Source organism: Zingiber officinale, chromosome 9B (assembly GCF_018446385.1).
Source record: "Zingiber officinale cultivar Zhangliang chromosome 9B, Zo_v1.1, whole genome shotgun sequence".
NCBI classification, from domain to species: domain Eukaryota; kingdom Viridiplantae; phylum Streptophyta; class Magnoliopsida; order Zingiberales; family Zingiberaceae; genus Zingiber; species Zingiber officinale.
In genome coordinates, this window is record NC_056003.1 from 47,850,641 (window position 1) to 47,922,729 (window position 72,089).

The 72,089-nt window shown below is 37.5% G+C and overlaps 1 protein-coding gene across 2 annotated transcripts; it reads left to right on the forward strand.

The window, feature by feature from the left end:
• The first annotated feature begins 36,698 nt into the window (after nucleotides 1-36,698).
• LOC122022588 (DEAD-box ATP-dependent RNA helicase 29-like) lies at nucleotides 36,699-45,216 on the forward strand. 2 transcript variants are annotated; one of them, XM_042580622.1, is made up of 11 exons: nucleotides 36,699-37,176; nucleotides 37,945-39,106; nucleotides 39,234-39,291; nucleotides 39,610-39,711; nucleotides 40,933-40,978; nucleotides 41,651-41,727; nucleotides 41,822-41,874; nucleotides 42,853-42,934; nucleotides 43,028-43,084; nucleotides 44,362-44,488; nucleotides 44,700-45,216. In XM_042580622.1, the coding sequence occupies exons 1-11, from the start codon at nucleotides 36,729-36,731 to the stop codon at nucleotides 44,948-44,950; spliced, it is 2,463 nt and encodes an 820-aa protein (XP_042436556.1). In that variant the 5' UTR covers nucleotides 36,699-36,728; the 3' UTR covers nucleotides 44,951-45,216. The 2 variants fall into 2 exon arrangements, with proteins under 2 accessions (XP_042436556.1, XP_042436557.1); XM_042580623.1 differs by lacking the exons at nucleotides 42,853-42,934; nucleotides 43,028-43,084; nucleotides 44,362-44,488; nucleotides 44,700-45,216 and adding an exon at nucleotides 42,321-42,843.
• Nucleotides 45,217-72,089: the final 26,873 nt, after the last annotated feature.

A 72,089-nucleotide genomic window follows, 5' to 3' on the forward strand; every position in this document is an offset into this window, starting at 1 on the left:
CGGCCCGATCGGTCCACGGCCGATCAGATCCGTCTGGATCGATCGGGGTGGAGCTGATCGGTCCAGTCTAGCCGAGTCATAACGGCTAGATTTCTGTGTCTGTGTCTTCTTCTTCGCAGGTTCATATAAATCAAGAGGTGGAGGGCCTCTACAGTGCGGCGGACTTCTTCTTGTTCCTGCGATCTGAGCTTTGCTGAGCTCTCCACTGCTGAAGCCTCGTGTGAGCTTCCCTCGGTTGTTGGCATCCGTGAAGTGGTTGCTTCATCACCAGTCGACGAGAAGGCAAGCAAACTAGTGTTTTTACATTCATATTGTTCTTGGCTTCTTGCTTTATCTTTGTACTCCGATCTTGCTGTTGTAAGAGAGATTGTGGCGAGGTTTCTCCACCCAGAAGGAGTTTTTATTAGCCGGTTTTCCGGGGTCTCATCCACCGACGGATTGATAGGATTCGTCCACCTTACGGGCACGCCGAGGAGTAGGAGTATCATCTCCGAACCTCGTTATATCGTCGCGTTTGAGGTTTGATATTCTCCTGTTTCGTTTCTATCTTTTATTTCCGCTGCGCTAACTAAAATTATAGGAAGAAACGTGAATTTGGGGTCGGCTATTCACACCCCCCCTCTCTAGCCGCGTCCGAAGGTCCTAACAAGTGGTATCAAAGCGAGGTCGCTCTTCGTCGGATTAACACCCGGGGGAGCACGAGCTAGAGAATGGATCAACTTGGAGAAGACGTCACAATTCCACCCTTCTATGATCGCGATGACTTCGTGTATTGGAAGGTAAGAATGAAGTATTTTCTTATGACTAACCTAGTAAATTGGAATTGTGTACAAGTAGGTTTTATTCCTCCGGTGGATAAAGAAGGAGAACCTCTCGAGAAGAAGAAGTGGACGAAGGAACAAATCCACCAATCCATAATCAACGACGAGGTAACGAAAATCTTTGAATTTTCATTACCTAATGATATCTTGTGTAAGATAGGTGGATACAACAATGCCAAGGAGTTGTGGAACAACTTGGCTAAGTTCCATGAGGAGAGCTCCAATTCAAGTCATGAAGAGGAGTCAAGTGAGCCAAGTAGCTCACATCATGGAGGTATGGAATTAGAAGTTGAGGGCTACTCAACATCTAAGGAAGAAGAGGAGGAGAGTTCTTCTTCAAGACTGGAGCAAGAAGAAGAAGCCTCTACCTCCGGAAGGGATAAAGGAGAGAGCTTATATCCATCCTTAACCCTAGGTAACTCAAGCAACTTAATTTCAAGTAAATTACATATAATGTGCTTTGAGTGTAGGGAATATGGGCATTACAAAAGTAAATGTCCAAAGAGGATTAGGAAGACTCCACCGGCATCAAAAGTCAAGGAAGTCGGAGTCCCGATACGCAAGGGCAAGGAGAACGTGGTGTGCTTCCAATGCAAGCAAAGGGGACATTATAGGAGTCAATGTCCAAGGGGGAGGCAACCTCACAAGGACAAGAGACCAAGCACATCTATGGGGGGAGCTAAAGCAAACCCTAAGGTATCCTTTAAGGCACATTCTTGCAATTCTAATAAGACACATGCTAGCAGTTTATTGCAATTGTCAATAATGATAAGCATGATAACCATAGAAATCGATACATGTGCTTAGGTGCCAAATATGTTAGCCTAGATAAGGACAATGCTAGAAATGCCAACCCTAGAGTTAACTCATCTAAGGTTAAGGAAAACCTAGATAGGAATCCTAAAACAACTAGACATATGCCTAGGAATACCTCAAAAAAAAATGGAAAATTAAAGCTTGAGGTATTAAAGAAGGAAAATCAAGTCTTGAGGTCAAGACTTGACACTTTAGAAAATGCTCTTAAGAATTTGGAGAAGTCAACTCTAGGGTCTAAGGGTTAAAAATCAAAGCCCAAGGACATGAGAGGTTTGGGTCACAAACCTAAGTCTCAAGTGGTCAAGCCCGCTTATCATAATGTTCCATTCGATTATGGAACAAGACCTAGGGCTAGGAAGACCATCACCAAGGTCACAAGGGGAGTCACCCCTAGAGTTGATCTTGATGAGTCCCAAATGACCAAGGCTTTAAAGCCTAGGAGGGTCATTAGGAGGGTTGCTAGGGAAGTCATCCCTAGTGAATATTTAGTGAACCCAATGATCTCAAATAGGTATTGGGTTCCTAGGAGCGTGATTCCTTCACGCTAGATGATTTAGGGTGTGTCAACCTTAATTGGATAGGTAGTTAACATACTCATGACAAAAGGTGGCATTTTAGGAATTTTCAAGGTGTAATCAAGCCTTGAAAATGAAATTTAAAATTATTCCTAAGGTGATTAGGATGTGCCAACCACATTTGAGGAGTTTTCTAGGGTCAATCTAATTGGCACATAGTGATCTAAAAATCTTTAGTATATGATTTTAGGTCTATTACACTTAGGAATATAGAATTTATGGTAAAATGATCAAAATTATCAAAAATGACAACTAAGGCTAGAATTAGGTATTTTCTATACCTTTATATGTTATTTGCCATACATTGGTTGTCATATGTCATGTCATGACATCATATTTATCTAATTATCATTTGAAATGTCATGATAATGCTTAGGTTAGTTATATGTCATGCCTTATTTAAGTTTCATACTTGATGACATGACATCATGACATTGGCACATGTTTCCACTTATGATATTATTTTATGTCATGTCATCATCTCTTACATTTATGATCAATTAATTTGATTTAAGGATAGAAACACAATTTGATATGGAGATCAAATTGTTGTTTAGAAAATGTATGAGAACTTAGCTTAAGATGACCTAAACCCATATCTCACATCAAAATTGACTTGGATGTGTTTAATACACCTTAGATGTGTGTGAGATATTAGGATTATGAGTTAGGATCAAGGTGCATAGTTCTTGTACCTAGATGAGCCTAATTCGAATTTGAGGATCATAGGGAAAACTTATGTACAAGTCATGTACATTTAGCCCTACGATTGTGGTCCTAAATTGAATGGTTTAAGATAATTTCAAAATTGATTTGAAAAACCATGATAAAGCTTTTCTAGTGATAGCATTCATCATTGAGCAAGTTGATACAAAGATGGATTAACCTTGAGCTATTTCAAAGTCTTTCGAACTTTGTATCAAGATTAAAAAATGGGAGTTATTTTCATAGAAAACTATTTTTCCATGATAATATATGTTATGAGGAATGTATCCTCAAAATTTTACAATTTTTGGAATTTTCTGTAATTTTTTAGGGGTTTCTGAATTTCGGGAGAAAAATCAGAAATCCTTATCAGAGAGTTGTGGACCGATCGGTCCAGGGAAGTCTGGATCGGTCACTGGACCGATCCAGGGCAGTGTGGATCGGTCTGGTGACCGATCCAGTGGAGTCCTGATCGGTCTGGTGACCGATCAGAGCGTGCCAAAATGCTGATTTTCGACTGTTGTCTGAAATTTCAGCTATGGAAGTTGGTGCTTTAGATTTCTAAAGGGTTGAAACTCTCCAAGACATTGTTGGTGCAATGGTCAAGGAGGAGTTGACCTTTAGGGGGAGTTTTACCGAATGGTCAAGGGGGAGTTGACTTTTAGGGGGAATTTTTGCTCGTCAAGTTTTTTTTATATAAGTGATTATCACTAAGTTGATTGTTGATTTTAGTATCAAGGGGGAAATTAAGGGTTTCAATGAAAGGTATGAGACTTTCATTAGGAAGAAACTCTTGACCTTGATTCACTCTTTTTGATGTGTGTCAAAAAGGGGGAGAATGTCCAGAGAATGTTCAAGGAAGAACATTGGAGTTTGGGGAGAATGTTCAGAGAATGTTCAAGGAAGAACATTGGAGAACTATTGGAAAACCTAAGTTAGGTTATCGGGTTAACCTAACTTGATTATGGTTTTTGTCAAACATCAAAAAGGGGGAGATTGTTTGTAATATACCAAGAATATAAATAAAGATGCAAATGTTTGGAATTTGACAATATTGAATTATTATAAGGAAATAAATATATTAGTCAGATAATTTATCCGGAAATAAGTTTGTGTGAATTTTAGAAAATTTATAAAAATTTTGTAGATTTTAACTGAGACGTTTTAGATTTTATAGGGATCAACGGATGGGATTTAAAGCCTGTTTTAAAATACCCTATTTAAAAGAGGAGTTGATTGAGATAAAGTTAGGTTTTGATTATTAAAAACCTAAGTTCGTGAGGTGAAGCTTGCGTTTTCTTCCTCGTGATCGCCGCGATGCGACATCGCTGTGCTCCCAATCGGCGACGCCACTGCTCGCGGACGGCCGATGCCGCCCCTCCACCTCTTCCTCCTCCTCCTCCTCTACTTCCGGTAACCTCGAGCACGACGACAAAATTCGTCTGAGGAGCTTGTCGCGCTACTCGCGAGCTTCTGCCACCCGCCTCCGATGAGGAGCTTCGCCAGATGATGATCGAGGCCGACTCCGACGAGGGGACAGGTTCATCCTGGAGGAGTTCAACCGACAAGGACCTTCGCGTCTCTCCTTCACCAGGCGCATGACGGCACTATTCCGCAGCGGGGATGACCGACGCCGCCGCTGGCGATGCACTGCAGCCGTCATGCGCAAGCAGGCCGAAACCTCATCTTCGGCGCCTGGCGGCTGGCCGGCTCCCTCCTTCCCTCTTCGATGGGGCAGTTCACCGTGCGATATGAGCCGATGTCGTACCTCTTCCTTGTGCGGCAGTGCCGCGTTCCGAATGCAGCCGATCCAAGGCCGCCGCCGCAGAGCTTCACCTCCAGCGCCACCTTACCATCTCCAGTCGCCGTCGTCTTCTCGGCATGACCGGATCTGAATCCTAGCCGACTGCCAGCGGCTGCCACGCTGTTGAGGAAGAAGGAGAAGAAGCCAAGCGTGTTTTGGGTAACGGTTAATTAAACGAAATTTTTGGTTTTGACTAACCTAGATTATTCAATAATTGATGATTAATTATGTTAATTAGATTTGGATTAACTAATCACTAAATCGATTAATAATCTTGATTATAGATTTAAGTAAATTAAATCAATGGTTAAAGTTGATTAATTGAGATTAATAGATGCATGAGATGATTAATAAGTAATTAGATGAGTAACTGATGGGGGCACTTGATTAAGTTATAATTCAATTAACGGAGAGATTAATATATTAACAAGGGAATTAATTAATAAGTTGGATTAACTTGGAGGTTAATAATTTGATTAATTAATCAATAGGGTTTGATTATTGATTAATAAACTTTTAGGGTTTTTTTTTCGTATCCTTTAATTGTAGATGTCGGCTCGAGATAGACCTTTGACTGGAAGATTGACAGCATATTCTACATTTAAGGCGGGTACTTCTTACTTTATCTCTTTAGTTCTTTGAACTTGGTGCATGAGCTATTTTTGTATAATTAAGGCTGCTTTACCTTGACTCCACTCTTATTTTCTTGCGCTTGATACTTCCACGCAATCTTTGAGAAATTCGTTTCCATATCTATACAGTCTCTTTTGTTGTCCATGATCGGTAGCAGATACTAGATACCATGTTTGTATGCTTTGACTGTTGCTTATTTATGTACGATATTGAGCATGCTGGCTTCGTGTGGCATACCCGTTTCTGCTTATGTATATATGATGACCGTTGCATTGTTCGCATCATGTCATTACATGTATGCCGCATCCTCGGCCACTCGAGAGAGTGGTAGCTGGAGTTGATGCCGCTTGTCCTGTCGTGTCGCACTCGGCCACTCGTGTGAGTGGTAGCTGGAGTACGAGCAGCAGGGACCCCCTTCACTGTGTAGCTAGTTAGCTACTCAGCACCTGTCCATCCGGTCACTCGCGGGAGTGGCGGCCTTTGGGTGGTACAGTTGTCATTGATCCGGCCTCTCGACCATACAGGGGTCATGGTGCTGAGAGGTGGGCGGGGTGACCATCCGTGCATACGCTGTTATTATGCCTTCTTTGGCTGCTGCTGTTTACTTATGTTGTTATTGTTTACTTATGCTGCTGTGATATATTTATGTTGTCGTTGCTTCTTGCTGTTGTTCACTTATGCTGACATGCTGTCTTATGTTAAGATATGCTCACGTTGTAGGTGGTTAAACCTTGGTGTAGAAATTGGAAATGTTTATATACCTTACCCATTACCTCTGTAGTTATGAGCAGTACTGTAGCAGATTAGTACCATTTCTGACTGTCTATATCTAGCCTAGGATATCATTCCAGGTATGAACCGTTATCATGGTTTTATCTTTTCGTATCTGCTATTCTCTTATGAGACTGTATTCCTTTTGGGTATTCTTTATTGGTTGATTATGTTCATGCACTATCTCTTTCATTACCCGCTGAGTTCCAATACTCACCACCCCATAAAATGGTTTTCTTTCGCCAGGTAACAGATAGATGAGTCATGGATGCTTGGATAGATGCCGGCTACCAGTCCTGGGTCCCGCGTCATATTCAAAAATTGATTTTTGGTTCTGTTTCTCTTTACATGCATTTCGTATTCGTTGGATTGTGAGAACTATGTTTTGATACTTGTTGTGTGGACTTGGTATTAGTGATGTTTTGATAACTTTGCAATTTGTGGGTTTTCTCTTCGTTTTCTTTCCATTGTGCTTATTTTATCTTTTGTTCAGCCGAGTAGGCTGAGTATATTAAACTGCGTGGTTGTGTTGTTTCCATTTTCTATGGTATATATATTCCAGCCGAGTGTGGTTGATGTATATTTTGTATGTAGTAATGCTTCAGATTGTCACTCGTACAGGGGAGATGCTGCCGAAATTTCTTCTGGCAAGGACTCCTCTGGGGGCGTGACATTGTTGGTGCAACCTTAGGTCAAGGTTAACCTGGGTGACCCGACTCGAGTTGACCTGACTCGAGGTATATTTTGATGTTTGACAAGAATAGAGAATGTTCAAGGAAGAACATTGGAGAACTATTGGAAAACCTAAGTTAGGTTATCGGGTTAATCTAACTTGATTATGATTTTTGTCAAACATCAAAAAGGGGGAGATTGTTGGTGCAACCTTAGGTCAAGGTTGACCTGGGTGACCCGACTCGAGTTGACCTGACTCGAGCTATATTTTGATGTTTGACAAGAATAGAGAAGTTGTATTTTGATGTTTATGAGATTGTGGGTGCAACCTTTGGTCAAGGTTGACCTGGTTGACCCGACTTGAGTTGACCTGATTCGGGAAAAGTCCAAGTATGGAGACTTGGCACGAAAAAGTCCAAGCAGGGAGCTTGGCACGGGAAAAGTTCAAGCAGGGAGCTTGGCACGGGGAAAAGTCCAAGTATGGAAACTTGGCATGGGAGGTCGGAGAGGGCTCGGTAGCTCGTTCTCTGGACTGGATGGAGTCGGAGAGGGCTCAGTAGCTCGTTCTCCGGACTAGGTCAGAGAGGGCTCGGTAGCTCGTTCTCCGGACTAGGTCAAAGAGGGCTCGGTAGCTCGTTCTCTGGACTGGATGGAGTCAGAGAGGGCTCGGTAGCTCGTTCTCCGGACTAGGTCAGAGAGGGCTCGGTAGCTCGTTCTGCCGGGACCGAAGTCGGAGAGGATCGGTGGCTCGTTCTCGGGACTGGTCAGGAGGGCTCGTAGCTCGATCTGGACCGGACGTGGAAGTCGGAGAGGGCTCGGTGGCTCGTTCTCCGGACTAGATCGAGAGGGCTCGGTAGCTCGTTCTCTAGATCGGGAAGGCTTTAGGTTTAAGGTTGTGGATCGGTCTGTGGACCGATCCGGTGATCTATGGGTATCGGATCGGTTTCTTGGCCGATCGGTGATACATCGATTCTCCTGGGTCTTGATGCGTGGCGTCGAGAACCAAACAGTTGGGAGAAGGAATAGGAGGATGGATGCGTGGGACCGATCCACTGCTCTTTGATCGGTCCGCAGGCCGTCGAGGCTCTACTGATCGGTCCACAGCCGATCGAGCTCGCAACCAACTCTGAGAGTTGGGATCGTCTGAGGGACCGTCGGATCCGTCTGGATCGATCAGGGTGGAGCCTGATCGGTCCAGGTCTAGCCGTTGAGTCACAACGGCTAGATTTCTGTGTCTGTGTCTTCTTCTTCGCAGGTTCATATAAATCAAGAGGTGGAGGGCCTCTACAGTGCGGCGGACTTCTTCTTGTTCCTGCGATCTGAGCTTTGCTGAGCTCTCCATTGCTGAAGCCTCGTGTGAGCTTCCCTCGGCTGGACTCCAACTGATCAGTTGCTGCTGTTGTTGGCATCCGTGAAGTGGTTGCTTCATCACCAGTCGACGAGAAGGCAAGCAAACTAGTGTTTTTACATTCATATTGTTCTTGGCTTCTTGCTTTATCTTTGTACTCCGATCTTGCTGTTGCAAGAGAGATTGTGGCGAGGTTTCTCCACCCAGAAGAAGTTTTTATTAGCCGATTTTCCGGGGTCTCATTGTAACGACCCACCTTTCTACACTACTACTATTCTCTAAAGGTGGACGCTACTTGACTACTAACTCTACTTAACCGGTATGATAAAAAAAATCACATGGAAACCCTACCGAAAAATTTCGACAGAGTCTCCCCTGTACCGGTGACCATATCCGTAAGTACATACAGAGTATACTCAACCACAGGCGGCTGGAACATATATTTTCACAACCACGCAGTTTAATAAATCAAAACATGCAGGTAATGAAAAGCGGAAACATAACTTCTTACTACAAAATTTTCTTATCAACTTAATAAGAAATTAAACTAAACAAATTCTTAAACTAAGTGAGTTCTTTAGCTAAGTCCAAAGGATCTCCATAGTCCACACATCACACACCGTCACAGCATCTCCTTGTCGCCTTCTTCCTTATACTTTAGCTTTTCCTTTATCTGCAGTAGGAGGAAAATAGTATCTATAAGCTAAAAGCTTAGTGAGCGCTATCCTACTCACAAAAACTCGATATGCATGTATATAAATAAAAACATGCTAAAACTGAATGCTAACATGTAAAGCTACTCATGCTCATAAATAGCAAAGAAATCAACTAACTGAAAAGTTAACATGTATAGCTACTCATGCTCATAAATAGTAAAGGAATCATGCTAACTGAAATACTAAACATGTATAGCTAATCATGCTCATAAATAGGAAAGAAGCTAACTGAAAAGCTAACATGTAAAGCTAATCATAGAACTATCATGTGTATCGATAAGAAACCGAATTGATACATAAGCTGAACTAATTAATGCTAAACTGAGTCTAACTTGTATTCACATAACTAATTTGTGAAGTTTTGAAAACTATTTACATAATAGATTAAAATAATAATCATGCTGCTGATGGGCCCGGCAACTGTACTTGCTATGCGCGGATCCCTAACTAGACCCGGGGTTGCAAGACCCGAATTTAGTAGGGTTTACTAGGTTATCTAAACCTAGGGACGATTGTGGGAGCCCAACCCAATGGATATCTAATCCAGTACAGTGCCACTGCTAAAATAAAATACTGACATAGCTAATTTTCTTACCTTGCTTTAACTAGGTTATCTGAACCTAGAACTAGGTTATCTGAACCTAGAGGCGACTGTGGGAGCCCACCCATTGGACCGTAGTCCCATATAAGCTAGACTAACTGATTTACTAATTTTGATGCTTCTAGATTGCATTCAACTGTGCTAATAAAAATGCCTAAGTCGCATTTTTCTAAGCTAGTTATTTAATCGAACACCTAGTGTGCTTTAACTCCCCTCTCTATTAGGGAGATTACCTTTAGGCACCCGACAGCATCTAAACCTCCAACTGAAGGAGAAAAGACGTGTCCGGCCCATCCAAAGGTACTCACTAAATCCCTAAACCTGCGAGGAGGGTTAAATACACCCTACGTGTCGAAAAACTACGCATATAACTAAACTGATGCACAGAAAATCAAACGATAGCTATTATACTGCAGGTGAGGGGTTTCTTACTGCATTAACTGAGCTATTAAAATGTCTACTGTAGCATTATATTGAGCTAAGCATTTTATCAAGCACTTGGTGTGCACTAGAACACACCCTACGTACTGAAAATCTGTATACAAGCTTAACATAAATCCGCATGCAAAGCTTAACAAAATTCTGCATATTATGCTAATCAAAAATTCTGTACTATAAGCTTAATAAAAATCTATTCTAAAACTGAAATTCTGCATGCAATACTTAACAAAAATCTGCATATTAAGCCTATCAAAATCTGCATACTTTACTTATCTAAAATCTGCGTGCTATAAAAATAGGACTACTCATGTTATTCCAATAGCAAATAGGAAACTAGAACAACTTAAGCATGCTATGATAGTAAAACAAATTCAACTACTAGGCATGCAATAGAATCTAGAAAATAAAGGAATCGTTGCTGCATGGAATTAACAGAATATCATGCTTACTAACTCAACACAAAAAGAATCTAAACTGCTATGAATTGGTGGCTGTTCTTGCCCATGAATATGCACAACAGAACTTAACAGTAAGCTTCAAAAGGAATCATTCTCAGCCCCAGATGGCTGTTCATGCCTGCTGCAGATACCAAAGGGATACCAACGTACTGTTAATAGGATGAATTGCTATCAACTGATCAGCAAGAAGGCAAACAAAATTTCCTTAATGAAACTAAAACACATGTTAATCAAACATGCTACAGCGAAGAACTAAAATACCCAAGAACTAATACTCTAGAACAATAAAGAATGTGAAGTACAGTGCTTCTCGTTATAGAACAAAAATACCAGAACATATCCTCTGGAAGCATAGGCATGTATGCTTCTAACTACCAGATCTACACAACCCTTTTTAACCTCACGGCAGAACCCAAAAACAACAAGAGAAAACTCTAAACCAAATCCACAAGGAGGATTGTTCATGCTCGGCAAGGAAATGAAGAAGGCAAAATCACGGAACTACTCCTACTGCAGGTGAGAAGCAACTCACCGCGTGTTCTTGGATTCAAACCGAGGAAAAGGGGTTCTAGGGTTCGGAGACGGTGAAGATCTCGGCGGCTTCTTGGTGTTTCCGAGCTCCCCTCGTCGAGGTGGTCATGCACGGGTGGAGACCGGCCGGAAAAACCCTTCGCCGGCACCGGAGATCGAGCCCTACCGCATGTTTCTTCGTTTCCGCCGCGAGAGAAAAACGCCGTCGCGAGAGGAGGAGAGGAGAAGATTTTCTCACGGGGAAAACCTAAGTTCTCTTCTTATAACTTTAATATTCTGTTAACTAACTATTGCTTAAATACAACTTGATTCGGGTTTTATTAACAAACCCGCGGCTGGTCTGTTGGTGGGCTGCGTTCTGCTTAAAGCCCAACACGAGGGATCGAATCCCAGCTGCAACCATTTTATTTCCTATCATTTTACTGTTCCTAACTATTACTTAAATATATATCGCTCCATATATAATTAACAAAATGAGAGAGCTCAGCTGGTTGGGCCGGATTCTGCTTGGGCCGAGGAGCTGGGTTCGAACCCCAGCTTCTACAAACTTAATTTTTTTTTCTTTATTTTAGTTTATTTTTAAAACTTATTCTCCTTGGTAAAAATACCAAATGAACTCCAAAAATTGCATAAAAATACTCTAAAAATTTCTAAAAATCTCTAGAATATTTCTATGACATTTCTAAATATTTTTAAGGGCTTTTAGAACTTGAAATAGGGAAAATTGGGTTGTTACACTCATCCACCGACGGATTGATAGGATTCGTCCACCTTACGGGCACGCCGAGGAGTAGGAGTATCATCTCCGAACCTCATTATATCGTCGCGTTTGAGGTTTGATATTCTCCTGTTTCGTTTCTATCTTTTATTTCCGCTGCGCTAACTAAAATTGTAGGAAGAAACGTGAATTTGGGGTCGGCTATTCACACCCCCCCTCTCTAGCTGCGTCCGAAGGTCTTAACAGTTACAACCAAGGAGGTTGTTAATCTAGGGCGATGAAAAGCTCTACTAGCAGAATCTCCTTTACTGTAGGCGGAGAAGCCTTTTTACACTTAGAACGTCACTTAGTTGCTAGGAATTGATTACAAGTTGGATGCTTGAGTTGTTGTTTCATTCCTTGCTCCAGGGGCCTTTATATAGCTCCTGGAAAGTCTATCCCGAGGGTCCAAGGCGCCTCCAACAAGGTTCAAGGCGCCTCCAGCTCGGTCAGCGGATAAAACTTTATCCGCGGCATAAACGGTCAAATTTGACCAGTTGAAGGCGCCTTCATGATGGAGGCGCCTCCAAGCCTGCTGGAGGCGCCTCCAAGCTGGCAGCTCCATTTTTCAGCTTGATTTCTTCAGCTTCCGATGCTCCGTTCTTTTGGGTGATTGCGGCCAACCGGAATAGGGCTCATCCGCCCTTCCGCAGCTCTCTCGTCCTTCGGACGCACCGAGCCCGTCGGCTCCCTTCCCGTGCCGTCGTTCTCGCTAGCTGCGTCTTTTGCTCAACTTCCTGTGTTCCTAAGCTCCTGCACACTCAGACACAGGGATCAAACACAGCAGGACCTAACCAACTTGGTTGATCACATCAAAACTACCACGGGGTCCAACAACGATCTGCGACAAAAATAAAATTTTACATTTATCGATCCTATATTCCACAAGGGAATGTATATATAATCTAGATCGAACAGAATGTAAAATCCTAAAACTAATACAGCTCCTGCTTTATTTAATAACTACAATCATGCACACACATAAAATGCCCGAGGGTCCAATCACACACAAACATAATAGGGCTATAATAGTTGGAACTAGGATGCCTGCAACCACAGAGTTAATCTATTTGCACATCCTACTATTATCCTACCTAAATTTATGTATGAAAGAAGACAATAGAAGAAGATAGAAGAAGAGCCGGTCACACAAGAGAATAAAAGAGGAGCCTTAGGTTGTATTAGTTTTTGAGCACCTCCCTCCTCCTCTTTTATAATCTTTGCTAGCGGCTAATAAAGAAAGTTTTTAATAAAATTTCCTTTTATTTGCTATTGTAGATGGTTATAAAAATGGAAAGATTTTAACAAAATTAAAATCTCTCTTTTAAACCATTGTAAATAGCTATAAAAGAAAAGATTATAGCAACATTTTGTTTTAACCAAAATCTTCCTTTTATTCCTATAATAGTTGATTACAAAAAAGGAAAGATTTTAACAAAATTAAAATATTTCTTTTAACCATTGTAGATAACTACAAAAAAGGAAAGATTTTAACAAAATTAAAATCTCTCTTTTAATCCTTTGTAGAAAGCTATAAAAGGAAAGATTTTAACGAAATTTCGTTTCCAACAAAATTTCCTTTTCTCTTCTTGTATGGTCGGCCCATGCTTGGTCACCAAGCATGGCTTGGCCGACCCACATCTTGGGCACCAAGAGGGCTTGGCCGGCCCCTTGCTTGGACACCTAGCAAGGATGTGGCCGGCCCCTCATTTGGGTAAGAAGGAAAATCAAAACTGGTGAACGCGAGGCTTTATAGAGGCTACAGTAGGGACCGAGAGGAGTAATTGGTTTTGGCCTCCCGATGAGCTTAAGCTTCCTGTGTTTGGCCCGAACACCCAACTCAAGTTCATCAATAATAACTTATACCACTAAAGAGTTATTATTGAACTACCGCACCAATCCCATATTACATTATGGGTTCCTTCTTATCATGAGTGCATTAATCTCCCTATGTTTAAGATATCGAATGTCCATTAATTAAATAAGTTACTGACAACTCACTTAATTAATATATAGCTCCAAAAGTAGTACCACTCAACTTTATTGTCATGTCGGACTAAGTCCACCTGTAGGGTTTACATGACAATCCTTATGAGCTCCTCAAGGGGACATCATCAACCTAGATAACTAGGACACAGTTTCCTTCTATAATCAACAATACACCATATAAATAATATTATTTCTCAACTTATCGGGCTTATTGATTTAACGAATAAATCTCACCCATTGATAAATTAAAGAAATAAATACTATGTATATGTGTTTGTTATTATATCGGGATTACAAGTACGCACATCCATAATAACAGAGGTTATATTCTTTTATGCGGTCAGTATAAAAGGAACAACCTCAAATGGTCCTGCTCAATACACACATAGTATACTAATGTAATTTTATAGTTAAGATAAACTAGTATCAAATTACACAACAACCATTCTAATGGTTTCTCCCAATCCATCTTGGTTGTGAGCTACTATTTATAATTTATAAGGAACTGATAACATGATCTTCTGTGTGACACCTGTTTGGTTTTCGGGCCACGAAAACCGCTTTTTCGCGTCGCGGAAACCCTGAAAGCCCTGTCACCGGATCTGTGTGAAGTAAAAACAAAATAAAATTCGAGTACGAGTTTACTAAAGCCTAGATCTACATTAGGAGAAGATCTTTACCCTTGGTGCGAAGCCCTTCGCGTATCCCGCTCTTCCAAGTGATGTCGGATCTTGAGGTTGTCAAGTGTACAACCCTCTAGAAGTATCCACACGAACAAATAGGTGGAGAAACCTAACACAAAGGTGTGCTAGCACCTTGGTAAGGTTCGGCCAAGAGAGGAGAGGGAGAAAGGTTGAGAGCTTGAGGAAGAAGATGAGTTGAATGAGCCTTGAATGAAAAATGAATTCCATTCACTAACAAAAGCGGTCGGCCACTTGAATGGAATTGTAACCTCCATTCATATTTAATGTGGCCATTAAAGAGGGGATTTGTAACCTCCATTAGGTGGCACACACATGTGCTAACTATGATGATGTGGCACATCATCATTAGCCACTTAATGCCAACTCACAAATGATGTGGCATAAAGTCAAGTCAAACTTGACTTTTCCTCTTCCTCTCAAGTCAAGTCAAACTTGACATTATAACTCCCATAGTTGATCTAATCCAACCATTTGATTCAAGCCAATTTAATATAATAAATCTAATTCATTTAATTAAATTGATTCAATGAGTCATAATCTAAATTAGACTCATTAAACACATGAATCAACTTGAGTCCAACTCAATTAGCCCAATTAGGATTACTCTTAATCCAATTTGATTCATCACATGAATCTAATCCTCTTGGTTCATCATATGAACCTAATCTCCATCTAATTATCCTTAGTGTGTGACCCTATAGGTTCTTGTAACATTGGCAATGCCCCTAAACCCATTTAGGAGCACAAGTAATGAGCAGTATCTAGCAACACATCATTACTACCCAAGTTACAAGAATGTTGAGATCCAACATCACCTTGTGACTACTAATTGTGACTCCTCACAAGATATGACAAGTGTCCTTCTATCCTAGACATCTAGATTGATCAATATGAGGCATAGACCGTGTCATCCTCTGACCAATCTAAATCTTGAACTCCAAGTAGACTCACTAAATCAAATGAGCTCAGTATCTCATATTGACTCATTTGGGTATGGTCATGCACTTCGTGGTCTCACTCTATCAAGAATATCAATGTCACTCCTGTCATATAGGAGGGATAGATCTCATCTACATCACTCACATCCCTCCGCATAATTTGTTACATACCCAGTAATCGCCTTTATAGTCCACCCAGTTATGGGTGACGTTTGACGAAACCAAAGTACATAACTCCTTATGTAGGGATCCATGGTGACTTCAGGTCTAAGGACTAGTAGTCATACTAATAGCCACATGAGAAAGTATATGATACTCATATAACGATCTATGATACTTTCTCATGGCGGGTTATTCAGTATACATTCTCCAATGCATACCCATGTGTCAACTTGATATCTCTATATCCATGACTTGTGAGATCAAGTCATCGAGTTGACCTACATGCTAGTCTTATTGCATTAACATTGTCCCTGAATGTTAATACTCGACTAGGAATGATTAAGAGTAGTGTTCCCTATATCATCTCACTATCGATTCAACCAATCGATTGATATAGGTAAGAACCTTCTACTCAAGGACGCTATTATACTTAGTTTATTTGGCACCAATACAAGTAAGTATAATAACCAAAACAAATGTCTTTATTTATATAAGAATATGATACAACAAGTCCATAATGCAATCATCAAATGATTGGCTCTAGGGCTCTAACTAACAACACCACACACCATGTTATCTACAATATAAATTAAATGGGCAGCTGCATTTTACCAAATGCAGACATTTGACCAATATGATTCTCATTTCAAAATAAATGTTTATACAAAAAAACCAGGCTTTTAGTATACATCCTAACACTTAGGACTTAGCCTAAGATTTGAGTTGCTTATGTTAGTGTATCGCTATAAATCTGGGTTTTAAATATTATACATTGATCAATTTGAGTTTACTAGCTAGTAACAACCTAGTTAGTCCCAAATGCTCAAATTGACCAACCCGAGTCAATAGCTACTATCTTGTAGTAGTTAACTTTGTACAAAGGTTGGACATTTCATCATAAGGATATTTTTTTAGTTTTTAAATCATGTTTAGACTTTTAGGAAATTATTGATTTTAGGGGGAGCTTCGAACTAAACTTTCAAAACCCTTTCTTTTTCTTTCTTTTAACACAATATTTTGAAAATTAGTTACTTTTGAAATCTTTTAAAATTTTATCTATAGTTTTCAAATTATTTTCTTTACAGTTTTTCAAAATTGTTCCTTAGTAAATTTTCAATATAATTTTTCAAATTTTTACCTATATTATAATTTTTCAAAATTTATCCCTAATAACTTATCAATATTTTACCTTTCCTAACCTTTTCAATATTATTTACTTTACAATTTTGAAACTTTTTCGAAATTTTAACCTTGCTAAAATTTTACTTCAAATTTTAACTTTGCTAAATTTTTCAAAATTTACACTTTACTAAACCTTTCAAAATTTTTAAATATTTTTTTAGAATTTTCCTTTATGATTTTTTTTCAAGTTTTAAATTTACTAAATCTTTTCAAATACTCAACATTTTTTCTTCTTTTGAAAATTTTACTTTACATTTTTTTTAATTGTTTTATACTTCACTATATTTTTTAAAAAATTCTCTTATTTGAATATTTTATCTTTATAAATTTTCAAAATCAAAATTCACTTAATTGTGATTGTTTCCTCTATTTTTGATGTGTGTTAAAGGGGGAGAGATAGTGAATTCAGGGGAGATGTTTAACTCAGGGGGAGAGTTAAAATTAAAAATGCTTGTTTATTTATTTTTATATATTTTAACTTAACTTTGAACCTTAGTTGTCAAACATCAAAAAGGGGGAGATTGTTGGTGCAAGTTGCACTAGAATCAAACCTAAATTTTGATGTTGTCAAATGTTTAAGTTAAGTCTTGTTGTGATCTAACAAGTTAACTAAGTGTGCAGGCTATTTACTCAATCAGGAAAGACCTAGTAGGAGGCTAGGCAAGAGAAGTCTTAGCAGATCGTGGAACCCAGGTGGAAAAATCATGTGGGTCGAGAGGACCCGACACTTAGCAGTGAGATCGAGAGGTCTGGAGGACCGAAGATCGAGAGAAAGTCCTGATGAGCCGATCAAGGCTAAGTGAAAAGTCCAAACAGATCTGGAAGATCAAAGTTTAGCAGGTAGGTTGAGGTAAACAACTGGAGGAGAAATAGTGAGGTCGTGTTCTTGAAGGGAACAACCTAAGGTCGCTGATCCAACTGAAGAAACGGGGAAGGTTTCTAAGTTGAGATCAAGATAGTTGAACTGTCTATTATTATTATTCATGCATTTTATTTATTACTGTACTAATCTCTGTTTTTGTAGGAATATACTGTTTAACTTTATGTTGCAGGTTCGGCCTGATCAGTCAACCGAACGTAGGGATCAGTCGACTAAACCAGCTTGACTTAGATCAGAGATCAATTCAGACAAAAGCAGAGCACGTTCCGATCTAAACTTGATCGGTCGAATAAACCAGAAGATTGGTCAACCGAACCAGAGGATCGATCGACCGAACCCTGATGACTCAACACAGTTCAGATTGAGCAGAAGCAAAGAAAGAAGAGCGACTGATCGGTCGACCGAACCAGGGGATCGGTCGACCGAACCATCATCACTTAATGGCGCATTAATTCCAGATCTCGACGAACAGGGAAGGATCTCTGTTCGGTCGACCAAACAAGGGGATCGATCGACCAAACACTTTAATGTCATTAAATGTTGAAGATCGAATTAGCATCAAATCTCAGCGAAGATGGAAGGTAGCTGGTTCGGTCGACCGAACGTCGATGACTCTTATAAAAGTGAGCTCGAGATCCGAGATTGAAAAAAAGAAATCAGATATGTTCAAAGTTCATCTCTGTGCAAGCTGCTATTCGTGCTACTACTCTTCTACGCATCCATCAAGCAAGCTGTTGTACCATCCAAGAAGTATCGATCGAGCTACATCTTCTATCTAAATAATCAGTATATTTAATTAGCTTATTTTGTACTTAATCTAAAGTAAGATAGTAGGCTGTTACTATCTTATTCATTTCATTGTATGATCTAATTCTCTCCAAGGTTTTCAGAGAAAAGAGTTTTAGTGGATTGTCCAACGCTGCGATCAAGGATCAAGGGCCTTGGAGTAGGAGTCGACCTAGGCTCCGAAGCAAGTAACCAAACCTGTTCTTTATTTTCCGCTGTACGACTTTGATTTAAATGATTAAAATAAAAGTTTTTTAAAAGCATGATATTCAACTCCCCTCTATCGCACTCATTCGATCCTACACATAGTGTATATAAACTACTAATAGCATTGACATATGAATTTTTTTTCTTCATTTCAACTATTTCTTCAAGAGTCTTGGGATACAATGTTCTAATTTGACATATTAAAGTATTATAGCATCTTAGTGATATAAGCCTCTTGAGACAAACTCAAAAGTCTTTTTGATAAATCTTTCATGATCTTCACTTCTAAGATGTACTCAACTTCTCTTCAAAAATAATACCCTCTATTTGGGTATATCCTTTTGCAACTAGTTAAGCTTTGTATCGATTAATCGATCCATCCTCTTTCCTCTTAATTTTGAGAATCCACTTATCCTAATAGTCCTTCAACTCAGAGGAAGATTGACTAAATCTCAAACTTGATTCTTTCTCATTGACTTCATTTCCTCATCCATTGTAACTTTTCATTTTTTTCTCTAACTGAGCATCTTAATGCTTGCTCAACCATTCAAGGTTCATCGTCATCAACTGAGAGTGTTATCAATACCTCATTCTTAATATCAAACCATTTCTAAGGTTTAATCTTACAAACACTTTTGAGTAAGTTAGGTTGTTGAGAAGTCAACTTATGACTTGGCAAATTACTCCCAATAGATTGACTAGATTCAAACATCTCTTGTGATTCCTGATTTGTTGATAAAGGAATATTATTCTCTTCCTCTATTTCAAATAAAGAAATTGTCTTATCAACTCCACCACTTGTTGGGAACTCAGTTTCAAGAAAAGTAACATATCTTGACTCTATTTCAGAGATGGTTCCATCTTGTTGCTCACCAATGAAGACATTGTTTGTGCAATTTGTATTAACAGTCCAACTCAGGTTTTGATGAATGACAAGTGAGTTAAATTAGGTATTTATGTGATCTAATTGCTTTACCAAGTGTGTAGGAGTTGACGGATCTGAAAGATCTGACATCAAGCTAAAATCCAGCTAGGTCTAAGGACTTGATAGTTGGTACGAAACCCAGATAGATCAAAGGGCTGACTTGATATCTGGCAGAAAGTCCGATTGGGTCTACGGGACCTGACGACCGGTAAAAGTCTTGATGGGTTTGCGAACCTAACAACTGACATGAAGACTTGGTTGGTCAAGAGGCTAGCCGACAGATTAAAAGTTGGTAAGTTAGGTAAGTCACTAGAGGAGAGTGACTCGGTGAGGATGCATTCCGGTTGAGGGACAGTAGGTGTCGGTTCAGTTTAGGTCCATTTTGAAGCCCTAAACTGAGACCTTGACTAGTTCCTGGATCAGGGAGGATAAGACCTAATTATTATTACTTATTATTATTATGCTAACACTTATCTTGCGGGTTATTATTTGATTTATTTGACTAACACATTTTACAGGGTAAAAAGGGCACAAAAGCCTCAGGTGAACAGTACCCAAGGTGCCTTCAAGCATTGGAAGGCGCCTTGGCATTGTTCATGGAAGGTGTCTTCGGTGCATGGAAGGCGCCTTTCGCAGGATAAAATTCTGACCTCTTCAGTGATAAGGAACAACTTTTTTCGAGATCGAGTTTTACATGCTGGAGGCACCTTTAACCCTATGGAAGGCGCCTTCCATAATCTTTATAAGAGCATCTCGACCAAGCTTCAAATAACAACTCATACACAAGCTTCTACGCTTCCGATTGATGTTCTGACTACTCCAGCTTCTTGTTGTGACTCTGCTATGCCTGTCTACCGCTGAGAAGCCGACCAAACACCGAGCTCGAGCTGACCGACTCTGAAAAAAGTGTTTGGTAACTTTAAATTCTGTACTTAATTATTGCAAAAAGGACTAGTGTAGTGTGTTGCACTTGTTCTGACTTTCTCTTGTACTCAATTTCCTCTTCCGACGGTTCTGGAATAGGTATTTTAGTGGATTACTCATTGATAGGTCTGCAGGACCTAGGTCTTGGAGTAGGAGTCATCGAAGGGTCTGAACCAAGTAAAACTGACTGTGTCTATCTCTGTCTTCTTACTTCTTTCTTTTAACTTCTGTGTTATTCCGCTGCGTACTTTGTTTTCAAAATCGAAAAGAATAAGTTTTTCAAAATCACGTGATTCACCCCCCTTCTCACGTGCGACTCTATCCAGCAAGTGGTATCAAAGTCAAGTTCTACTCTGAATTGGTGCAATCACCAATCAAGCCAGGGGGAATTATTTTATTTTTTAGATTTCAGTTTTTCATATTCTATTTGAATTGGTAAAAGTTTACCTCTTCAAATAATTCTTTCTCGTTCTATTTTTACTCGAAGTTGGTGCAACACTACTTGAGTTCCTCGATATTCTTTTTATTTACTTAAACCCTGCTAATCCAAGACCAAGTCTTGGTACCTCCCTCTAGTTCTCTATTTTAGTGATAAATGACCCAAAATGAAAGATACAACTGTAGGACCGTGATCGTTCGATAGAGGGGGGGTGAATATCGATTCGAAAAATAACGAGTATAAGCGCAGCGGAAAAGTAAATGAACACAGTTGTTTTTACTTCGTTCGAGCCTGTGACGACTCCTACTCGAAGGCCCGTGGTCCTTGACCACTTTCGTTGGGCAATCACTAGCAATTCGAATATAGTTACAAGATGAATACAGGAAATGCTAATGAAACAAAGTAATACCGACAAAGAAATAAACTGAAAACCGAAGAGCACTTTGTCGGCGTCGCAGGAACGTAGAGCAGCAGGACCAGCAGTAGAAGAGTTCTCAGAATGATGATTGATACTGAAGCTCCTGCCTGAGGCTTCTTTTATATGTTGCTCCGGGCGCCTGGATTCCTTCCGGGCGCCTGGAATGTGACGTAGCTACTCAAACCGAGACCGGGCGCCCGGATCCCTTCCGGGCGCCCGGACCACCTTTTTCCAGAAAACTCCATTTTCCTGCAAAACAAAGTTAGTCCGAGGCAATATATATCCTGCAAAATAAATTGTTAGCACATTTTATAATAGTATGAATTAGCACAAATAGTATGACTTAGATTCCGTCTTTCCGAGACCGGAATCTAGTCACGATCTCGACTTAGATATCCAAAATGGATCTAAGCCGGATCGACGCCTAATGTTCCCTTCCCGGGAACGCGTCCTCGCAGTCACTCCCCTCCAGTGACTTACCTCACTTACCTGCCAGACGTCCGGTCAGCCCATCGACCCGTCTGGACTTCTCGCCAAGCATCCGGTCAGCCCGTCGACCCGCTTGGACTTCTCGACAGCTATCCGGTCAGCCCGTCGACCTAGCTGGACTTCTCGCCAAGCGTCCGGTTAGCCCGTCGACCCGCTTGGACTTCTCGCCAGCTATCCGGTCAGCCCGTCGACCTAGCTGGACTTCGTGCCAAACATCCGGTCAGCCCGTCGACCTGTCTGGACTTCTCCTGCACACTTGATCAAAGTGTCAGACAACAACAAAACTAACTTAACCTGATTTGTCATTCATCAAAACCTGGGTTAAATCGTTAGTGCTAACCGCACCAACAACAACAATGTTCGTCTGCCACTATTCAACGGGGATAATTTCCCATACTAGAAGAAGCAGATGGAAGTGTACCTGAAGACCGACTTCAGCCAGTAATTCAGCGTCACCAAAGGATACAAGGTGTCAATCGACCACAACACTAGAATTCTAATGGACCTGAAAAGTTAGAATCTGAAGATGAAAAAAAGGTCCAGATTGACTTCAAGACTCTCAACACAATCCAGTGCGGACTAACGAAGGAGGAACTAAACCACGTCGGCCCATATGAAAATACAAAGAAACTATGGGACAAGCTCATAGAACTACATGAGAGAACCAATAATGCAAAGGTAACAAAAAGGGACTTATTATTAAATAAATTATTTAACATCAAAATACAGGAAAGAGAATCCGCCAGTTAGTTGCACGCGAGGATAAAAGGCATCCTCAACAGGCTTTACACAATTGGTCATTAGATGGAGAACCGAGATCTGATAAGGTATACTCTAAACACATTCTCTCGAAATGTATTATGGGAATCCATCGCGGATACCTACAAGATCTTAAGGAATCTATCCAAATTAAAATTAGATGAACTTTTTTATGAATTAGAGCTGCACAAACAGACTAACGTCAAATTTGATAAAGGTATTGGTCTTGTTGCAGGAATGTCAGAAGAAAAATCTAGATCTAAACCAGAACCTGAAGATGGGTCTAACCCAGACTCGGACTATGAAGAATACCTAATGAACCTAGTAAAAAAGATGTTTACTAGGAGAAAGAAGAACTTCCCCAAAAAGGACCTGTAGAAGATCAAGTCAACTTCCAATTCCAACAACAACAAGACAAATGTCACGTGCTTTGGATGTAATAAGAAGGGACATTACAAGACCAGTTGCCCAAATCTCAAGAAGAAGAAAGCCCCCAAGGCAACTTGGGATAAATCATGCATAGAGAAATCAGACAACGACGAACCAAAGCACACCAATTATTTTGCGTTGATGGCATACAAACCAGAATTGGAAGATGAGTTCGAACCCGAATCGAGTCACAAGTCTGCACTCATTTTTGAAGGTTCTGATGAGGAACAATATATTTTTAGCAAAATGTTTTTTTAAAAATAATTGCATGTTTACATAGGAAATTAACTATATCTAAAAATCAAATAAACAAAGTAAAGAAAATAAAACACTTAATGAACAACTAAAATCAAATTCAACAACTGAGCCGATTCAAGCTGAAATCCCAACTCAAGTTGTAAAACTTGAAGAGGACAATTCCAGATTGAAAAGTGAAGTACTTGAACTAAATCAACTATTAGAAAAATTCACAACTAGATCTAAGTATCTCGATATAATACTTGGATCACAAAGATCTATGTATAATAAGTCCGGACTCGGATACAAGTCCAGCTCAACTAACAAAATATCTTTAGTCAATCAACATAAAAATCAAACCAAAGTCTGGGTTCCGAAAGCGTGCCTAACCCCACAGGTAGCAATCAATCAATACTACATACCTAAAAATAAAATACACTATCTAAAACCAAATAAATCAATCTTAATTTCAAAAATTAAACCCTCTAAGCTAAATTCAGTAAAGTCAACCAAAGCAATAACTAAACCTAAATTAAATAAAAAAAAACTAATCTAAACTCAAAATATAACCAAACCTATTATAACTATAAAATAAATCAACACAAACCCAAAACCTAAAACCCAAGTCCAATAATTCAGGAGGAGGCTCCAAACTAGTTGACACCTCCAAAATCAATAACTTACCCAGGTGGGTAATTAGGACTAGTTTAAAAAAGGACAAAAGTTTAACTTGATAAACTATATTGGTGAAATTTTGGATGCTAGTAAGTTAAGGAAACTCTGTCTCTGCATATATATAAAGATATGACTTCGACTTGGTGCATTTGGCTTAGTGGAACTAACTGAAACTATCTCTTACGAATCCTAACTGGTTATACCAAAGTTTATATTAAGTTCAGTGGATAGAACTATTTGAAAAATTTTAAAGACGCAGTTATTCTAATAATGTCCATGTGACTCACCACAACTTAGAAGTTTATCCAAAGAATGCATGTTTATTGAACCCAAAGCTAAATTTGAATCTAACATAAAGTTAAAGCAAATCCTGAAATCCAACTTAACTCATCTCACAAAAATTAGAGGATTCTCTGATTGAAAATGTAGATCAGGTGAGATGATTAAGCATCCAAAATTAAATTAAGAAACCAAAATTTAAATTTAAATTCAAAATTCAAATTCAAAATCAAAACGGAAATTCTAATTTAAAATTAAAAATTAACATTTTAAATTTAAAATTCAAACTCAAAATTTAAATTCAAATCAAAATTAAATTAACCTCCTAAATTATCTTCTAACTTAACTAATTATTAACTTAAATTAATTTGGAACTTAAACTTTATCTTAAATTAATTTCTTAACCTAATAAAACTTTAACTTAAATTAATTTTTAACTCAAATTAATTCTTAAATAACTCAATCAATTTTTTCAGTCTAGTTAATTTGTGTTGGAAATTAAGTGGATATTGGATGGTGGTTGCTCTAGACACATGACTAGGGATCACACTAAGTTCACTCAACTAACATACAAAAGCCTAGGAATGGTTATCTTTGGAAACAACGATAAACTTAAGATAATTGAGATAGGTGACATCGAACTCAAAATTGACTTTATTATTAAAAAAGATTACTTATTGATAATTTTAAATACAATCTACTTGGCATTAGTCAGTTATGTGATTCTGGATATAAGGTCAGATTTTTATCCTCTAAATGCTTAATCAAACACATAGATAACTCTAACATAAACTTAAAAGGTTTAGCAAGGACAATATCTATGCAATTAACCTAACAATCTCTTCACTTAAGTGTCACTTGACACAGAAAGAAGAAACTTGGTTATGACATAGAAGAATATCCCATACAAACTTTAGAAACCTAACAAAGTTAAATAGTTTAGTTAGAGGCTTACCAAAATTATCTAACTTAGATTCAACAATCTATAATACTCGTCAACAAGGAAAGCAAACCAAATCAATTCATAAATCAACAAATCAAACTCAAACAAATTCTATGCTAGAATTGTTGCACCTAGACCTATTTGATTCCCATGGAATAAAATCAATAAATCAAAGTCTTTATTGTCTAGTAATAATAAATGATTACTCAAAATTCACTTGGGTAAAATTTTTAAAAATAAAGATGAAATATTTGAAGTCTTCAGCAATTTCTACAAACAAAATGAAAATGAAAAAGAAAAAGATAAAAAAAATAAACGAATTAGAAGTGATAACGAAGGTGAATTTAGGAACCATAATTTCAATATATTTTACTTAAAAAATGGCTATCATCATGAATTTTAGTGCCTTAAAACACCCCAACAAAGTAGAATAGTTAAAAGAAAGAATAGAACCCTACTTGAAGCCTCCAGGATAATGTTAAATGAATATCAACTTCCTAAATACTTTTGGATAGAAGTTGTTAGTACAGCCTGCTATATACAAAACATAACTACAATAAATAAAAATTATAACAAGACTTCATTTGAACTCTATTATAATAAAACACCCAATATCAAATACTTTAAAGTGTTTAGGTGCCCAATTTACATACTAAATATAAGAGAATACTTAGAAAATTTTACCTCAAAAGTAGAAAAGGAAATTTTTGTAGGTTACTCATTAAATAGTAGAGGTTACAGAGTATATAATAAAAATACACTAAGGATCAAAGAAACCATAAATGTAAAATTTGAAGAATTTAACCATAACCTAGAACAAACTCAAATTCAACCAATTGATTTTATTAGAGGTAGCACCAGTCAAGGGGGAGCAAGTGTAAACTTAAGTCAAGAACATGAAGAAGAACATCAACTATAAGAAAACAAACAAACTAGAACCACAAGGGTTAAACCAAATCATCCACTTGAATAAATAATTGGTGACATAGACCTAAGAGTCCAAACTAGATCAGTTTTTAGAAATCTAAGCCAAATAGCATTAATCTCTAACATCGAATTCAAAATAATAGAAGAATCATTAAATGACCCAAATTGGATCTTAGTCATGCAAGAGGAACTGATCCAATTTGAAAGAAATGAAGTATGAGATCTAGCTCCATTACCAGAACATAAAAAATTAATAAAAATAAAATGGGTCTTTAGAAACAAACTAAATGAAAAAGGAAAAGTTGTTAGAAACAAAGTCAGATTAGTAATCAAAGGATTTAGTCAGGTCAAGGGACTCGACTATGATGAAACATATGCCCCTATCGCTAGACTCCAATCAATTAGAATGTTGTTGAGTTACGCAACCCATAAGGGTTTCAAATTATATCAAATGGATGTGAAATCGGTCTTTCTCAATGAATTAATTAAAGAAGTGGTATATGTAGATCAACCCCCAGGGTTTGAGAACTTAGAACACCCTAATCATGTAATTAAATCAAAGAAAGCCCTCTATGGTCTAAAACAGGTTTATGGAGCTTGGTATGATAGGCTGATCACATACTTAATCTCAAAAAGCTTCAAACAAGGTCAAATAGACCCAACTCTATTCATCAAAATAATTAATCAAGATTTCTTTATAGCCCAAATTTATGTAGATGATATAATATTTGGGTTAATTAATTCAAAACTCCTATAAAATTTTTTAACATTGATAGAACAAGAATTTGAAATGAGTCTAGTAGGATAACTAACATTCTTCCTAGGGCTTCAAATCAAAGAATCAAATGAAGGAACTTGCGTTTATCGACAAAAATATACACTTGAATTACTTAAGAAATTTGGTATGAAAAATTCCAAGAAAATTAAAACTCCAATGGCCATCAATGTGACCCTAGACAATGATCCAAGTGGAAAATCCATAGACCTTAAATATTACAAAAGCACCATAGAAAATCTACTATACCTGACTGTCAATCAACCTAGCATTTTATTTGCAGTCAGTATGTGTGCTAGGTACTAAACATGCGCCAAGGAGTCACACTTGGCTAATGTTAAAAGAATTTTTAAATACTTAAAAGGAACATCAAATGTAGGAATGTGGTACCCTAGAATACCCAATTTTGAACTTATAGGTTTCTCTAACTCAGATTATGCTGACTGTAAACTAGATAGAAAAAGTACAAGTGGTGGTTGTCAACTACTTGGATCATCACTTATTAGCTGGTTTAGTAGAAAGCAACACAGTGTTGTTTTATTTACTACTGAGGTAGAATATATAGTAATAGAAGAACGTGTTGCAGAACTATTACGAATGATGCATACCTTAAAAGACTTTAATCTAAACTTTAAAAATATAAAAGTACTAATTGATAATATTAGCTCAATCAACTTAACAAAAAAACCAGTGCATCATTCAAGAACTAGACACATCAAAATCAAACACAACTTTATTAAGGGTACTAAATGAGACATTGAACTCAACTACATTGATTCCAAGTAAACTTAGCTGACATATTTACCAAACATCTCTCTGAAAGTAAATTTAGTAATTCACATTGATAATTAGGAATGTGTGTCATAGACTTGGACTACTACTTTCAAAATAAATTTTCAAAATGATTTGTAAATTCTAGGAAAAGTCTTTTCTTTGATTTCTTTTAAAACTCCCACTTTCTTAATCTTTCAAAATTGACTTTAGCCTTAGTCTAGATCAAATCTATAGAAAACATGTTCTTATAAATCTAAGACTTGAGCATCTCACAAATACACTAGGCCTACCTTGATCATGTATTCAAAAACCTAGAATGACATGAGATGCGTGAGCAAATTGTCTGGACTTAAGATGCTTATATCAGTGCATCATCACAAGAGTTTGAGCGAGAAATATCAAATTACAGTGATCAGGTTAAGTAATTCATCTTAGTCAAATACTAACTAGATACATGTACTTAAGCTGACTAACTAAGTGAACACTGCTATCTTCTGATAGTCAGTTAGTAACTATCGGTTAGACATTTAAGGGTAATTTCTATATGACTATTTTTCTTAAATAATATCAGGCTCAGGGGGATAACATTTTCAAAAAAAAAAAAATTAACTTACACTATTGAAAATGAAAATTATGTTTTGTTTTGATTTTTTTTACTCAAAATAACTTAAAAGCATTTTTTTGAAGGATCTTTTAAAGACATTTTTTTGTTTAAGGATCTTTTGCAAAAGTCTTTTGAATTCTTAAAAATTTCCTATAACAAAAGCCTATTTTGAAAATTATTTTAAAATACTTGGTAACCCACTCTTAAAATTATCTAAAAATATTTACTAACTTGGAAACTTTTTGAAGACATTTACTAAAGTTTTTATGGAAAGTTTTAACTAAAACTTTTGAAAGTATTTTTTAAGCATTTCTCTTAAAAATTTCTCTCTCTCTCTCTCTCTCTCTCTCTCTCTATATATATATATATATATATATAATTTCTTGGACAATTCTTGAAACATTTCCTTCATAGAAAAGTTTTTTGGAAATTATTTAAAAATTCTTAAGGAAATTTTTTCTGACTTTGAACATTTTTCAAACTTACTTTTACTCAAAAAATATTGGAGAAATATTTTTTTTAAATCTTCCTTATTTCAAAATTGCTGTCAAATTTTGTATATATTTTTCAAATTCTTGAAAACAATTACTCAGAAATCCTTAACAAAAGATTTCTAATGTTACTTAGAAATTCTTCTTGAGCTTACTCAAAAATGTACTTACAAATTTTTGACTTAGAATTTTTTATTCAAGCCTCTCTCTAAGTTTGAGATATACAAAGTATTAACTACATTTTTGGCTTAAAACTTTCAGTTAGTTTATGTATTCCTCGTCAAAATTTTATTACCTCCTATGCTTAATCTACATTATTTTTCCTCTGCGCATTTTTTGATGAATGCCAAAGGGGAGGGTAAGGGTTAAGTAAGAAAAAGATAATCTAAATAATCTTAACTCTAAAACCAATTAAGATAAATAATCAAACAATTGATCTTAGTTAAGCATCTTTTCTCTTGAATAATGTTATTACTATTTCATTTTATGCATATATTTTTCTAACTTTAACTTAGGTTGTCATTACATCAAAAAGAGAGAGATTGTTGGTACAATTTGCATTAACGGTCCAACTCAGATTTTAATGAATGACAAGTGAGTTAAGTTAGGTCTTTATGTGATCTAATTGCTTTACCAAGTATGCAAGAGTTGACAGGTCTGAAGGATCTGACACCAGGCTAAAATCCAGCTGAGTCTGAGGACCTAATAAATAGTGTGAAGCCCAGATAGGTCAAAGAGCCGACCTGATATCTGGCAGGAAGTTCAGTTGGGTCTGCAAGACTTGACAACCGATAGAAGTCTAGTTGGGTCTGCAGACTTGACAACTGACATGAAGACCTGGTAGGTCAAGAGGCTAGTCTAAAGACTACTAGTTGGTAAGGCAGGTAAGTTATTGAAGGAGAGTGACTCGGTGAAGACAAGTTCCAGTTGAGAAATAGTAGACGTCGATCCAGTTTAGATCCATTTTAGAGCGCTAAACTGAGACATTTACTAGTTCCTAGATCAGGGAGGATAGGACCTAATTATTATTACTTATTATTATTATGCTAACACTTATCTTGCAGGTTATTATTTGATTTATTTGACTAACACATTTTGCAGGCTAAGAAGGGCACAAAAGCCTTAGGTGAACAGTACCCAAGGTGTCTTCAAGCATTGGAAGGCTCCTTGGCACTGTTCATAGAAGGCACTTCGATGCATGGAAGGCGCCTTCCGTAGGATAAAATTCTGATCTCTTCAGCGATAAGGAACAACTTTTTTCAGGATCAAGTTTTACACACTGGAGGCACCTTCAATTTTATGAAAGGCGCCTTCCACAGTCTTTATAAGAGCGTCTTGACCAAGCTTCAAACAACAACTCATACACAAGCTTCTATGCTTCCGATTGAGGTTCTGACTACTCCAGCTTCTTGCTGTGACTCTGCTACAATGTGCTACACCCATCTACTGCTGAGAAGCTGACCAAACACTGAGCTCGAGCCGACCGACTCTGAAAAATGTGTTTGGTAACTTCAAATTCTGTACTTAATTATTGCAAAAAGGACAAGTGTAGTGTATTGCACTTGTTCTGACTTTCTCTTATACTTGATTCCCTCTTCCGGCGGTTCCAAAAGAGGTATTTTAGTGGATTACCCATCGATAGATTTGGAGGACCTGAGTCTTGGAGTGAGGGTCGCCAAAGGTTATGAACCAAGTAAAATCGACCATGTCTGTCTCTGTCTTCTTACTTGTTTCTTTTAACTTCTATGTTATTCCACAGCGTACTTTGTTTTCAAAATTGAAAGGGACAAGTTTTTCAAAATCACATGATTCACCCCTCCTCTCACGTGCGACTCGATCCAACATGTATAACCCTTAGAAGTCTTAGAATAGCTTATAAAGATACACTTTTTACTTCTAGGTCCTAATTTTCTATATTTGTGAGTCTTATCATGAATGTAGGTAACTGACCCCCAAGGTCTCAGATTACTCAAATTTGGTTTTTTGTCTGCCCAACGTTCATATGGAGTAGATAGAACAGATTTAGAAGACACTCAGTTAAATATATATTTGTAGTTAATAACAAATCTCCCCAATAGGAAATTGACAAATTAGCTTGAGCCATCATAGACCTAACTATATCTTAAAGAGTTCGATTTCTTCTTTTAGTAACCCCATTTTAGTGTGTAGTTTCAGGGTCAGTGAGCTATCTAATAATCCATTTTATCATTATATATTATCGTGAACTCTATCAGATAAATATTCACTTCTACAATCAGTGCATAAGATTTTTAACCTTATGTTCCAATTGATTCTCAATCTTGTTCAAATAACGATTGAAACAATTTAATACTTCAGACTCATGAGAGATCAAATACACATGACCAAAATGTGTGAAGTTATCAATAAATGTAATGAGTTAAGAACTTCCATTTTTAGCCTTCACATTTATTGAACCACAAATATTCGAATGAATTAATTATAATGGTAATTCAGCTCTAATAGTCTTATCAAATAGTTTTCTTAGTTGCTTTTCTAACAAGATAATGCTCACATATAGATAAGTTAATTTTAGCATGAGTGTCGAGCAGACCCTCTTTAGCTAATCTATTCATTCGTTCTTATCCTATATGTCTTAGTCTAACATACTAAACTTTATCATTAATATCAACATCAGTAGTAAGAGCAATATTTAAAAAATAACCATCATTGTCGTAATTAATACCCAATTCTACATCAAAAACCATCAAACCATTCGATACATAACCATATCTTATTAACACAGAGTTAATTCTTAGTTCTACATAATGACTGTGAAAGTTTATACAATAACCCAAATCAAGAAGACTAGTAACTGAAACCAGATTTCATCAAATTTCAGGAGCATACAGAACATCATGTAGAAATAAGGTACGTCAACCACATAGATTGAGTTTGCAAGTGCCAACTCTTTTAACTTCAATTCTTACATTATTTGCCATATATATCCATTTATTGCTAGTTGATACCCGATGGTACTCCACGTATATAACTCGATCATGAGGTACATGGTTTGTTGCTTCTGAATCTATAATCTATAAAGGATAAGAATCATCTAACAATACTATACTAGCAACACAATGCTCGTGAAACTTCTTGATTGGGTCTTGCCCAGTAGCACCACCATCTTCTTTTCACTTTTCCTTTCCTTTCTTAAACTATCTTTTCTTATTCTTAGATTAGAACCTTCAGCTACAAAAGCTTGACCAGATATCCTTGCGATTCTATTGTCTCCGTCTCTAGTTCAACATGGCATGAGACATCAGTGAAAGTCTGGATACTTTCACTGTGTGTAAAGTTCTGATTTGTTGGATCGAGTCACATGTGAGAGGGGGGAGGTGAATTATGTGATTTTGAAAACTTATTCTTTTTGAAATTTAAAAGATAAGTACGCAACAAAAAACTAAGAAGAAAGAGATCACGATCAATTTTACTTGGTTTGGAGCCTTCGACGACTCCTACTCCAAGACCCGGGTCCCGCGGACCTATCGATGGGTAATCCACTAAAATACCTTTTCTGGTACCTCCAGAAGAGGGAATCGAGCACAAAGAATTTAGGCCAAGTGTAACACGCTACACTTCTCTTTTTCAGTAATTAAGTACAGAATAACTTTATTACCAACACGTAGGGATCGATGTGAGAGCACTCTTATGTTAGTGTCGATTTGTCGGCTGCGATTGGATGAAGTTTGCAGCAGTCGTCGGAGCAGTCGTCGGGTGCAACATCTTTGCAGCAGAGTCATAGTAGGAAGTCAAAGCAGTAGGAACCTCGAATTGACGTATAGTAGCTCGTATAGTAGTTCTTGAATGAAGTTTGGCCAAAACTGCCTTATATAGGGCATTAAAGACGCCTTCCATAGGCGTTAAAGGCGCCTCCAATGGGTCAAATTTGATCTCAACTTCATTGCACCTTATCTATGATGGGCTCCAAAATTTATGTACGACGGGCTCCAAAATTTATCCCTTGGAAGGCGCCTTCAAGCTAGTGAAGGCGCCTTCCATGAACAGTACGAAGACGCCTTCCGGTACTGTTCATCCAAAAGCTTTTTGCTCATTTTGCTCTGCAAGTTGTGTTAGTCCAAAACTAAAACATCTAACCTATAAAACAAAGTTAGCATAGTGAAAAATAAGTAGTAATTAACTCCTGTCCTCCGATGACCAAGAACTAGTCAAGGTCTCAGATTAGGGATCCAAAATTGACCTGACCTGGACCGACGCCTACTGTCCATCAACCGGGACGCGTCCTCACTTAGTCACTCTTCTCAAGTGACTTACCTTTACTTACCAATTTGCTGTTGGTTGACTAGCCTCTTGACCCACCAGGTCTTCATGCCAATTGTGAGGTTCGTAGACCCACTTGGACTTCTGCTAGTTGTCCGGTCCTACAGACCCAACCGGTCTTCCTACCATATATCCGATCGGCCCATTGACCTATCTAGACTTCGCACCAGTTATCCGGTCTCACGGACCTAGCTGAATTTCAGGCTGGTATCTGGTCCTTCGGACTTGTCAATTCCTGCACACTCAGTAAAGTAATTAGATCACAAAACACCTAACTTAACTTCCTTGTCATTCATCAAAATCTGAGTTAGACCGTCAGTGCAATCTACACCAACATGATTTAGCGTCTCCCAAGAATTAGGAAGGGAATGAATTACTATTTGAACCTGTTGTTCATCAGTCAACTCATGACTAGCAGTCTTAAGCTCTCGAATTATATTTACCATTTCCCTCATATACTGGGTCATGATAACATTCGAACATTTTTTGTAGCTGTCAAACTTGATTGTCAACTGACGAAACTTGCTTAAACTTACTCCACTATACTTCTCTTTAAGGGTAACCTAGACTGCATGAGCAGATGATAATAACTCATATTCAAATACCAGGTCGTCTACCATTGAACTAATCAATATTCCCTTAGCAGTGGGCATTAAGGTCACGTTCATGTTGTACTGTAGAACCATCAACAGGTTCTTTCATGAATTGATTTAAAGCCTCTAGAATTTCTTTTTCCTCAAGAACATACTGTATCTTAAGGTGCCAGATTTTATCGTTATCCCTATATAATTTCTCTCTATTATTGAGTTTAGCTATGGTATTTTTATTTACCATGATCTAACATAAATAAACACATTATTTAGTAATTTAGTGTATTTTACATGTATATAATTTATGATTGACTCAATGTTAATTTAAGTTGGTTTACAAAATCAAGTGACGACTACATTTCTACTCATCATTTGTATAATCCAATCTAACCAACAATGATCAATACTATTATACACATCCCATCAAATGAACTAATCATCAAGTGAGTAAATCCATGAAATGAATTCATCATTTAAATAAACTAATCGATCTTTTAAAATTGTTAACACATAACATTCCTTTTCTTGTTTGTTAACGCATAACATAACATTTCATAAAATAGTACTGTTTGTACATAACAACAATTTTTATTATATGGTTTTATTAAACTTAATTGGCTAATGTTGTCCGTACATAATGACAGTAACAACAACAACACTCTACTAAGCTAGATAAGCTAACATCACTACTACTAGGACAAACACTAATATAGTGGCCATTATTATCCTTTTCATCTTGGACTCAATTAGGGAAATCTCAGGTAGACCAATTTTAGGATTCTTTATTGGATCTACATTCGGATCTTCTTATGGATCCTCCTCAAACTCTTTAAAATTCTCTTGATCCACATGGTGAAATATCTTCACACAAAACTGTACATATGAAATTCACCATTCGAAGAGCCCCCATAAATGGTGTGCTACTTCATTGAGGTGTATCGGTAGCAATTAGATCAAAACCCAGATCCTATAATTATCCAGGTTTGGAAACTCTTCTTGTTTGAGTTTCCAGAATAATTGATCGAGCCATCCAATATGTTCGCTAACCCCGTAAACTGGATCATACTATATAAAATAATAATATCAATATTAAACCGACAAATTAAACTAGTAAAACTGATTTATTTTAACTCTCTTTTTCTCTCTCTCTCTCTCTCTCTCTCTCTCTCTCTCACACACACACACACACACACACACACACACATATATATATATATATATATATATATCGGTCTATCTACTCAATCCATAAGTAAATAAGAAAAATAAATTTTCTATATCTGAGGAGCTCCAGTTGATTAACATACTAGATCGGTCTATTAGAAAACTATATCTTAAGCATTAACTTATTCCCTTGTCCTCATTAGAACTAATCTAATTGGGATGTTCAATTGTTATTATTTAACCTAAGTCCATTTAAGTCTAACTCTGACTTATTGATCAAATCAAGATTTATTTAATCAATCCTAGTTCATCAGATAATTTGACCCACTTTTGATTAAATTTGACTTATTAGAACAAATCTGGCCCACTTGATCAAATTTGGAAAAGGTTCCGTCTAATTAGATTCAATGTTGTCTAATTAAATCAAATTGATTTAATTAAACCAACTAATGATTTAAACCATATTAAAGTCTAAAAGGACTAACCTGATTTAGTTAAACCAACTAATGATTTAAATTAAACCTTAGTTTAACTGGACCAAACTAGTCTAGTTAAACCAATTAATAATTGAAAATGGTTCAATTTAAATTGGTTTCAACTAAACCAGTTAAATAAGAGAAACAAACTTATTTAAAAAAAAACTTTTTTTCCCGCATGAGAAAAACTTCTCATGCTTTCTCAGTTTTTATTTTCTTTTTTTTTTTTAAATCAAACTTTTCTCAAACAGTGATTTTGACGAACGAAGTTACTGTTCTCCTTTCTTCACTTTTCATGATTTCACTATCATGACTTCTTTGTCGCAACGAACGCGGTTGCAGTGACTATCTATCGTCAACCTCCAGTGACTATCTATCGTCAACCTTCCAACGTGGTCATCGACGCTCTTCGACCATGGAAACCGATCACCAGCCACCTGAGGTGGTCGTCGAAGCCCAAAATGAGTGCATCTGCGAGACATAGCTGTGACCTTCTCTACCGCGACGAACGTGGGTTCCGATCTTTGGCTTAGTAGCAGGCCCATGATGTGATCGCCAGTGCGCAACTGTGAATATGGAAATTACAACACTGTTGTGATTTCTCAGTGTTAGGAAGATTTGCTGCTTGGGTAGAAATCACAACAACCATCATGATTTCTCAGTTTTATTCCTCCGATTTCATACTTTCAGAACTACACAGCTCTGATACCATTGTTGATCTAAATACATAAAATATATAGAAATACGAAATCTGTAAAACTTACAGTGATCTCTTGTAGTAGATCTAATTTTCGCTTGTTGTCGGAAGAACGATCATGAACGAATCGGAAAGCTATTCAAGATTCCATGAGTCAAATCCCTCTCTACTGGATTTTCTCCTTGCTGATTACTTGCTCATCACTTTATTACCTTTCAATTCCCTGGATGCCTCATATATAAAGCCAAGGAAGATGAAATGTCGCTCATAAAGGTGGAAGGTGAAGCGGAAGAGACACCCTTTCATCATCGTAGCTCCTATATTATCAAAAAAATTGTTTAAATTTTATTAAAATTATTTTAAATTAATCAAAAATATTTTAAATCAATTGTTTCATTATTCAAATAATTTCTACATGTTATAGCAATTAGGACTAGTTGCTATCCTCGGGGCTATGGTACCATGATAAGATATTCAAGTTGTCATCTAAGTACCCATGGTTTAATTTCTAAACTATAACGTATTTGATAACTACTTAGTAGCATCTATATATTATAGTAGTCACCGATAATGATTACAATAGTATTAGATAAAGAGTATTCTTGAAATTTTCATGGGCACTATTTTGATCGATTGATTGATTTATTAAAAAAAAAGTTCTTTCATTATTTACATAATATAGGATATGCTTTTTTTAATTTTTGTCTTAAAAATTTAAAATTTTAAAATTAGATAAAGAATTTTTTATGTATATACATATGCGTATATTAACAAGTAACAGCTAACTCACCGAAAATCAATAGAAAACCGAAATAAACCGTGCACCGGTCTGACTCGATTGTCTCCTACAATTTGATAAGGGTTCACTGCAAAACCCTACCCCTCCCTCCCTCCCTCTCTCTTTCTCTCTCTCTCTCATGGCGAGACCGCGCGGCGGGATCTCTGCGAGAAAGCCGGCGGATGGCGAAGTGGAATTCCACGCTGATGAGGCCGAGATGAAGGCGATGGTAGGCGTCAGCTCGAAGGCGGAGCTGAAACGGCGTATGAAGGAGAGCAAGAAGGCCAAGTCTGGCGGCTTCGAGTCGCTGGGGCTCTGCCTCGAGGTCTACCGTGGCGTTAAGAGAAAGGGATACCGCGTGCCGACCCCGATCCAGAGAAAAACGATGCCGCTCATCCTATCCGGCGCCGATGTGGTCGCGATGGCCCGAACGGGGTCCGGGAAGACCGCCGCTTTTCTCGTTCCCATGCTTCAGAAGCTCCGGCAGCATGTGCCGCAGGCCGGCGTACGTGCGCTTATCCTATCGCCCACTAGGGACCTCGCCATGCAGACGCTTAAGTTCACCAAGGAGCTCGGCAGGTTCACTGGTTAGAATTCCTTCGCTCTTCTATCTCTTCCCTTGATTTGGTTCTCTATAAGCTACTGACTACCGATGTGCATAGCGCTTTATATTGAGGAAAAAAATTGAGTAACGAGAGTACAAATATCGTCAATATAAAATTGATAACAAAATTTTTAACTTTTGATAAAAATTTTTTAACTTTTATTTCATAGGCACAATTGTTCAATTGTTGCACATTTAAGCTTTTTTAGGTGAAGGTGAAAGAGTTGTTCTGTTGCTTTGTATTGGTACTTCTGCTTCAGTATTTGTTGAAACTAGTGTAATTTTCCGAAGAGGTTAGAGGAAGGGAAGAAAGGAGACATAAGAAAATGGACATAAACTATCACCTTTTTTTTAGATTGTAATTACTTTTATAATTATAGGAAAAAAATTCAGTCATTTTGACCATATATTTTATGGTCCATCATTCCCCTCCCAACCACACTTTGATGATTTTGTGAAGTGTTTTATTTTTCGTTATGTTTTGTAATCTTCTGAGACATCATTTTCAGCTAAACTAATTAATCTTTAGTAAATTTTTGCCACTAATTCTTCTTGCTAAGGCTTGTATCTTACAAGTACGAAGACAACTCAATATCATCACATCCTTTTTCTTGATTTTATTGGCATTCAACTGAGCAGTACTGTTTTCAGTGCTTGTTCTCACATGTATATGCATTTCACTTTTTTGCAAAGTCATTTTTATCTACTGAAGTTGTACATCTTTAGTTAAATGAACTATAATCTTCTGCAGATCTTCGCACCAGTCTATTGGTTGGTGGTGATAGCATGGAAAATCAATTTGAAGAGCTAGCACAGAATCCTGATATTATAATTGCTACTCCTGGCCGACTTATGCATCATTTGTCAGAGGTTGAGGGTATGTCACTGCGTACTGTGGAATATGTTGTATTTGATGAAGCCGACAGTCTCTTTGGAATGGGTTTTGCCGAGCAGTTGCACAAAATTCTTTTACAGCTTAGTGAGACACGTCAAACTTTACTTTTTAGTGCTACCATGCCAAGTCTACTCGCTGAGTTTGCAAAGGCTGGTCTTCGCGATCCAGAGCTTGTGCGACTTGATCTAGACACTAAGATTAGCCCAGATCTTAAGATGGTATTCTTCACAATGCGTCATGAAGAGAAACTTGCTGCTTTGTTGTACTTAGTCAGGGAACAAATTAGTTCTGATCAACAGACATTGATATTTGTTAGTACCAAGCATCATGTGGAATTCCTAAATATTCTTTTTAGGGAAGAGGGTATTGAACCTTCTGTCTCGTATGGTGACATGGATCAGGATGCTCGCAAGATTCATATTTCAAGGTTCAGAGCACGAAAGACTATGATTCTTATTGTGACTGACGTTGCTGCAAGGGGCCTTGATATTCCCTTGCTTGATAATGTTTTGAACTGGGACTTCCCTGCAAAACCTAAGCTTTTCGTACATAGAGTTGGTCGAGTGGGTCGGGCTGGTCGAACAGGTACTGCTTATTCCTTTGTTACATCAGAGGATATGCCTAACCTATTAGACTTGCATCTTTTCCTTTCTAAACCACTTAGACCTGCCCCTACTGAGGAGGAAGTTCTCGATGACATGGAGAGAGCATACACAAAGATTGATGAAGCAATTGCAAATGGAGAGACGATATATGGTCGTTTTCCTCAACCAATTTTAGATCTTACTTCTGAAAGACTTCGGGAGGTGATTGAAGCAAATGCAGAGCTAGTTTCATTGCAGAAGGTGTCTACTAATGCATTTCGCTTATATTCTAAGGGGAAGCCTTTACCTTCAAGTGAATCCATTAGAAGAATGAAGGATTTACCTCGTGAGGGGCTGCACCCAATCTTCCGAACTTTACTTGGACCAAATGAACTTGCAGCACTAGCTTTTTCTGAACGATTAAAGGCGTTTAGGTAATGATCATTTTATGTGTTTGTTTATTCAGTTGATTTAATAAGAACTAAATGAATCAGTGAATGAGTAAGATGACAAATCAATTTCATTGTACTCTGTTTATATTTTTCTGGCTTGACCTGCTAGGCCAAAGCAGACTATATTAGAGGCTGAAGGGGAAGCTGCAAAGGCAAAAAATGCACAAGTAAGATGACAAATCAATTTCTTTGATTTTTCCTGAGAATTGAGATAGTCCTATAGCCATTTGGTGTTACGAAAGGCAGATATCTTGCTTGTTATATACATGAGTTCATTTTTCATAGTTGCTTTCATTTGGATTCTCCTATTATATTCATTTTTCCTTAGAATATTACCATAAATCAGGCAACAATGTATCATTTTTCCCCCCATGTTACTTCCTACACAGGCAGGTTAAAGACTTCCAAAGTAGTTTATATATTCACCAGATTATTGTTAAGAACTCCATTTTTTTAATATAAAAAACATTTTTGATGACATGTAGGGTTCAAATCAATGGCTTGAAGTGATGAAGAAGAAAAGAGAAGTTCATGAAGAGATAATTAAATCGGCACACCACAAGCGTTGTATGGATCAGGCAATGAAGGTAAACAGTCATTCATCTTAGTGTCGAGGCAGGTTTAATGAGATATAGTGATACCTCTACTAGAATTGAGCACATTTTCCAAAGTTTGCTGATTATTGTCTGCAGTATGTGTGTATTCTTTTTAAACTTCATGCCTTCATGACTTTCACCTCTGTTGTCATTGGCTACTAGGAACAGAGAGCACTCTGATTTGGAAAAATCAATAATATCTGATTTTTAAGTTATCAATTGACCAAATTTGATCCAGATTGTTTGATCTTGATGGGAATTGGGTGCTAGAAGATCCAAGATTTATTTATTTCATAGAGAACCTACTCAACTATATTAGCACACCATTGGACTGACTGGCATATTTTTGAATGTTCTGCAGGGTTGTCAAGAACTATCATAGAGGTGACCACTGAAAATTTTGTAGGAAAGTCCACCAAAAGTAGTGTTTAATTACATGGGAATGTTGTTGGAGTTGACTAATTAGAGAATGGAAATCCTACTCTGGAGTTCAGATACCTAGAATATGCCTCATTACTCTATCTTCGATTCATGATTTGTACTGCTGGTGGAAATTTCATTTGTGTGCATGATTAGTTACCTTTTTTTAATGCTTCTCTATTGGTCATGATCATATTTGTAAAAACTTGCATCTTCAATTATACAATTTTGTCAAGTTTAATGACTTGGTCCTTTTTTTTGCTGCTAGAATGTGGTAAAAATCACATACTGACATCCTTATGTGGATTAAATACAATTAAACAATCTTCCATAATGTATGAGGCACCATCACTTTTTGGAAGAAATTAGTAAGATATGGACCAATAGTGATAGAAGATGTCACTTGCAGATTTTGTTTTACTCAATCTCACATGCATTTCTTACTTGAATATATATCTTATTTCTATTGTTTAATATCTACCGTGTATTGTTAGTTGTTATGTCCAGTATCGTTATTTATAGAAATTATGTCCTTTATCCACATTCAGTATCTGAAGGGGAGCCTTGGCGCAACGGTAAAGTTGTTGCTATGTGACCAAAAGGTCATGGGTTCGAATCCTGGAAACAGTCTCTTGCAAAAAAGTAGGGTAAGGCTGCGTACAATGGATCCTTCCCCGGGACCCCGCATGGCGGGAGCTTCGTGCACCGGGTTGCCTTTTTTTTTTTTTTTTTATCCACATTCAGTATCTCTGTGCTGCATTTGTAGTTAGTATTTCTCTTTTCTGGATGCAGGATACAGAGATGACAAGTGCTCCACTAGTTGAGTTGGAGAAAAAAGGTTTTCAGTTCTTGATTTCACTATGTTTCTTATGACCTATCATTTTTATAATCACCTTTTGACTTGTTGCAGCCTAGCTTGGCTGCTATAAACAATTTGAGAATTTGACATGACTAATCAGGATATGACAACAGTAGAATCTGAATCTTTGATTGAAGGCCATAGTTTACAATTGTCAATGGCAAACACTGTCATTGTCAGTTTGACTTAATTAGACTAGGTTTGACTTGGTATTTTGAGGGATGTACTTTCCTTTTGAACATCGCAAGATGGTGGACAATCACTAGGGCAGTAACTTCAAGGGAGAAGGGAAATGTCTATTCTAATCACTGCATTATATATAAGATCTCTTTATGATCTACTTGTGTACAATACTTCCCTTTATGTCTCACCTTTTTCTGTTAAATATATGTATTGCTTCTCTAGCTGCTAATGACATTCTCTTGCCCTTCAAAATGACAGTGGTAAACAAGTTTTGTATTTTCCATAATTTGTATTAGTTGGATTGTTTGTATGTCATTCTGATCACCAGATTATCCATTTTCTTACCTTTTGTAATGTATTTCTGTTAATTATATTTTCTTGGTATAGATTGTTGATGGTTTATGCTGCATAATTCATAGACCTATAGTTCATCTTTGACTTGTTATCTTTGGTGTTTTATTTCATTAGAAGTACGCAGTGCTAAAAGAAAGGTTGTCAACTTTAAGGATGATGAATTTTATATAAGTGCAATTCCAACAAATCAGGTATACTGCTCGGTCATTGTTAATGCTCTTTTTATTAACTGTGTATCCAGAACCTACTTCAAACTGATTCTGAATTTGATTCTTTCTATCACAGCATCTGGAAGCTGGGCTCTCAGTCAAGAATGATGAAGGATTTGGAACAAACAGGTAGCACTATCTTATGCACAATTGTTCTCAGTAGGAAGTTATTGTTAAGATCCTTTGTATCTGGACGGTTCATTTTATGTGGCAATCATAACTGTGATTCCAAAATGAGTTAATTAAAGGATTCATGAATGCAATTTATCCATGACTTCGAATTCTTATTCTGACATTATTCTGAGCACCATTGCAAAATGTCATGAAAAATTGCCATTCTGCCGCTTGGAAGTGTGTAGTGTACCTATTTACCGTCCTCTATTTTGTGCATATCTTGTGCATGGATTGGCTTGTTTCTTGCCGGCATCATTTTTGCACACTATGTCAATGCATGTTTACTTGCAATGATATTTGATCAGGTATATCTACAGTAAATATCTAGGAATATTTGTTATGGCAATCTGGCACTCCATGTTGCTTAGGATCATTTTATGCTATTTGTTTTGTTTGTTAAGCCCCCGGGACTATGGTGCAGCGCCAGAGCATCCAGGTTGTTACTCAGGCACTTGAGGTTCGATCCCCAGCTTTGGTGAATTTGCAAGAATTTTTCCTCCAAATGGGGCGTGCAACCAAAGGATGCTAGGCTTCTTGGCCACTCGCCGCGAGCGCTTCCTGATTTACCTTAATGGCCAGTGGGAAAATTCCGTGGGGACCCAGGACTAGTCAATGGTTTATCAATTTTATGCTATTTGTTCAACTTGTCTTTGTTGGAAAATTCTTAACATACATTTTGTGAACTGTGATACTTAGATTCTTCATTTAGCCTTTCATTATTTGCAATCGATACTGACACTAAGCCAACAGCCAACATCCTTTATTAAAAAGGTTTTAGAAATTGTCATGTCAAACACGTAGATCCACACCCCTCTATGGTTACTTGACCTTGTCTCCAAATAGCTTATGTCATGACACTAACTTTCAATGTTATTGCCTTCAATCCTATAACTTTTAATCACAAGGGAGAAATAATGTGGCTTTGATAAGCAGATTGGATGCTGCTGTTCTCGATCTAGCTGCTGATGATAGGAGTGGGTTACAGAAGCAAAAATCTCAATTTCATTGGGATAAGGTACTATTTTGATGACAAAAGGAGGTGCCTCATGCTACTTTTGTTATCTTTTATGGAAACTGTTTATTTTGTTTTCCTTCTTTTTGGTTGTAGAGAAGCAAAAAATACATAAAGTTGAACAATGGAGATCGAGTCACAGCTTCAGGCAAGGTAAGTGGTCCTTATTCTGCCAACTTCAGATGAGGCATTCTATTTATCCCTCTTCCAAATTTTTGATCATATATTGTGGATTGACAAATGAAGTTCATTAATTTATTGAGACAAATAAACATAAGCCTGAGTGAGATTAAGGTTTGCTGTGTGAAACTTGAGTCCAGGTCCTGATCTTCATTATCAACAGTGTTGGTCCCAACTATTTGGGGTCTGCGGTATCGCTAGTAGTATATAAATCAATCAAATTGTTTTGCATTTTATCGATAAATGTTTTCTTTGGTCCCCTAGTATTCCTTGCACCAATCTATTGATTCATCTGCATCAGACATGTTCAATTCACGATCTTGAAGCTTCATTGCTAATTATGAGAACATTTTTATGTGACTTGTTGCAACGTAATGAACAGGAGTTCAAATTGATTCTACTAGAACTTATTTCTGATCTGGAAAAGCCCTCTTGAATCAAATATTTCCTTTTTCTATTGTTCATGTTGCAACCTATGAAAGGGAAACCAACTTTTTATTACTTGATACATGTACATTCTAACATTGTCTCTCCTTGGAATATCTGGTTGAATATCTAGTTTGTTAGTTCATTGTGTATCTGAAACACATTTAATCCTCTTATACAATGCAAAATATAGATCTTATTCTAGGTCAGAGCAGTTGATCCATTTACAAAATGTAAAAACTATTTGATTTCCTTTTTCTTTATTGTTCATGATGCAACCCATGAAATGGAAACCAACTTTTTCAGAGGAAAGTCAATCTGTCTACATTTATTACTTGATACATGCATATTCTAACATTGTCTCTCCTTGGAATATCTAGTTTGTTAGTTCATTGTGTATCTAAAACACATTAAATCCAAGTATACAATACCAAATATAGATCTTATTCTAGGTCAGAGCAGGCGAAAACTATTTGCCATTTCATCAGGTTTTACCTTGTTTCACACTTTCAGCTAATTATTCTCCGACACTACATTAGTATCCAAGACAAAATTGTTCTTAGTCGTATCCTAGGAAATCAAATCAACCAGTGCATATTTTGAACGAAATCAATGATTACATGTCTTATTCATTCCTTGTTCTTCGATATTACTGAAATGTGTTCAAGCAGTCTATACTCTTCCACTTATGCATCTTCAGTTCTTCACCTGTTTTTTTATTTATTTATTTTACTTTTGAGTATGTCTCCAATTTCATTTTGTTTCCCAAGTTTAACCATATACCAAACTGCCTACCAATTTATTTTTGATTTTTTGTTCGCTAGATCAAGAACGAAAGTGGTTCCAAAATCAAGTCTGATAAAACAGGATTGTACAAAAAATGGAAGGAACGTTCCCATCGAAAAATATCTCTTGGAGGAACAGATACAGATGAAGCCACTGGGTCAACAGGTAATGAAATACCATGAATTTGGTTATACGTTCTTCAGTTTTTGTAGTTGATATATTTATTAACTTATTGTCGAAATTTGGTGGATGAACTTGTTATGCGTCTATATTGGCTGAATATCGATAAATAACACTAGTGGTTCTATCCCTGCATTGCTTGTGGAATTTTTCCACTTCTCTTTCCAAAAGTCAATTTACAATTTGTGTTTCCTAGAGAGGGGAAATAAGCTTCTACAACAGCAGCATTTCAAGGGCGGAAGGAAACGGTGGTCCCTCCCCAATGCCAATGTACCATCCGAGCTGAAAGACCCTGAGCACGTACGGAAGATCAGACAGAAGAAGGCCACCAAAATCATGCGTTTGAAGAGCAAACCCTCTAAAGGCATCAAGGGGAAAGGGAAAGGGAAAGGGAAAGGGAAAGCGAATGGAAAGGGGAAGAAATTTGGGAAACATAAAGGCAGGTAAGCGAGAAAGCCAATGAACTATGAAGGTACTCGATACAATTCATCAGACAAGTTTTTCCAGTAAACTATAACTACCATAGTCAATCTTTGAACTGCACAAACCTGTTTCTAATCCATGTTCGACAAAAACTTGGCACGGATGTGGAAAATATAGTAACTAAACTTGTAATTCAATTTTGACTGATCATTTATCTTTGTAAGCTACAGCGTCTATGATTTACAGTTTTTTCTGTTGAAGAAGTTCATGAATAATGTATTTTTAGTGTTTCATCGTTGTCGGAGAGACCAGCATCATTATACAAATATGTCAGTTGCTAAAGGACTTGCTAGAGCAATTACTCAAATAGGCCATTTTGATTCGTATCACAGAAATATTTGAGTAGCCCCAGGGGCCATAGTAAGGTGCGTTTTTAGTCTTTTTAAGTGTTTAACATTGAGTTTTAGTTATAATAAATTCACGGATGAATTTTTTTAATAGCGAGTATTTTTTGATTTACTTTAATGGTCTGAAAATTTTTATGGGATTGGGTAGATGATTTTTATGATTAATCAATATAAATTAAATATTTGGTTTTAACTAAACATAAGTCTATACGTATTTTTTTTTTAGTTGTATAAGTATTTTTTTAATTGTTGACAATAACAAGTACAGAAGTGATTTTGATTTTTGGCTAAAACAACAATAAAAAATGGCAATTCCATTGAACTAGCGATAACATTTTTGGGGAAAAAAATCAAAAGGTTTTTCAGTTTTATTATCATTTAAAAAAAAAAAGTTAAAATGGCATTCTAATATATTTATAATATAATGTTATTATAGTTATAGTATCAATTTTTTAGGGGCTCTTTCATAGCACAATCTATATATTAAAAAAAAAAAAAAAGAAAAAAAGTAAATTATGGAAAATATTTATAGTAGCACAATGATCCTTTGCATAGTGAGATCGGATATTTAGCTAGACATTTTAGTATTAGTTGGAAATTAATTCTAAAATGTATTGCATTAAATACTCATGTAAGTATAAACTAAAATCATTATTGTAATTGTTATATTTGACAAAAGGTTATACGTTGACCCTAGATTTTACGATCATTTATAGAGAGATAAATTAAGAAATTGAACAGATCACTCGTGAGAAAGTATTTTTCTCAGCTTCATCATAAATCGACCTTACTTGATTTGACAAGTCTACTATATGATGACTAACTTTGTCAAACCCGAGGTATTATTATAGTTATATGATTTAGAATTTAGGGTTAAAATCATTTTAATTTGATCAAAATAATTTCAAACATATATATACCAATATAGCAATTTAAAATAATTTTAATTGAGTTGAATAAAATGTACTTTAATATAATAATATATATATATTCTGAACAATTTAAATTGATTTATTTAATATGATATAACAGTTCTGTCACACCATTTTAACATATTAAAATAGAGATATTTTTAGTACGACAAACACATTGAAATGTTATTTAAATTTTAAAAAATAACTAGCGATGGTTTTTCCCCTAACATTTTTCTAAATAAATAATTTCGTGCCATCACGCAATCGAACAATGACGTGGCGAGCGACTAATGATGTATACGTGGCATCACCATCCAAGAATGGCGGCAAAAGTCGCACTCATCACGCTTACCAACAAAACAAATGGCCAACAATTAAAAGACTTCTCCGTTCTCCCCAGCCAATCGAATCCGTCTGTCCATTAAATTGCGTCCAAAACAAACCTTCCCGTCCCATCATTTTCTATTAGACGCCAAATGTCTTTCTTTTCCCATTCATTAATCATTAATTCCTCTTCCTATATTTCGTTTACACTCATTAATTTTAGAGATAAATAATTTAAATTTTCATCGACTACAATAAATCAAAAATACTCATCAGTCCAGCATTTTTAATCAATTGTTGATTAAAAAAATCATATCCATTAATTCGTCATAATAAAACTCAACTATTAGATAGCTAAAAAATTAAAAAGTATTTGGTACCATTGTCCGAGGTAATTTTTCTATGGCGCCAACTCATAATTAATTAACTCCACGTCTAAATCCACTATTCTCTGGCGCCAACTCATCTACTCGACTTCTGACTTCTGACTTGACTCGTGTTTCACTAAAATATATGACGTCAACTGTAAATTTGACATTCTATTTATTAAAAAAAAATTTTAGGTTTATTTAACATAAATAAAATTAATTAAATAAATAAATTTAAATAAACTAATGAATAAAATTTTGAACATATATAAGTATAACTGAAGAGATCGAGAAACATAGTTAGCCTTAGGGGGTGTAATTGAACTAAACTGAACTGAACAATAAGAAGTTTAAACTCGAGCTCGGTTTATTTTATCAAAACACGAGCTTGGCTCGAGTTCGATTAGAACTTTAACTTTTAAGCTCGAGCTCTTCTCGTAATGAAATTAAATAATCCGCTAATGACTCAAGCTTCGAAAATGCTCATTTAAAAGTTAAACGAGCTTAGTTTAAACTCGATTTGAAAATGACTACTTTAAAAGTTAAACGAGTTTGGCTCTCCTTTATATATATATATATATATATATATATATATATATATATATATGCTAAAGATCTTTCGCTGCGGACCTGTGCACACCATCGACTTGGGACCCCCCAAGTTGGGGGTGTGCATAAGTCCGCAGTGTAAAATACATATATTTATATACACACACAAGCCTCTTAACTAACATATCCTCGAGGCTCTTAACGAATATATTCACAAACCTCTTAATGAACATGTTTGTGAGCTTACAAACTCAATATTGTTGGTACAATATTCCCTAGGTCAAGGTTGACCTGGTTGACTGAGCTTGAATTGGGTCAAACTCGAGTCTTGATGTTTGGCTTTCAATGTTTGACAATACATGAAGATTGCAGGTGCAATTGTTCATGTGTGAAGGAGAGTCAAGTAGGTCATGATTGACTGGATACTTGACGGGAAAATCTTGGTGAGTGAAGTCAGGTGAAAGTCCTAACTGGGAAGTTACGTAATGGGAAATCCTAGTGAGTGAAGCTAGGTGAAAGTCTTGGTGAGTGAAGCCAGGCAGATGGAAAGACCTAGTGAGTGAAGCTAAGCAGAAGGAAATCCTGGTGAGTGAAGCCAGGTGAAAGACCTAGTGAGTGAAGCTAGGCAGAAGGAAATCCTGGTGAGTGAAGCCGGGCGAAAGACCTAGTGAGTGAAGCTAGGCAGAAGGAAATCCTGGTGAGTGATGCCAGGTGAAAGACCTAGTGAGTGAAGCTAGGTAGAAGGAAGTCCTGGTGAGAGAAACCAGGCACGAGGAAATACAGATGGATCAAGGCTGATCGGACATCTGGTGTTGGAAAGTCCAAGTAGCTCAAAGGGATTGACCGGATACTTGGCATGAGGAGGAAAGTCCAAGTAGGTCAAAGGGATTGACCGGATACTTGACACAAGGAGAAAAGTCCAAGTGGGTCAAAGGGATTGACCGGACACTTGGTGAGCGAGTTCTAGCAGGTCAAGGGTGACCGGATGCTAGGCATGATGTACCAACAGGTCATAGTTGACCGGATGTTGGTTTAGGGGACTTTGGACTTGTTTTTGGGCAAAAACAAGGAGCCGGATCGATCAATCGATCGGCCGATCGATTGGGTGAGTCCTCGCGACAAGCCTTCTCCCAATCGATCAGTGGATCGATTGGGGAGAAGCATCGCGCGAACAGAACAGCTCTGGATAGATCAGCCGATCGATCCAGAGCCCCCAATCGATCAGACGATCGATTGGGAAGCTGTGATTTCACGCGATGGGGTCTGGATCGATCGGCTGATTGATCCAGGTGTTTTCCCGAGAGCATAGAGGCACTCTGGATCGATCGACCAATCGATCCAAAGCCTCCCCGATCGATTGGGAGCAATCCAATTGATCGGGATCCGACCGTTGGCATCATATTTAGCTGCAGGCGTTCGATTCCTTCGGTAGAACTTCCAGATTTCATTTCAGATCTTCACAGCAACTCCACAGCTTCTCCACAAAGTTCAGATCGCCAGTTCTTGAAGGTTCTTGGAGGTTTTTCCAAGTCAAGAGGCGGATCTACAGCTGAAGAAGAAAGTTAGGGTTAGGTTTCCTTGTGCAAACTTGTAAGCTCTTGCTTGTATTTTGTACCCTGTTATTTCTTCTTGTAGTGTGAACTTGTAGGGCTTCTCCGCCTTCGGTAGTTACCGAAAATGAGTGTTTTATTAGTGGAGGGTGTGTGAGTGTGTGGATCCTTAGACTAGTCACCTCTTCAAGAGGTGGATACCAAGTAAATCCCTAGTGTTAGCGTTGTGTATTTGTTTCTTTTGTATTTCCGCTGCATATCATTGAAGAAACAAGCAACGAAGAGCACGACGAGCGCACCGAGTTATTCACCCCCCCTCTAGCTCCACATTCGGTCCCAACAAATATTGTTAAGCTCAACACTATAAAAAAAATCAGAATTATCGACGGAATATTCCGTTGTACTTTTGTCGGTAAACGACTTCATCGACGGAATTACGAATGAAAATAGTTTGTGGGGAGTTGATTTGTATAAATGATTTTACTGACGGAATTTATGGTAAAGAGTTTCCGTTGGTGATTTCATTTGATATTACCGACGGAAATACTATTTCTGTAGGTAAATATCAACATTTTACCAATGAAAATTTTGTTTCTGTCGTTAAAAAGTTTCAATATTTAACAACGGAATACTGATTTCGTCAGTATTCCTTCAGTAATTAAAAAAATCCTAGAAACATTTATATTCAAGATATATCTGGTTTACAATTTTGATATATACAAGAAACAATCACAAAATATATCATTACATACATTTACATCTATATATTTATATTTCACACAATCCACATATAAAAACAAATTTTATACATTATAACAATCCATACATACATTTCTTATCATCTATATTATCACAAACACAAATAAACTAACATTTATACAAATAAACATACTAGAAAGTATCTAAATATCCAACAATCACAAGCATATTAAATAAACAAAATCTAAATAAATCACAATAATAGAAAAAAACTAAAGTATCCAAATATACATATCTAAATACATACCATGAATACATCCATATATAAAATAATAATATAAAATCTTATAGAAAGTAAAATAGGAATATTTATATCAGATTTATGTATAATTAAAATTTTTACATATATGTATAACTAATTTTGATATCTGCATAGAAATGAGTAGATGATGATGATCATCATTACAAGAAATTTTGCATTTTGCGACGCATTTTAGCATCACCATATGTACGTAAAACGTATCGCAAACGTAGAACATTTTGCGACGCAAACACGCATCGCTAGCATGCGTCACAACTGGTTCATATGTAAATGTCAATATGATATTTGGCGATGCATTAAGGTATGCGTCATCAAAGGTTACAACATTTCGCTACGCAAGTATTGGCGACACCTTCTTTTATGCGTCGCCAAATGGTGTCACCAAAGGTGTTGTCATTTCGCAACACTAATATTGGTGACGACTTCTTTTACACGTCGCCAAAAAGTTGTAACATGTCGCGAAGCACGAAATACGCAGCGAAATGTATTTTTGCTACGTTTTTTTCTTTAATTATTTGGCAGCACATTCTATACATTACAAAATATATTACTCATTTAGTGACAAGTTATAATGCGTGTTTAATGCATCACAAAAGTGTAATTTACTATTAATTAGTCAAATATTTTTAAACTATGAACACAAGTAGTCAAATATTGTCTAAAAGAACATAAGTAGTGAAATACACATCACATAGTGTTGCAAAACAAAAAAAAACACTACATAGTCGATGATGGAGGTGGTCGGGGGAGGTGGTGGAGGATATCGAATTGAAGAACATGTTGGTGGAGGCTAGAATGAGAAGCCATGAATGACCTGTTGAAGCTGGTGCAATAATGCTTCAAAATTTTGATGCTGCTCATATATAGTTTGATTCTGTTCATTAATCATTTTTTGCATAGTTGCAAATTTTCCACAATCATCATGATGCTTTGAACTGATGTCTATAGCTCTAGAACCACCCACTACAAATAGTTTAGGTAATGGACCTAAACCCTTCATGTAACGAGATCGTGAGCCTAAGACATGCGTCATGATATCGACATCCTTTGGTTGATACACATTATCAATAGTAGAGGTGAACACTTCACTTTCTAGCGGAGTCAATCGAAAATCTACCATTTCAGCTTTAGAAAAATATTAGTATTCAAACTATTCCAACCCGTAATATGAGGAGATATTGTGTCTCGAACTATTTGAGCTATCAAGTTATTAAACCATTTTCCATTTTCTCCAAGACTACCTCCGTTATTCTCTTCAAATTCAACATTCAATTTATCTTTTTTTTTAAAAAAAAAACTTTTTTAATGCCTTCTTAAGAACTCTACTATAAGATTGTTGTCTCCATGTCATTTGTCTACTTCTTCCATCACCTCCTGATCCACCCTCATTAGTACTGGAACTACTAGCATCCAAACTAGATATCCTGTTAACAAAATAAGAAAAATTAATAACACGAATAAATGAATGCAATCATAAATCATGAATATATGGACTATACAACATGAATAGAATAAAAAAATATTAATTCATATATATTTCTTACTTCTTTTGTAGTCGTGCCATTAGTTTCAATGCCAATACTATCATCATTGTCAATTTCAATAGTACTGTCATCTTCTTCATCATATTCTTCTAACATGTCATCTTTAAAATTGTCATCATCAACTACACAATCACCTATATTTTATTGCAAATGATCGATATTGATAACCTCGGTTGGTTCGATATCATCACGATAGAAGCTGACATTCTTTAACTCTGGCAATTCTACCATTAATTGCAATGATTGTGAATTAAGTTCTTGCACTACATGAGCATCAGTAGTAGTGCTGTCAACATCATTTTTACCTTAAATATTTGGATAGTCCCACACATTATGTGGGGCATAAGCTTGCACAAATTTTCACATTGGCTCATTTTTTATACCATTCAAGCAATACACTGATTACACCTGCAATGCAAGTATAAATCGATTATTCTTGTACCATTCTACCTAGTATAGATGCTCATGAATTTGTTGTCTTCTTGACTTCTTCTCCTAGGATCGGTGTTAAACCATTTGCACTTGAATATCAATACTATACAACCTTTTAAATAACACAACTCTATAACGCCTTGAAGAATGCCATAATAGTTCTGCCCTCCTACGTCGAGTACAAAAATACAGCTATTTTGTGTGGTTTGTCTAACATCTCATTGTTCCACAAGAAACTTAACACCATTGATAATAACACAAAAGTATGAACACACATTAAAATTGGATCTATTAGCTAATGCATACACAATTTATCTGTGGCGCCAGATGATCCAACTGCTCGCATTTCATTAATCTAAAGATTTTTTGAAGAAGTATTACATAGAAATTTTATTTGATTTCTAAGATTATTTAGAATTGAACCATTTATCATACTTATGTAAATATATCTTTTTTACTTGCCTTATCCTTAAACCACAATGGAAATTCAACTTCTTATTGTTGCTCCAAATTACTCACTCCCCTTGCTAGTAAACCATTTCGATGCTCTCTACATGATATTTAAAATAATATTATCAACTAAAAATATGCATTTAGGTAAAGGCAATAATTGAAAGAGTTACATATGACTTTACTCAAGGTATTTTTCAACTTCTTGGCAATTATTTAGCATATACCACTCAGCCTTAATCCGTAACAAAAAAAAAAATCAAGAACTATGACCTCTTTCTTGTCCAAAGGCCGACCAACATGCTTGAATATAGAAAATAACTCAAGACAGACAAGTGTTCACCCTATCATCATTTCTTTCAGGGCGATTATATCAGATTTTGATATATCGAAATACATCTAGCAAAAGGTTAAAGCCTCATTAACAATGTAAGCTTCAACAATTGACCCCTCTGGACATACTCGATTGTTAACATATTGTTTGTAGATACCCATAGATCATTCAATGGAGTACATCCATCTAAAATACATAGGACCACCCATCATTGTCTCTTGTGGTAAATGAAGAATCAGGTGAACCATAATACTAAAATATGCCGGAGGGACTAGTCTTTCCAACTTGCACAAAATAAGAACAACATTTGTCTCCAACAATTTAAGATCACTAATGTTCAATGTCTTGACACATATTTGTTGAAAGAAATTACACAATTCAATAATAGTTTCACGAACTTCTTTGTTCAAGTATGACCTAATACTAAAATATGTCGGGGGGACTAGTCTTTCCAACTTGCACAAAATCATAACAACATTTGCCTCCAACAATTTAAGATCACTGATGTTCAATGTCTTGGCACATATTTGTTGAAGGAAATTACACAATTCAATAATAGTTTCACGAACTTCTTTGTTCAAGTATGACCTGATTCCCGCTGACAATAAATGTTGGAGCAAAACATGACAGTCATGAGACTTAAGTCCCAAAATTTTACCAGTGACCTCATTAACATTTTTTGTTAAGTTGGCGGTAAAACCATCCTGAAAATTCACTGATTTGATAAATTGACAAAATAATCTTCTCTCTTGTGAACTTAATGTATATGTTGCTAGTGACTTCTTCCATTTATTTCCATCTTTGTAGAGATATAACTCTTTCCTGATCCCCATGTCTTGAAGATCTAGTCTCGTGTTTTTTGTCCTTTGATTTTCCTTCTATATTCAACAACGAACTGAGAACATTATCACTTACATTCTTCTTGATGTGCATTGCATCTAAGTTATGTCAAAGTGGTAAGTGTTGCCAATATTCAAGCTGGAAAAATATGCTCTTTTTCGACCAATTAAGCTCAATGGGAGAACGCTTGCACTTTATACCTCCATATTCCTTATGTTTTCTAGGAATACCGACATGCACATGTTCTAATTAACTAAGCTAGTATTTCTTCTATAGTTATTTCTCTAGGAGGAGATCTCCTTTCCGTCTGACCATCAAATTGTTTGCTTCACCTCATTGGATCATTTAGAGGAAGAAAACGTGTATGTCCAATATAAGCTATATTACTCCTTATGTCTTTTGAAGGAGTTTCTTCATTACAAGTTCGACATGCTTTATACCCTTTTCTACTCCATCCAGACACTAAAGCATGTGCAGGGAAATCATTAATGGTCCATAAAACTATTGCATGCATTAAGAAAGTATCACTAGTCACTGCATCTCGAATATTCACACATTCCCATAATTTTTTTAACTCCTCTATAAGTGGCCAAAGGAACATATCCATGTCTTTTCAACATCATATTTTCAAACTTCATACACTTCTAAGGTGGCATGTTATACGAAACAACTATAACATGCCATATACTCTAAGCAGTGTTCATGCTGCCTGATGTGCGTAGATATTATAATCGTTTATGCATGTTTTAACACACATTCACTTGCTTAATTTGCATATATTCTTTACACGATCATCTCTCCTATTGTTTATTTTGCATTAATTACTCTTTTGTCGGAGATCTGCTCTTTGTTTGATTTTGTGTTGACAGGGATAACTTTGGAGCGAAAACAGTGATTATCGAAGCATCGGAACAAAGCAGGGAGCCACTTGACACCGACCGTGCAACCCTGCACAATTGTGTGGTCATTCCCGATAGAGAGCAGCACACGACCGTGCAACCTCTCACAGTCGTGCCTCGAGACCAATAGCCAAGAAGCACACGGCCGTGGGAACCTCACACGACCGTGCAATGCAGACCCGAGTTGAAGGAAGACACGGCCGTGCGGATCTCGCACGGCAGTGCCACTCAACTCGAAGGGAAGAGGAAGTTGGCCGTGTGGATCTCGCACGGCCGTGCCACTCTACCCAAAGAGAGGGAGGAGCTGGCCGTGCGGATCTCGCACGGCCGTGGCACGGGTCATGTGGTGCCGTGCGAATCTCGCACGGCCGTGGCACGGGTCGTGTGGTGCCCGTGCCCTAGCCTATAAAAAGGGCCTTTAACCCTTTTCCAAAGAGAGGCGAGCCGTCAGAGAGAGATATATCTTGGTGCCGTTCCACACCGTCTTGGACCTCCGTTTGACGATCCGAGATCACCTCCATCACCGCATCAACTCCAAAAGCAAAGGATTGGATCCGAAGATCACTAGACGACATTGAATAATCATCTCTTTTCCCTCTCTCTTCTTGTTTGGGATTATATGTCTAATTATACTATGTCTTCGAGTTTTTCTCCCACGTCTATGGAGTAGATTCTTTGTTCTAGGATCAGGGAGTAGTTGTGGATAGGTATTGATGTAAGACTCATGTTTATGCCTTTTTCTCATTGAATGATTTCACTTGTCTTGTTTCTATTTGATATGCATGAAACTTGCAGATTATCATGTCGTATTAATTGATTGTGTAGGAATTGCTAATTTCATAAAGATAGGATTTTAGATCGTATACCCGAGGGGCCCTAATGACAGGGGTAATCCGTTCACGGACATCTAGAATACTCCCTTGAAAGGAGAGGTAATTCCTCACAATGAAGTAAGAAACCAAACCAAACCCCTATCTCTATCCTTAATGATACCGATCAGATTCACATTCTTGTGATCTACCGAGACGCCCTAGTGACAGGGGTTAACCGTAATAGGATTTCACAAGAATCTTCTCTGTTTAGTGCTTAAGGGTAGTAACTTGAACTTTCGACGAGTACGTGTTGATTGACAATGAGGAAAGGATAGAATATGATACATCAACTACCATCACAACGAAACCGAACTCCTAGAGCTCTTCCTGTAACGACCCGCCTTCTACTGACTAAGCTGTAAGGCCGGACCGTCACATTATGTTGTGCTAACTATTCCATGACCATCATTAAATCTAAGTGCGGAAGCTGTACTAATTAAAATTTTGCTAAACTATTATCATTTCTTGGTTCTACATGTGCTAAGGGGGGTAATCTAAACTATTCATGACATATATTACATCCCCCAATGGTCAAGGAACTTAACTAAGAGTTTCTTGCTGATATCAGGTCTCCCAATCGATCCACGGATCGATTGGAATGGCCGGATCGATCCATTGATCGATCCAGGTGGCTACTGTATGGGGGCTTAGGTTGGATCGATCCAGTGATCGATCCAGCACGCTACTGTGTTCGGGCAATATTCTGGATCGATCGGCTGATTGGTCCAGACTGGCCAATTGATCCAGTGATCGATCCCAGAGCCTTCTGTTCGCGACAGAATTTGCTGGATCGATCTGTTGATCGATCCAGAGGCCTACTGTTCGCGGTACGAACTTCTCAATCGATCGGCTGATCGATTGAGAAGCCTCCAATCGATCAGCCGATCGATTGGGGTTTCTGATTTATTACCAGAAGTCTGATTTCAGCACTGTTTCGTGCCTCAATCACACATACAAGTTCTAAAATGACTGGAAAACATTCTAACATCACATAACTAATGTTCTAAGCATGGTAGAGTGCATAATTTACTAGTTCATGGCATTTAAACATACTAAAGTGCGAAACATGGTAAAATGCTAAAAAGTTCCAATGATTTAAATAAAACTTGCTAGATCCCTAAGATCTTTATTCCAAGTTCCATCCACACACATCTTTGCAGCATTGTCCTCCAGCCTCCGTTAGTCCATCTTCCCTTTACCTTTATCTGCAGTATAAGGAAAATAGTATCTGTAAGCTTGAGAGCTTAGTAAGAAACCATCTACCTCACCAAAACATGCATTCGATGTAATATTATGTTTTTAAAACATGCTACTTGAAATATATACTGAATATGCTAAGCATGGAATGGCATACAACACATAGAAACAAAGCTGATCATAACAATAGAGCTAATCATAAACTATCATGTTGTATCAACAGAAAGCTACACCGATATAAAACTGAGCTAAGCTAATACTAATCTGATGCTGAAGCTGTACTGAGTTCACATAACTATTTTGTGATGTTTGAAATCTATATTCATAATAGATTAAAATACATAATCATGTTGTTGTTTGGGCCCGGCAACTGTACTTGCTGTGCGCGCATCCCTAACTAAACCCGGGGTTGCAAATTCCGAATCTAGTAGGGTTACTAGGTTAGCTGAACCTAGGGACGACTATGGGAGCCCAACCCAATGGATATCTAATCCAATACAGTGCCACTGAGAAAATAAAATACTGAACATAGCTAATTATTACTTGTCTTGCTCTTTCTAGGTTATCTGAACCTAGAGCTAGGTTGTCTGAACCTAGAGGCGACTGTGGGAGCCCACCCATTGGACATCTAGTCCTATAAGAGCTATAGCAAGACTAAATAAGCTGTGAAAATGCTTCTATTGCATTTATCTAAGCTAATAAAATGCCTAAGTTGCATTTTAACTATGCTAACAATTTATTCGAACACTTGGTATGCGCTAGTTCACATCCTTTGTGCCGAAAGTCTACATATTACTAAACTGAAGCTTACAATTCATACGAAAGCTACTTATACTGCAGGTGAGGGGTTTCTTACCTCCTGTGCTAATTGTCTTACGATTCTAATAGCTAGTTTCCCGGTGGAGAAGATCCCTTCGACGATCTCCTTGCGTCTACGTGTTCCTCTTGCGGAGGGAAACGTTCTCATGCTGGAGTCGTCGCCGGAAGGTGCTCCTATGGTCCCTTGGAACGAAACCCCAGCTTCCTTGTGGTTGGCGCCGAGAGAAGAAGAAAAGGGAGAGGTGGCGTCGGTGAGGGTTTGAGGAGAAGAATTCCCGATCCAAAAATAAAACCCCACTTAATAATTTCCTATTTATATTAAGTGGTAATTCCGGCCCAACTTGAATCTAAATTTAATTGTTTCCCTTTCCTTTCAGCACGGCCCTGCTGGGTTCACTGGGTTACTAGAGTCCGCTATAAGTCGTAGGACCCAATAGGTCTCGGGTTCAATTCTCGCGTAGGCTATTTTCGTTTTCTATTTATTTTTGCTACTTCCGCTACTCTAAATATTCTGTAAAAATATTCTAAAATTCCAGAAAAATACTAGGATATTTCTAATAATTATTTTGAGAATTTTTGGGTGTTACACTTCCCAAGCCGAGTAAAACTCTCTCTTTATCTTTCACTAGTTCTCACATCTACTTCCCAAGTTCTTTTGTTCTTAAGAAATAGTTCACCTACAACCATCGGTAGTTTAGCTAATTCTACATGAACAATCGCTAGTGCTTATTACCAGTCCTCATGGGATCGATAATCTTTTATTACTGACGACGTATTCGTGCATTTGCGAAAGCGTAACACTGCCACATGGATTAAAATCATCTATTGCCAAACCAAGACGCACATTTCTAGAATCCATGCCAAATATTAAAATTTATCATCAAACATCTTCCAAGCAGAATGATCAGCTGGGTGTATTAAAACACCATTCTCTTTTGGTCGCTCAATATCATGTCATCTCATATCTTTTATGGTATGCCTAGAACTAAACAAGCGCTTTAATCTTATAGGTAGGGGAAAGTATCGCATCACCTTTTTTTTTGTACCTTTTTCCCTTTTGTATTTTTGTCAACCCATCTACTTGAGCCATATATAGGACAATTCTCAAACCCAACATTTTCTTTCCAGAAAAGAGCACAATCATGTTCACAAATATCGATTGACTCATACCCTAGTCTCAATTCACGGAGCTTTCTCTTTGCCTCATAGTGTGAGTCTGGTAATATTGCTTGAGGAAATGCCTGCTTCATTAACTTAAGTAACATATCGAAAGACTTGTTACTCCACTTGTTAAGTACTCTCACATGCATTAATTTTACCAAGAAATTAAGCATCGAGAAATTTACACATCCCGGATACAATTCTTTCTCAATTTTCTCTAACATATCATTAAAATTCTTGGTCTGGAAACCTTCTTGTTGAATAAGCTCACTAGATTCTCTAATATCTATTGGTCCAGTCAAATCAACTAGAACATTTGTCATTTCATCTGGGGCATCAGCATTAGACAAACCTTCATGTTCTATTGGTAGATGTTCATATTGCTCACCATGGTAATCCCACACTTTATATGACTGTTGTATGCTATATCGTACTAGGTGTATCTCTACTAAGCTCGGTGGCTATAGCCAATGATTCAAACAATTATTACATGGACATCTTATTTTTCCATCTTCATTGGTATACTCGATAGCACGTGCTACAAACATTCAAACACTATTTTTATATTCACGAGGGATTCGATTTGTCAAACTTATCCAACTTTTGTCAATCGTCATTTTGTGAAACTAGAGCCAATTCAAAATATATAGAACAATTGGAAAATGTTAATATGCAGGGATCATCTGATCTATACACAAGTGGAAGAGCATTCAATAGAAATTTTAGTAGAAAAATCAATATGCGAGATTAAGCAAGTCTGATAATTGTAGAGAACACTATAAATATCATCCAACTTAAAACGTAAATAGCCAAGTGAAAAGAGAGAGTGACACAATTTCAGTATGATGACATGAAAGATTTAGTTAACTAATTTTAAACTACTGTCTTAGTTGTTTCTTAAATGTCTACTTAAGTATATCACTAATTTGTCAAAGATTGATCAAATGATAAATCATGATTGATGTTACACAAACAATCACACTGCATAAAATGCATTCATATTTCCATTTTTGTGGATTAATTTAGTAGAAAAAATCAATATGCAAGATTAAGCGAGACTGGTAATTATAGAAACCACCATATATATCGGCGAGGTTGGAAAACTAATCGTTGCAGTGGCTGTGGCCAAGGAGGCGGTAGCAGGTCACTGCAATTTGGTCCCGCATCACCAAAGAGGCCACTGGTCACACACATATGTGGCCAAGGAGGCAGCGGCAGGTCGTTGCAATTTGATCATGCACCGCCAAAAAGGCCACTGGTCGCGCACGTTTGCGGCTGACAATAAGGATAAACAACATGATAGTATAAAGAAAAAGAATAAACCAAGGATTTCTTATTGATAGAGAGCAGAAGATCCTCGACGAGCAAGATGCACTGGAGAGAAGAACTAGGCGACATTGAGAATACACGAACGACCAAATTAAAACAAGGTTTCAAGATAATAGGGTTTTAATTTATTAAAATAAAATAAAATAAAATAAGAATTATTTAAGAAATTTCTTTCTAATTTGTTTTCAAATGGTATTCATTTTGATTTATACTTTTTTTTTTAAATGAGAATACATGAACGGTGAATAGGATTTAATTTATTAAAATAAAATAAAATAAGAATTATTTAAGAAATTTATTTCTAATTTGTTTTCAAATGGTATTTATTTTGATTTTTAATTTTTATAAAAAGAGAATACACGAATGGTGAATAGGGTTTAATTTATTAAAATGAAATAATAATTATTTAATAAATTTCTTTCTAATTTGTTTTCAAATGGTATTTATTTTAATTTATAATTTTTTTTAAAAGAGAATACACTAACACTTTCACCTAGAGAATAGGGTTTTAATTTATAAAATAAGAATTATTTAATCAATGTCTTTCTAATTTTAATTTAGTATAAGATTTATTTTCAAATGGTATTTATTTTGATTTATATTTTTTTAAAAATAAATTATCTCATTTTAAATAAATTCATTTATGATTTCTTAAAATTTAAAATAAATTTTAATTATGTTTTAAAAAAATCGGTCTTTGAAATCTTTATTTCTACAACGAGCTCTCTGGACAAGGTCCAACCTCGTCATGAGTGAGTTTTGACCTCGCGACCTCACCATAACAAGTTGGGCGAGGGACTTTCACATATGAGGTTGGAGCGAGGTCTTTTCTCATATCGGGAAAATTTTTATTCTCAGATTTTATTTTAGCGATGCTTAACGTCTCTACGTTGCCAAATGATCACAATTTCAGGTGGGAAAATTTCCACCTGACGTTAAGTGCAGAAAGCATGGCCAATGTGTCACATTTGGCGATGTGTTTTCTGTGTTGTGTCGCCAAATAATACGAATTGGGGGGGGGGGGGGGGGTTTGTGCTTCCTTTTAGCGACGTGAAGTGATGAGTGCATCGTCGAAGGCCTTCTTTTGGCGACACATATTGTTTAACGTCTCCTTAAGCTTTTCTTTATCCTTTGTTGCTACTTGATCCTTTTTCTTGACCAATTTGGGGCATTTGCTCTTGTAGTATCCATGCTCCCTACACTCAAAGCAAATGATATGATTTTTATCTTTAATAATTGAAATCTTTATACCTTTGCTTGTAGGGTTGATGCTTGATCCTCCATTTGATTTTTCTTGCAATGTAGAGATGACATCATCTTCTATTTCTTCCTCTTCACTTGAGGATGTGGACTCTTCCACTTCTTTATCTCTTGAGGATGTGGAAGATCTCTCCTCTTCCACTTCTTCCTTCTCTTTCTCTTCCTCCTCTTCCTTTTTCTCCTTGAATGTTGACCTCTCGTCAACATCGGATTGCATCTATTCTTCCTCCTCTTCTTCGGATGTTGACCTCGTGTCAACATCGGATTGATCCTTCTCTTCTTGGACCAATGATCCCTTCTCCTTGGGCTCTTTCACTCCTTGGACTTGTGTATGATCTTCATGATAGGCAATGATCTTTTTCCAAAGATCACTTGCATTTATGGTTTCACCTACACTCAACAAAATATTAGAAGGTAGTAAATTATGTAAAATTCTCGTTACCTCCTTGTCCGCCTCTGATTGTTGTCGTTGCTCTTCAGTCCAATGCCAAGGTCGGAGGCGTTTACCCTTCTTGTCCGTAGGAACTTCAAATGGGTCACTCAAGACAACCCATTGGTTCCAATCCATTTGGAACCATGTCTCCAGCCGATTCCTCTAAAAGGCGAAGTCTTCCTTGTCGTATGGCGGAAGAATCCGGATATCCCATCCAAGTGGACCTCCCAAGTCCATCTTCTTCTTCCTCTAGCTTCTTGCTCTCTTGGCGGTTAGTCCGTAGAAGAGCGACCTCGCTCTGATACCAATTGTTATGACCTTTGTGCCCGCTAGAGGGGGGGGTGAATAGCGGTTCGTTGCGCTTGCGTTGGTTTGCTTCTTCTTGATGATGTGCAGCGGAAAATACAAGAACCAAACACAAACAACGCTAACTCTAGGGATTTACTTGGTATCCACTTCAAACAGAGGTGACTAGTCCAAGGATCCACACACTCACGCACCCTCCACTATGAAGCAACTCCTTTACGGTAACTACTGAAGGCGGAGAAGCCTTACAAGCTCACAATACAACAAGAATATAAAGAGAAACAAATACAAGGAAAATCTTACAAGATTTGTACATTAAACCCTAACCCTAGCTTCTTCTTCTTCTTGTAACTCGCCTCTTGACTTGGATGTGCCTCTAAGAACCTTCAAGAACTGGCGATACAAGCTTGGGAGAAGTTGCTGTGAAGTCGCTGAAGAATCGCAGGAAAGAACGCAAAGTTCTGACGAAGAAAACGCTTCACCCAGGCTATATTCAGTGCTCCCAATCGATTGAGATCAACCCCAATCGATTGGCACGTCACATCCGCACAATCCTAGCCGTCCATCACCTGCATCCTGTGCAATGGTCGAATCTCAATCGATCGGCCAATCGATTGAGACCGTCTAAATCGATCGGTGGATCGATTCAGACGCTTTCTGTGTTCTCGCGATCGCGCGAGAACTTCCCTGCCCAATCGTTCGGCAGCTCCCAATCGATTGCCCGATCGATTGGGAAGACCTCTGTGCTCGCAAATTATGGTCCCAATCGATCGACCAATCGGTTGGGCCATTCCTTCCTTCGCTGCACACTCCAATCGATCGGTTGATCGATTGGACCCTGGTTCAATCGATCGCCCGATCGATTGACCAGTCTGAACTTGACTCAAACTCAAGTCCAAATTCCCAAACCCAACTCCCGATTAATCATGACCTGTTGGGTCTCCATGCATAGCATTTGGCCACACCCGACCAACCTCGAACTAGCCTTCTAGCCTCCTCCATCAGCCTTGCGTCTCTCGGATATCTCCCATCCTTCACGCCTTGCCTTCAGGAGCTTCCTTCGACCTCATCCTAGTTGTCGGATTATACCATGACACTCGTCCAACCTCGAACTAGCCTTCTAGCCTCCTCCATCAGCCTTGCGTCCCTCGAATATCTCCCCATCCTTCACGCCTTGCCTTCAAGAGCTTCCTTCGGCCTCATCCTAGTTATCGAGTTCTCATTGCCAAGTCACACTAGGATTTATCTTGCCAAGACCACATGCTGGGGCTTACAACCTTTGCCAAGATCACACTTGGACTTTCCAATTTGCCTAACCTCCAGTTAGGACTTTCACCACTGCCTAAACTCCAGGTAGGACTTCCATACGCCTAACCTCTAGTTAGGACTTCCAACACTGCCTAAACTCCAGTTAGGACTTCCATACGCCTAACCTCCAGTTAGGACTTCCACCACTGCCTGAACTCTAGTTAGGACTTCCATATGCCTAACCTCCAGTTAGGACTTTTACAGTCAAGTTTCCTATCAACCTTGACCTACTTGACTTGTATTCTCATCAACCTGGTCAACCCTTTGACCATCTCCATAACTAAACGATTATTTCAGCAATCTCCTTATATTGTCAATCTCCTTATATTGCCAAACATCAAAACTCAAATCCCGACTCAAGATTAGTCAAACTGGTCAAACTTGACCTAGGGAAATTGCCCCAACAATCTCCCCCTTTTTGATGTTTGACAAAATCTTTAAGTTAGGCTAAATCCCATAGCCTTAACCTCTTCTTTATACCAAGACTAAATCTCATAGCCTTAACCTCTTCATTATCCCAAGGCTAAATCTCATAGCCTTAACTTCTTCATAATCACAAGGCTAAATCCCATAGCCTTAACCTCTTCATAATCATAAGGCTAAATCTCATAGCCTTAACCTCTTTCATGACAAGACATGAATGAAGGTTTCCTTCATTCTCTCCCTTTCCTATAGGGTAAACTCCCCCTGCTTGGGATGAATGTCTAACTTAACCTTCCATTCTTCCCCTTTGTCACACATCAAATCAGAAAACAAACTCTTCTCCATAAGAGTTAACTCTTCGTTGTTTACAACCTCACATGTTGTTAACAACCCCACAATGAAGATCTCATAGTCTTTATTGCCGCTAAAGCTCCCCCTTGAGCTATACTTCACTTCACAATGCTCATCCTAGAGCATGCATCAACTTCCCAATGAAACTCCCATTCATTGTATTCAATGCTCTCCCTTGAGCAGTAATCTTCTTCTCAATGCTCATCCAAGAACATTTCTCACTTTACCAATGAAGGTTCGATCCCCTTCATTAACCCAATGCTCCCCCTTGAGCAGTAATATACTTCTCAATGCTCATCCGAGAGCATATATCATCCTAGCAATGAAGATAACTAATCTTCCATTGCTCCCCAATACTCGACCCTGAGTATTAACTCATCACAAAGGTTTAACCTCCTTCCAAGGTCTTTGAAAAGATTTTTTTATTTTCAAAGAGTAACTCCCCCTAAAAACATTGTCAAACTTCTATCATTGCACCAACAATGACTTGGGGTTCCTAAATAATAAGAAAAACCAAAACTCGAAGTTTTGAGGTTCAAAATTCAATAATGAGACTAAACCCAACCTAAACTTCACCTAAGTCTACATTAACCAAACCATGTTTGTTTTCATCATGAAAACTCCCCCTAAATGTATACAAATACATTCCAAAGGGTTAGAAATGGTTAATGACCCTTGAAAATCAAAACTTGAATTTTTTTTTTTAAGGTTCCAAAATTCAGAGTTGAGACTAAACCTTATCCTAAACTTCACTTTGGTTTCTCTTAACCAATCTATACTTGTTTTCATCAAGAAAACTCTCTCTAAATATATACAAATGTATTTCAAGAGGTTTGGAGTGGTTAACGAGACTCGAAATGACTTGAAGTGCTGAAATCAGGCTTTTCAGGCCAAAATCAGGCTTCCCAATCGATTGAAATTGGGACTCAATCGATAGAAATCACTTCGATCGATCTATTGATCGATTCCACAAGCTACTGCTCGCAGAAATACCCTATGAATCGATCCACTGATCGATCCAGCCTGGGTCAATTGATCGGCTGATCGATTCACTACCCTTCTGTTCACGGGAAATGACTTCCCAATCGATCGACTGATCGATCGAATCCATCCCAATCGATCAACTAATTGATTGGGTTTCTGATTTCCTGAAATTCAATTTCAGCGAAATTCAGAAACTCTCCAAAAATTCTACAAAATTCTAAAAAACATGAAAATTCATGTAGGCATTATTTAGGGTACACATTATCAAGGAAAAATAGTTTTCTATGAAAATACTTCTTATTTTCAAATATTGACACAAATTTAAAAACTTGTAAAAACTTTAGTATTTTCTTCAAGTTTGTGTCTAACTATTCAATGATGATCACTATCAAAAGATAGTCTTCACCAAGGTTTTCCAAAAGTATTTTAAAATCATTTTCAAAACCAATATCCAACCATGTTCTTTGGGCTCAATGCATATGACTTGTACATTAGCTTTCCCAATGATTGGAAGTCACATGACTATGTACTTTGATGAACTTAAAACTCAACAAGATGCACTAGATCAACATCTTGAGTTTTGTTCACCATCCTAACATCTCACTTGTATCTAATATGTACTAAAACACATACAAGTCACCTTATGATTCTTTGTGAGATGTATATTTGGTTTTTCCCTAACTAAAGGATCATGCATATCTATCTAGGCATTATAAGACTTATGATCATCCACCTAGAATGTCATTTGGTATAATCCCACTAATTTGGATATTTACCATTCATGATAAATACCTTTTGTCCTTAATTATAAGGAAATTAACATAATGCATGATGTTACATGACATACATCAAAATAAGCAATTTTCAAAAGAAAATTTTCTATAGCTACATGATGTATGTATGACATGACATGATATTTTTGTATTTTTCATAATAATAATGAATGCAACACATGATGTCATGACATATGATAGGCAAACAAACATAACATTTTAGCATAAATAAAATGTACCTAGATAATATATCTAAGCATCCTTAATTCTTAACTAAATCTTAAAATTAAATCCTAGATTGCCTATTTCTATCAAGAAAGTGTCAAACCCAATTTTGACATTTCTTTTTCCCTTTCTAAATTTGTGTCATTTTAAATTAAACAAATTCTTCAAAGTATGACACATTTTACTCTTTCAAAGAGTAAATGCAATCAAATTAAGGCTTAGATTCGCCTTTAACCTTTTAAGAAAATGTCAAAACCCCAACTTGGCATTTCTTATCCTTTTCTAAATGTGTCAATTTAAATTAAGTTCAAAACCTTAAAGTTTGACACATTTTACTCTTCTAAGGAGTAAACATCTTAGATTTAAAACTTAGATTTGCTCTTAACTCTTAAAAAAGTTATCTAAGTCATAACTTGACATTTTTTTTACTTTCCCAAGTGTGCCAATTTAACCTAATTTCAAATCCTCACACTTGGCACCTTTTTGCCCTTCAAGGCTTAATCACATTTGATTAAAGCATGAGTTTTCTCTTAATTCCTTAAGAAAGTATCAAAATTCTAACTCAATTTTTCTTATACTTTTCTTAAGTATGCCAATTTAGATTGAGTTCAACTCCTCAAATTTTGGCACATATATCACTCTTTCAAAGAGTAACCCAATAAATCTTTTCATTTTCAAAGGTTAACAATAACCTTGAAAATGCTCTCAAGTGTCAACTTTACCAAGGTTGGATTAACTACCTTTCCAATTGGAGTTGACACTCTCTAAACCCATATAGGGTGTAGAGAATATGCTCCTAGGAACCCAAAATCTATTGGTGCTCCTTGGATGCTCTAGGTACTCACTAGGGATAACTTCCCTAGATACCTTCCTAAGGACTTTCTATGCTTCTTAGAAGCCTTGGTCACTTCCACTAGGTCACTTCTAGAGCTAATTCCCCTTGTAACCTTATTTGTGACTTTATTTGCCCTTTTTGGGGCCTTAGTCACCTTTACTAAGTCAACTCTAGGGATGACCTCTCTTGTGACATTATTAGACTTCTTAGAAGTCTTAGTCACATTGGTCTTTGCAAAAGTACTCTTAGGAACAACTTCCCTTGTACTTTTAGCTTGACCGCTAGTCCTAGGTTTGGTTCCATAACTATATGGAACCCTATGAAAGGAAGTCACATCCTTCTTGACTTTAGGTTTGTATCTCAAACCTCTATAGCCATTGGATGACTCTTGTCTAGCTTTTCCTAGATTATGCTCATTTTAACCCCTAAGCATGTTTCCATTCTTGCTAAGGTCCTTTCTAAACTATCAAGTCTTGTCCTCAAGACTTGGTTTTCACTCCATAAATCCCTAGATTTTGGTTTTTTATTGAATCCTTGAGTATTTCTATATTTAGGCATATATCTAAAGTCCTTAGAGTTATTGCCTAAGTAGTTATCTACCTTCCTAACCTTAGGTATGGTAGTTCTAGCATGAGGAGAAATATATTTTCCCTTAACGCTATCATGCTTCCTATTTTCATGATAATTTGCATTAAAATGGTAAGTGTTATTTCTAACATGCATTTTATCATGACTAAGAGGAATTGCACTATTAAAGGTTACCTAGGTTTTGCTCTTAGAAGCTCCCCCTTGACTTGTGCTTCCTCTAATCACCTTGGTTGGCTTCTTCCCTTTAGGACATTGACTTCGGTAATGTTCTCTCTAATTGCAAGAGAAGCACACAATGTGCTCCTTGCTTCTCTTTATTATGGAGTTGGTCTCCTTGAGCTTTTCTTTGCCCTTTGTTACTACTTGGCCCTTCTTCTTGGTCAATTTGGGGCATTTGCTCTTGTAGTGCCCATGCTCCCTACACTCAAAGCAAATAATATGATTTTTATCTTTAATAATTGAAATATGTATACCTTTGCTTGTAGGGTTGATGCTTGATCCTCCATTTGATTTTTCTTGCAATGTAGAGATGACATCATCTTCTATTTCTTCCTCTTCACTTGAGGATGTGGACTCTTCCACTTCTTCATCTCTTGAGGATATGGAATATCTCTCCTCTTCCACTTCTTCCTTCTCTTTCTCTTCCTCCTCTTCCTTTTCCTCCTCGAATGTTGACCTCTCATCAACATCGGATTGCATCTATTCTTCCTCCCCTTCTTCGGATGTTGACCTCGTGCCAACATCGGATTGATCCTTTTCTTCTTGGACCAATGATCCCTTCTCCTTGGGCTCTTTCACTCCTTGGACTTGTGTAGGATCTTCATGATAGGCAATGATCTTTTTCCAAAGATCACTTGCATTTGTGGTTTCACCTACACTCAACAAAATATTAGAAGGTAGTAAATTATGAAAATTCTCGTTACCTCCTTGTCCGCCTCCGATTGCTCTCGTTGCTCTTCGGTCCAATGCCGAGATCGGAGGCGTTTACCCTTCTTGTCCGTAGGAACTTCACATGGGTCACTCAAGACAACCCATTGGTTCCAATCCATTTGGAACCATGTCTCCAGCCGATTCCTCCAAAAGGCGAAGTCTTCCTTGTCGTATGGCGGAAGAATCCGGATATCCCATCCAAGTGGACCTCCCAAGTCCATCTTCTTCTTCCTCTAGCTTCTTGCTCTCTTGGCGGTTAGTCCGTAGAAGAGCGACCTCGCTCTGATACCAATTGTTAGGACCTTTGTGCCCGCTAGAGGGGGGGTGAATAGCGGTTCGTTGCGCTTGCGTTGGTTTGCTTCTTCTTGATGATGTGCAGTGGAAAATACAAGAACCAAACACAAACAACGCTAACTCTAGGGATTTACTTGGTATCCACCTCAAGCAGAGGTGACTAGTCCAAGGATCCACACACTCACGCACCCTCCACTATGAAGCAACTCCTTTACGGTAACTACTGAAGGTGGAGAAGCCTTACAAGCTCACAATACAACAAGAATATAAAGAGAAACAAATACAAGGAAAATCTTACAAGATTTGTACAATAAACCCTAACCCCTAGCTTCTTCTTCTTGTTGTAACTCGCCTCTTAACTTAGACGTGCCTCTAAGAATCTTCAAGAACTGGCGATACAAGCTTGGGAGAAGTTGCTGTGAAGTCACTGAAGAATCGCAGGAAAGAACGCAAAGTTCTGACGAAGAAAACGCTTCACCCAGGCTATATACAGTGCTCCCAATCGATTGAGATCAACCCCAATCGATTGACACGTCACATCCGCACAATCCTAGCCGTCCATCACCTGCATCCTGTGCAACGGTTGAATCCCAATCGATCGACCAATCGATTGGGACAGTCTGAATCGATCGGTGGATCGATTCAGACGCTTTCTGTGTTCTTGCGATCATGCGAGAACTTCCCTGCCCAATCGATCGGCTGATCGATTGGTAGCTCCCAATCGATCGCCCAATCGATTGGGAAGACCTCCGTGCTCGTAAATTATGGTCCCAATCGATCGACCAATCGATTGGGCCATTCCTTCCTTCGCTGCACACTCCAATTGATCGACTGATCGATTGGACCCTGGTTCAATCGATCGCCCGATCGATTGACCAGCCTGAACTTGGCTCAAACTCAAGTCCAAATTCCCAAACCCAACTCCCGATTAATCATGACCTGTTGGGTCTCCATGCATAGCATTTGGCCACACCCGACCAACCTCGAACTAGCCTTCTAGCCTCCTCCATCAGCCTTGCGTCTCTCGGATATCTCCCATCCTTCACGCCTTGCCTTCAGGAGCTTCCTTCGGCCTCATCCTAGTTGTCGGATTATACCATGACACTCGTCCAACCTCGAACTAGCCTTCTAGCCTCCTCCATCAGCCTTGCGTCCCTCGAATATCTCCCCATCCTTCACGCCTTGCCTTCAAGAGCTTCCTTCGGCCTCATCCTAGTTATCGAGTTCTGATTGCCAAGTCACACTAGGATTTACCTTGCCAAGACCACATGCTGGGGCTTACAACCTTTGCCAAGATCACACTTGGACTTTCCATTGCCTGGCTCCTCACCAGGACTTTCTCCTTTGCCAAGATCACACTTGGACTTTCCAATTTGCCTAACCTCCAGTTAGGACTTTCACCACTGCCTAAACTCCAGTTAGGACTTCCATACGCCTAACCTCTAGTTAGGACTTCCAACACTGCCTAAACTCCAGTTAGGACTTCCATACGCCTAACCTCCAGTTAGGACTTCCACCACTGCCTGAACACCAGTTAGGACTTCCATACGTCTAACCTCCAGTTAGGACTTTCCCAGTCAAGTCTCCTATCAACCTTGACCTACTTGACTTGCATTCTCATCAACCTGGTCAACCCTTTGACCATCTCCATAACTAAACGATTGTTTTAGCAATCTCCTTATATTGTCAATCTCCTTATATTGTCAAACATCAAAACTCAAATCCCGACTCAAGCTTAGTCAAACTGGTCAAACTTAACCTAGGGAAATTGCCCCAACAATCTCCCCCTTTTTGATGTTTGACAATACATTTAAGTTAGGCTAAATCTCATAGTCTTAACCTCTTCTTTATACCAAGACTAAATCTCATAGCCTTAACCTCTTCATTATCCCAAGGCTAAATCTCATAGCCTTAACTTCTTCATAATCACAAGGCTAAATCCCATAGCCTTAACCTCTTCATAATCATAAGGCTAAATCCCATAGCCTTAACCTCTTTCATGACAAGGCATGAATGAAGGTTTCCTTCATTCTCTCCCTTTCCTATAGGGTAAACTCTCCTTGCTTGGGATAAAGGCTTAACTTAACCTTCCATTCTCCCCCTTTGTCACACATCAAATCAGAAAACAAACTCTTCTCCATAAGAGTTAATTCTTCGTTGTTTACAACCTCACATGTTGTTAACAACCCCACAATGAAGATCTCATAGTCTTCATTGCCGCCAAAGCTCCCCCTTGAGCTCTACTTCACTTCACAATGCTCATCCTAGAGCATGCATCAACTTCCCAATGAAACTCCCATTCATTGTATTCAATGCTCCCCCTTGAGCAGTAATCTTCTTCACAATGATCATCCGAGAGCATTTACCATCCTAGCAATGAAGATAGTCAATCTTCCATTGTTCCCCAATACTTGACCCTGAGTATTATCCATCATGAAGGTTTAACCTCCTTCCAAGGTCCTTGAAAGTAAATTTTCATGCATTCAAGGAGTAACTCCCTTAAAAACATGGTCAAACTTCTGTCATTGCACCAACAATGACTTGGAGTTTCTAAACAGTTAGGAAAACCATAACTTGAAGTTTTGAGGTTCAAAATTCAATAATAAAACTAAACTCCAACCTAAACTTCACCTAAGTCTACGTTAATCAATCCATAATTGCTTTCATCATGAACACTCCCCTTGAATGTATATAAATGTATTCCAAGAGATTTGGAATGGTTATTGGAAGTTGAAGTGGCTTAAAGTGTTGAAATCAGGCTTTTCAAGCCAAAATCAAACTTCCCAATCGATTGAAGTTGGGACTCAATCGATTGAAGCTACTTCAATCGATCCATTGATCGATTCCGCAAGCTACTGCTCGCAGAAATTCCCTCTGTAACCTACAAAAATTAAATTATCTGCCTTATAAACTATTACAAGAAATTCCACCATGCTTCCATCACACTACTTGTATACACAAGACTCATCTGAACACTGAATAAATCCATAGGTCTGGATTACTTCATTAAACAAGATGAACCAAGACCTTGAAGCTTTTCTTCAGTCCATAGACTGATTGAGCTTGCACACAAGATGCTCTTTGCCCTTTGCGATGAACCCTTCTGGTTGCTTTATATGGATATTTTCTTCAAGATTTCCATTAAGGAAAGCTGTCTTGACATCCACTTACCAAATCTCATAGTCCTTATAGATAAAAGAATCCGGATAGACTTAAGCATGGCTACCGGTGAAAAAATTTCCTTTTTCAACAAGCCTTGCTTTGAAAGTTTCCACCTTCCTGTTTATCCATCTTTTCCTATTGTAGACCTATTTATACCCAATGGATTTTACACCATTTGGTGGTTCTACAAGCTCCTAGACTTTATTAGAATATATATATTCTAATTCTATATTCATTGCTCTTTACAAAGATGCTGCATCTTTATCTTGGAGCGCTTTGTC

Coding starts and splice junctions, on each gene's coding strand:
- LOC122022588 (XM_042580622.1), top strand. CDS start 36,729: ATGGCGAGACCGCGCGGCGGGATCTCTGCGAGAAAGCCGGCGGATGGC. Junction 37,177..37,944: donor GGAGCTCGGCAGGTTCACTG/GTTAGAATTCCT, acceptor AATCTTCTGCAG/ATCTTCGCACCAGTCTATTG. Junction 43,085..44,361: donor GAGTCACAGCTTCAGGCAAG/GTAAGTGGTCCT, acceptor TTTGTTCGCTAG/ATCAAGAACGAAAGTGGTTC.